The sequence below is a fragment of the Hippoglossus hippoglossus genome, chromosome 11 (genome assembly GCF_009819705.1).
Source record: "Hippoglossus hippoglossus isolate fHipHip1 chromosome 11, fHipHip1.pri, whole genome shotgun sequence".
NCBI lineage: Eukaryota > Metazoa > Chordata > Actinopteri > Pleuronectiformes > Pleuronectidae > Hippoglossus > Hippoglossus hippoglossus.
This window is the reverse complement of record NC_047161.1, coordinates 15,526,043-15,597,486: the sequence shown is the minus strand read 5'-3', so window position 1 is coordinate 15,597,486 and position 71,444 is coordinate 15,526,043. Positions and strand designations below refer to the sequence as shown.

The window sequence follows — 71,444 nt, the reverse complement described above, 5'->3', positions numbered from 1 at the left end:
TTCACAGATTTAACACTATGATATTGGATTTCGCTGCCACAGTAGTAAAGTGATGTGTTTATCATATCTAACTGTTCCAACACCATATAATAAAATACATGCGGCATCTTAACTACACACTGTTACTTGCACTAGTTTTGATGAAAGTGAACATTAGTGTCCTCTTGTACCTGTTAAGAAAATACCAATAATAGTATTCCACATGTATGCCTCTTATTGTGAAATTCAACCATTTATATGCATACTCACAACCATTTTTATATTCATGTCATATTGTATGCTATTGTGAATTTACACATATATCTTTATATAGTTTACTGCTACTTGGTATACTATGATGAAATTATACTCATATTGTTATACTCATATTCATTTTGTCTACCATACCTGCCTTTATGCTTAAAACAATCTATATAGGCATTTGTATACTATTCTATTTCAATATCTCCTGTATTATGCTAATACACAAACACAGTATCCATTAAGTACATTTCTCTACCAATTATATTTGTAGATATATTAGTATAGTGTGATAGATGATGTACATACTCTCTGCAATTTTCATTTGATTTGATTGCATTGCCTTTTTTATTCTCTCGTCGACCTCTTATCTTATTACTATGATATCCAGGTTAGGGACTGAGTTTACAGTGACTTTAACATAGTCCTACAGTAACACCGTCCTGACAGTATGATGGTATTGCACTCCTTGTGCATATCAAGGACATTCTTTAAAGATGCACAAAATGCGTGCAAAAATTAAAATACAGAATCCTACAGAAAAGTTACTAGATAATATTTAACATATTTACCTATATATCACAGTTTATAGTGTAAGGTACTGTAACTCCTGTGGTATCACTGTAATATTGTAATAACACCGTAATCATTTGTTCAATATTCTATCTAGATGTCTTAGAGCAGTGGTTCAGGATCTGTAAATTGTGAGAGGTTATAAGTTTATTGTAATTCAAGGCGATACAAAAAATTCTGCTGCTCAAAAATCAGGTTGATATTTTTCTTAAGTCTTTAAAACTCTGAGTGATCTGGTTAACAACTGGTGATGTAGGGTTGTTTGAAGTTGTCAGAGGACATAACTTGGGACCCATTTTACAATAGTACAACTAGCTATGCAAGACTTTACAAATATTACCATAGGCTTTGTCTTCCAACATTTCATATATATTGATATCGCAATCAAATGTATCAGTAAACAGATGTTCCAGTTATTCAGGGGTTTTTATTGTCTCATATTCATTATCTTGAATCTCACAGGCTGTGAGTGTAGCAGCTATTATAAAAGGTCCTTGACCTCATATGTGTCTGTGTGCTTTTGTGCGCACACACAGACCCTACCATCTTGTAAATCAATACCTTGAACACTTACACAACCAACCTGAAAGCATGCATACACTGATACACTGCTCTACTGTACGTACACATGGCAGAAAGACGAAACATGTTCCTGCCTGTCTTTGTAATTACAATACTAAACTGAATTTAGCCATTTAGTGTGTTAGTTTAAAGTTTTCTCAATTTTGAATTTCACCCATCGACTGAAGTGAGTTCACGCACACATGCTTAACCCTAACCTAACTCTAACACTAACCCAAGTCTTAACCCTCAAACAGCTCATTGAATTTGTGAGGACCGGCCAAAATGTCCTCACAATGATGGTATTGAACCAAAATTGGCCCTCATTACTATAGATAGACATGCACACACATACACACACACACACACTCTCTCTCTCTCTCTCTCTCTCTCTCTCTCTCTCTCTCTCTCTCTCTCTCTCTCTCTCTCTCTCTTACACACACACACACCATGGCTAAGTAGATGTTTGACTGGTACTACCACACCAGCTCATCACCACACTATAGCCCTCATTGATCTCACCTAACCTGCTCTGTCAGCCAGACTATAGCGTGTCAGAGCTGTGCGTGTGTCTGTGTGAATACATCTGGGAATGTGCGTGCAGCAAATGTTTGTGTGTGTGTGTGTCCCCTTTCATGGCAGGTTTCTGAAACATCAACACCTACATGTTGTCAGTGTTGATGTGATGCGAAGACTTCAGAAAAGTTGAGATGACTGTGTCTGTTAGTGTGTGTGTGTGTGTGTTAGAGAGAGATGGAGCAGAGACAGATAGAGATGTCAGCCTCCTATTATAAGGAAAAATTACTCACTCTTGTCTCACAGGTTCAGTCCTCAAACTGAGGTTCACATAAAAAGCCCAAAGAGCTCCACAGGCTTTTATAGTTTCATTTAAGCGACCACAAACTGTTGGTGGGTCAGACGTTTTTGCCATCTTACTGCATCTAGCTGTGTTTGTAGGTGTGTTGCCTGGCAACACCTATTTGGTTTCCTGTTGTCTCTGTGAATCCAGGTGAGTGGAACACACCCAGGCGATGATCACCTTTAAGGAATGTTCTTTGTCTGTACACTATGTGGGTTTTATTTTGGCGTCTCTGTGCTCTTGGCACGTACGTAGATTCTTGGAAGAGGAATGGCATGCTTCCCCTGGAGGCATTGTTTCATAATCATGGCTGTGAAACAAAAAATTTTATGACGACAGTAGCTCATGGTGAAAAGAGCGGCTGGTCGGACATGTGAGCGAGGTGGCATATGAGATAAATTTGTTCAGATTAGTAGAGTTTTGTCTTCCCCCAGGAGTGACAAATTCTAAACTAGAATTAATTAAATAAAAATATGAACTAGAATAAATTGAATAATGTCAAAACATATAAATAAATAGAATATAATCTACAATATGAGTTGATATTATGAATAAAGATTTCAAAACATAGCAGATAACATTTGACAATAGAATGTGGTAATGACGAACTAGAGCTGAAAAGGTCAGTCAATTATTGGTTAATGATGGTGATTAATGGATTGTTAGAAGATTAATGCAATCATTTGAAGTAATTTAAACAAAATAATTGCAGATTAGTTGTGTTAGTCCCTGTTCTTGTATTTTAAAATAAAGCATAACAAATTAAATTAAAGTAATCGATTAATAGAAAATATAGATAGTGGTTAGTAGAAGCCCAAATGGTAACCATACTTATATATTTCTTATTTATCCTTTAAAGCTGCATTCCTGAGCCAATATATCTAATCCAACATTAACCCTATAGGGTTATGGGTAGTTTCTATAATAAAGTAAGATATGTGTCCTCAACTCTTACCGTCTATGTACGAGTCAAACTTCCATAAAAGAGTCTTTTATCCAAAGTCAGTGAATATCCCCAAACATTCATATAGAACATAGAATCATCAGTATATTTCATGAAAGCTCATGTGTTGTGTTGTACACTTCAGTGAATGCTAGTTCTAATTTTAAATAAACTTTGAAATTGTAGTAGTAAATGAACATTTTCATGTCCAAGATTTTACAATAATTGAGTATAGATTTTTATCATTATTAATTGCCATCACTCGTTTGAAATTTACACATGTCCACCTTGGTTGTGGACCAAATACCTAAACATTAATGTAATTGTTAAGTGATTTAAAATGCACCCAGATATTATTTTTGCACAGTGTCTGGTGTTGGAACTCTGTCTGCATTTACAAAGTGGGAGGAACACTTCCTCAACTATAGTGCCAGAAAAGAACAGTAATGGTGGGAGTATGCTGTCTTAAGGTGACTCAGATTCAGCTGAATCTCCTGTGTTATATTGTCAATACAAATGGGTGAATCTAGATTTCCTCTTTATCTCTTCCACCCTCAGTCAGATCAACAGTGGACTGGACGAAGCTCTGTGAGCAGTTGCCGTTACCAACCAACAAGTAAACCTCCCTCAAATCCCTGAGGCTACCTCTTAGAAGACGCACATCTTGTCTAGAATCAACCGAACCACCACCACAGCCCTCACCTAACTTCAACCCACTCAGGAGGAGATGGAGAACTGACCGAGGACCAGCAGGCGACAGAAGGCAGCTCCTCCCTCCCCCGTCCGCCAGCCGGCATGGCGGGGCTCAAGCGCCACCACGATGGGAAGATTGCTGGGCTGTATGACCTTGACAAGACTCTAGGCCGTGGGCACTTTGCTGTGGTCAAACTGGCTCGACATGTATTCACTGGGGAAAAGGTATGCCTGTCCATGTCTGTACATGCAAGTGCAACGCTTTAATGGTAGTGATGGAATGTCCTCATTTAACCAGCCAGTGTCAACACACTGTTGAAAATTCCAGCCACTCCCTCAGAGACACAAGGGTGACTAATAACAATTTAAGTTATGTATTGTAAGGTTTGAGTAGAATGATTGACAACATGGTATTGATCTAGCTTTTTTCAATGTTTTACCATCACATTTTAAAGGTCTTTCTAACATGACAAGTCCAATCACTCAATACTTCTAAGGTTCTGCTTGAGTATGATTATAGATATTCATCATAATTAGCAGCTACAGCAAAAAAATATCTTCGCCATTGTTGCTGGCGTGGGAAAGATGGCTATCATTAGCTTTCATATTTTGTCACTCGTCCAGGTTGCAGTAAAGGTGATAGACAAGACAAAGCTGGACCCGGTGGCACGGGGTCACCTTTTCCAGGAGGTGCGATGCATGAAGATGGTGCAACACCCCAACGTGGTGCGCCTGTACGAGGTCATCGACACGGCCACAAAGCTCTACCTCATCCTGGAGCTGGGAGACGGAGGAGACATGTACGACTGCATCATGAAGCACGATGGAGGCCTCAGTGAAGAGGTGAGGGAGACCGTGGGCGTCGCAGCGGCCATTCAGATTCATTGGCCTTGACTCTGTCTTTTTAACTGGCAGGTGGAAGGGTCATCCTCCCAGCAGAAGTGTCTTTAACTCTTGAAGTCTCTTCCATCTCTAGGAGTGCTCTTTTATATCTGCACCTGCACTTTGAATTCATTGAATTCTCCTGGAAATGGACGAGAATAACTCAAAAGTACAATCTCCAGGGAAAGGAATTGAGCTGTAGGTCTCGTTTGTGTTCATTTCTAGTGGCAACCGTTTGGTGAAAATGCTGTGAAGGACAGGTAGTGAGAAGCTCACCAATGCATTGTGCATACCAATTCTTTAAAGTCAATATATTCCAGATACCAGGAAGCAAATGCTGGACACTGAAAGCTATAATAGGATGTAAACATTAGACATTCTGAAACTGAAATGGTAAGTGGCGTGTTATTGACTCTGGATGTACACTCACCATGCACTGAGGGAAACCATCAGCACGTTGAAGTTTGCTAGAAAAACGAAGATTGATGCCACTCTACATGTGTTCGGTATTAGAAGCGGTTAGCCTAGCTTTGCACAATGACTGACAACAAGGGCCAGCAGCTAGCCTAGTCTTTACATAGGTATCAAAAAAGACAAAAAGCTTTAAATAGAGTTAGCTAGCTGTTTCTCGCTGCTCCCAGTCTTTATGCTAAATTGAGCTAATCAGCACCTGGCTGTAGCTTCAAATTTAAACCTGTAATACTGAGTATTTTGAGTACTTGTGGACAGCAGCTTCCATATCACCACCATTTACGTTAAAATGGCTAACTTTACAAGCTAACAGTTGCTTAGATATCCAACACCTATCAGCAACATAAGCATTGATATCAAGTTGTGTTGTCGACAATCTGTTCACAGTTTTTAGCTTTTTTATTGGTCTCTATCAACTCTTGAAAGAAAAGAAATCTGTCCGTTAAGCCATAAATTCTCCAACTTTTTCTCTAGCTAACTGCTAATTGTGTCTGTCAGTAGTTTGGTGATGGGAAGGTTGTGTACAATGGGGTTTTCTTTGAGAGTTTTTTTTTTTATTGGAAACACCAGCCTGCTAAATGGTCGGTATTTCTTTGGAATACAGACAGTTTTGCCATCCACCCATGCACACACGTTCATACAGTGCATCTATGTTCAGCGCTTGTCTGTCATACATCATTCATACATTGCCAGCACAGTGGTCCGAGGCAATTTGGACTCCAGTGTTTTCCCCAGGGACCCTTCGCCCTGACCTAAATTACCCTATTAGCGTGTAAGAGTACATTCAAACTACAGACTGTACAACACATCTCCAATTCCTCCCACTATCCAGAAATGAAGCCCAAATATCCAGAATAAAAAAGCTGCCATCTTGCCAATTTCTGTGCAGTAGGGTAGCGAGGTCCTGCCAATACATGCTTGACCAAATCTGCGTCAGTCTCAGCTGTCAATCATGATGTTTTACCCTGTTTAAAAAAAACAAAAAACTAATTGAAACAAAACTTATGCCTGAAAATGAACTTGGACATTATTGTGATAAGAACTACCTAAACTGACAGAAAGCATCTTGGAGAAAAACTTTTTTGTCGGGCATGTCGATTTTTTTGTTTGTTCCCATTCCCTAGCATGGAGGAGGGAGGATTTATGACCTATACTGCAGCCAGACACATTTTGTTTGTATAGTCTTTTATATAGTTATAGTAGTGAAATTCAAACTGACATTAGTGCTGAAATGCATTGCTAACACTTGCTTCCCTTTCGGTCTCTCGCTCTCAAGGTGGCCAAGTGTTTCTTTGCCCAAATTGTCCACGCCATCTCCTACTGTCACCGGCTACACGTTGTGCACAGGGACCTGAAGCCGGAAAACGTGGTGTTCTTTGAGAAGCAGGGCGTCGTGAAGCTCACCGACTTTGGCTTCAGCAACCGCTTTCACCCTGGGAAAAAACTCACCACCTCCTGTGGTTCGCTGGCCTACTCTGCTCCTGAAATACTGCTGGGGGATGAGTACGACGCTCCCGCTGTGGGTAAGTCTGCAGAAATGACAGAGTGATTTCTTGGTTACACAGCGGGGAGATATCTTTGTTGTTTTATCAAAGTGCGTGAGATATTACAGCTTTTACCCTCAGAGGAATGGGACACCGTCTCAGTCCTTAGTCTGGAGTGTGCCCCCAGCAGCAGAACATGGTACACACTGTCCTCCACTCGATATCAGGCTGATTAACTGATGCTTTCACATTCACACACACACTCTGCCAATATAACCTACTGATAGCTCTGCATACACTTTGACCACACTATAACCTACAGCACTTCAGATGGACCTTGCAGGGAACTTGGCACATTAACAGCTTTTATCAGCCTGCTGATAAAAGCTGGAGGACTGCTCAAAGATCATGTTAGTCTATCAGTCAGTTTGATAATGAGACTATGATCCAACAGAATTGCACTCACACACCTGCAGTTATTTCTTGTCTGCAGTTTACTTTCATTACCACTCCTATCCTTTCTGTGTAAAATCAAATCTGATAACTGATCTGGCTAAAATTGATTTCCTCAGCACTCTCTTCTTCTGTGTGTTTTCAGCGCACACACATCTTTGCCGTGATTGTCGCCGTCACCCCCACGTCTCTCAGATCGATAGCGGTCCCAATCCTTCCTGAGCCGCAGCTTATATATTAAATTAAAATGTAATGGAAAAGAAATGAAATGGAAGCGTGCAGATTGGGGATAAAAGAGGGAAAAATAAATGTGAGGTGATAGTCGAGAGAAAAACAGACATAGCTAAAAAAAAAAGAAAGCATCAGCTGTCCCGCTGTCTACCCAGAACCCACTGCGTCAGAGAAAAGCACTTTCTATTTTTCTGACTGAGTGGATTTGCAGTGGCTATTTTCTTCTGTCTGCCTTCGCTCACTCTCTTTTGTGCCAAGCAGATGAGGGGAGTAATAACAGCCCCGTTTGTGTGACTGAATGTGTGTGTCTGTATGATGGTGTGAGTAGATGGATACGTCAGGTCACCCTTGACACACATGATAAATCAGATGTTTGTGGATATTTTCAGTGTATGTGCGTGTGTGTGTGTGTGTGTGTTCTGCCCTCTGGAGTGTTCATACTGCCCGTGCGCTGTTGTTCATTCAGCTGAGATGATGATGTTTTGATTGCGGGGATTATCCACCCAGCCGGGATGTAATATTGTGCGATTCTATCACCAGTGCAGTTGGATGTGGTACAGGCTGAACGGAGGCCAACAGTCCTGGCGTCCGGGGCTTTGAGGTAACCTGGCCTAGGATTACTCTGCTACCCAGGCACCTGCTGGCAGTGTGGAGGGAGCTGGGTTTTACTGGTGACGCTGCAGTTTTGCACAGAGATAAAGAGGCTGTCCTCGCTCGGCTCTTTCCGCTCAGGCCTGTTTGGAATTTATTGCTCTTTAGAGGAAGTGCTGGAAATAATTTGAGATGAAAAGTGATCTAAAATAGAGAGGACAACGTTGCCCCAACAGTCGGTGCTGCACAGGCAGACAGAAGGAGCCAATTAGCAGGAGCTGAACACTCAAAACTGCAAAACAGCAAAAAGAAAAGTCCATTTATTTATTAGTCCAAGTGTTAAGGGCTTTTCCTACATGCTTAGATATCAGGACTATATCAGATGATTCTCCTTATCAATAAATCTGTTTAATAATTAAATAATACATGAATTTTCTTTCTGTTTAATCTTGTCTATAAAATGTTAAAAACAGTGAAACATGTCCACACACACATTTACTCACAAGGACACACAGAAAGCAAAGGCTTAATAGACCACTAAGAAATTAAAAAAGCATTCAGTAAGAACAGGAACTGAGGAAACACCATCTCACCAATTTCAGACTAAGACTAAAATTGAACACAGCAAAATAAAGAAGAAAAGTGAACAGAAGAAAATTTGAAATATAAAAATTAGGATAAAATATTAAAATGCTAATAAATAGATGCATTAAAGTGAGTAAAATCCCCCCCAAAATTCTAAAGGATATGCCAAATACTAAAACAGGCTAAAATATAAATAAATGGAATAATAAAGTAAAAAATAAAATATGAGTATAAAAGTATGGCCCTGTCATAAAATGTATCTCTACAATCAAATATAGCTCTGTAATAAAATATAGGACTATGGAAATGTGCATTTGAGAGGTCAGAAGCAGCACATCTCTTGAGCCAAACAATGAACAAGATTACAAATAGTTGCTCAAAATATTAGTTTAATGTTAGTTTAGTCTAAATAATAATTGAATCAAGTAAACATTTTAGCTCTAATCAGTCTCACTTGTGTACCATTGTGGTGTTTAGGGTCCTATTATGCACGATAATTATCAGTGGAGACTAGAATTAAATAAATGCTTAAAAGACAAAAAGTTAAAGACAGAATAACCACACAAAGGACATTTTATTTTTAATGCAAAAGAGATAAATAAAATAAATCCCAGATTTAACTCACTGCAAACATTTTTGGGAGCAGAGGATGGACTAATTCAAGCTCTGAAAAGATGCCGGACTCCTTTTTGTGCTTTTGATGCTATGCAGCGTGGGCTCCCCTTTTCTGTTCCCAGTAAATAGAAAGTTAAATATAGATTCATGCTTCCTCTTCAAACACAGGATGCAACCAAATAAGCAACTTACCCAAAAGCAATCACTAATAACACATCCTGAGCTCATTAATGCATAATTCAGAGCATATTTGTGCATAGTGAACACGCACAAGTGGAGGATTTTTGTTGTTGCATAATGCTGCTGAACTCGCCCCACTGAACCTGGAGGTTAACAGTGGCGAGACACGAGGGAGTGGCTGTTGGTTATCTCAGGGAGGCAATCGGGGTCACAATGCAATGCAGGGCAGCAAAAAGGGATGTTTACACTCGCAGCTGTCAACACTAAGTAGCCAGCGTCATTAGCCCAAGTGATGCTAATGTGCAGTGATGTGAATGGTGTTATCCATGTGTCAGCCATCTGGTTTATAAATAAAGTTATCGAGGAAGGAAGTTTGGCGGATTGCTGACGCAAGTAATGAGGGAGCAGGGTCGAGGTTGCTAGGATACGTTGGCTAGGGGTAAGATGGTGGTGGGGACTGCAGCAGTGTTTGCTGCCTCCATCAGCATTATGAAACGCTGCTTCACAGCCTCACAGCAATAAATACTCACCACCCACAGTAAACGGGCACTTTTACTTTACCAGATTGAAATCTCCAGCGTTTCCTGGCAAACTCAAGCGATATGAAGTAAATCATCAAGGGGTGATGGGGCCGACAAACCCACAACGGCCAACATTTTGGGGCTTTAGGTGTAGACAGCAAATATCTGGGCCAAGACTCTGTCCTCCGTTTGCTGTGTACACTGTTTACACTGCGACCTGTCTTTTATCACACAAGTCGGACCTTATGTCCACACAAAACAAAATCAGAAATACTCGGGTTAATAATCTCTATCTTTAAGTTCAATAAAAGCTGACAGCCGATGCCTTTCGGTCAGTGTGTTCCACCCTCTTATGTCTTCACACAATCTTTATTTGTGGGCAAACAAAGCCTGTTCAAAAAGGATTGGTCAAACTAGAAACAGAAACAAGAGGTTATTCAGCCCCAAAATGTTGTCCCACGCTGACAGATTCTGTATATTAACAGGTAGAATGTGTTTATAGATATTAAACATTGCCCAACTCTGCAGTTTACAACCATCTCTTTTGAGCCATTTAGCGTTTCTAGCTAACTGGTGTGATTTAACGGCCTGCAGCTTTAAGTTTTTAGTGCATTCTCACTACTCTCATTAGCCTCTAGCTACTGGCAGCTATTTTGTGAGCAAAAAAGGTTTGATGAACTGCCTGTTCCGCTTTAAACATTCAAAGTAGTTAGAGCGTCATTCGACATTTCTCTGATTGAGATCAAATAAAAGGAAATGGTGGTGTATTGTTACGAGAGGCCTCCCTCACACTATCAGATCAGGGAGACATTCTTTAAATATCAGTTTTTGCTAATACACTTCCTGCTGTAATGCTCTGCTAGAGAATTGGTCCATTACAGTTTTATGATGCATAGGGTTAGGTAGTACCCCCAAATCACATTTGATTAGATAATTTAATGTGAACACTCCCAGGATTAAAATAATTAAATCTTTAACAGCGAGAGAAAAAGGGGAGATTTTGATATAAACCCACACTCGTGATTTTTGGACATATTTGGCATATACATAGAGATATCTTGAACCATAGGAACATAGGATTAGAACGTTGTAATGTGTTTTATATTTAGTTTTGTTATATTTTGTACAGAAGTGTCACTCTGTAAATCAGCTGACTTTTGCTGAAACACAAGGGGAAGAATACATTTTCTCAAGGGAACAGTGAACTGCAGCGCTGTGCGTTTCCAGCCCTGTCTCTCTGCTTGTCCTCAGCACATGAGTGCAGAATGTGTGTCAGTGGAGCATCCTGATGTCCAGTGCTCGGGGTGAAAGCCCAGGGCAAAAAGTCTTTGATATGGTTAATCGGACCAAGAGAACAAATTAGCATTTGTAGGCTGTGAGGGATGAACACGTAAACCCACTTTCGTGAGGCCTGTGTGTCTGTGTGGGAGTGCACACGTGTTTATGTGACGCTGGCGGCAGGCAGCTAGACAGATGCGTCCTAAGCTAGTACATATTTATGGAAATGTCTCTGATCGAATTTGATTCATGCTTCATTTGAACTCTGGGGGAGATGGCTCTTGTTTTCTCTATCTAGGTCACTAAGCAGAAAGGACATACGTGCTTTACTCTGTTGGTCTGTCATCCTCGCTTTTATCATCTCTGTGGCTGCCTTCCTTTACAAAAACCTCACAATTTCTTCTCAAATTCTTTGAACGTGGGGAATTTAATTGTATAAACAAAAACTCGCTGTGTCTTGCAGATATATGGAGTCTGGGGGTGATCCTGTTCATGCTGGTCTGTGGTCAGCCCCCCTTCCAGGAGGCCAACGACAGCGAGACACTCACTATGATCATGGACTGTAAATACACAGTGCCGCCGCACATCTCCCATGCATGCAGAGAGTGAGTAGCACGCACGCACGCATCCCCACGCAGATGGACAGAGAACTTTGCAGGTGCTGCATATTTCATGTTTGTAGATGTGTGAAGGAAAAGGAAGCCAGGCCCCTTCTCCTCTGCCGCTCCTTGTCCTGCTTTCACTCAGTGCTGCAGTCAGCCGCACCACCGTAGATGCAGCGCTGCGTTAAGTGTATCTAATGCACCCTTTAAAATCGGCCCTCTATTTTTAACATTGTGAGGGTTTAACGATGCATCAAAGCAGAGCCGGGGAAAAATAGGTGCTGAATACATTTTGAATGGCTGTAGCTTTGGATTATCATTTGGTTATAATGTACTTCAAATATGAACCTTATTCCTATGTTGTTTGTTTGCATCTTTGAACAAAGCGACACTTGTGGCCTTGAGGAAAAGGCATTATTCAGTTAAGTTAGTACTGTAGCTCTACCCAACCAGACTGTAACTACAAATGTGGTGTTTCTATCTGAATTCAACTTGATTATCCCAAGGGAGGGTTCCCTGTTCTGTATTTTTGCATCAAAGCAAAGACTAATAATAACAGTATTTTAGTATTTAAGCTGCTGAGAGCTTATATTTTGTATAGTATGACTTGATGTGTCTTCAGTTTGTCTATAATATTAATCTCCGCTGTCACTCCCTCCAGTCTTATAGGCCATATGCTGCAGAGGGACCCCAAGAAACGAGCGACCCTAGAGCAGATCGAGGCCCACGAATGGCTCCAAGGGGTCGACCCCTCTCCTGCCACCAAGCTGTCCACTCCTCTGGTGTCCCATCGCAGCCTGTCGGAAGAGGAGCACGGCTCCATCATTCAACGCATGGTGCTTGGCGGTATCACAGACCGTGACACCATAACTGAGTATGTGTCCCTTTATCGCACATATACATTCATAAATTAACATCCAACTATTCTCTCCTATATAGTCAATCCTAATCCAAAATATATCATGGTTCAGTAGCTCAAAAGAAGTTGAGTTGAATGTCATGAACAGTTTCATTGCCGTACAAGCTGGCAATCTATCCGGAGTGGTTGCCATGTAAAATTAATTCTACACCCTGTCACTTCCTTTTAACTCAAGGTCAGCATTTGGTGCTGATCTGTTTGATGTGTGTGTGTGTGTGTGTCTGTGTGCATGTGTGCGCGTGCGCGTGCGCGTGTGTCCGTGTTTTAAAATTAAAAATGATTTCTCTCGCTCTCCAATCATTTCAGGGCTCTGGAGTCGAATCAGTACAACCACATCACAGCTACTTACTTCCTGCTGGCTGAGAGGATGTTGAGGGAGAGGCAAGAGAAGGAGCAACACAGTCAGACACGATCACCCAGCCCCAGCAAAGCCCAGTTCAGGTACATACACACACTGATACTTCTGTATTCTCTAACCTCCTACCCTAACCTCAGCCATAACTTAATGCCTTACCCCAACTTTTGCCCTAGCTATTTTTATATTCTAACCTGAACCTTAAAACCCTCAAACTCTCAAACGCAGATTGGATGCGTGAGGGGTGCGTGTGTTGCGGAAAGTCTTACCTTTCATTTCGGTGGCCATGTTCTCAGGTTAGAGCGTTCACACTGCCTGCGTGAGCGGCGCTGCTGGGAATCGGGGTCTCACCTATTTTCCCCATGTGGTGCGCGTGGTTCACAGCAAAATAGACAGCGAAAATGATCATTCACCACAGTTTTAATGTCGAATATGTCACAAGTTTCAACAAATTGTTATTGCAGGATAGGAAGATGCACGGCTTCATGTTGTAGTGTCCTGGCATTTAGTTGAGGACAGATCATGCATCCTTGATGCAGCAGATCAACGACACAGCCGCTGTGAGCTGCACACGCACTCACTGTGGTTCAGGCGCTAACCCTCAATGTCTTCTTTCTAAATCTGGTCCATACAAAGATAGAAGTACTAGCACACACACAAACATGTCTTGACAGAGTGCTGTCGCTGCACTGCTGTGTGCCGTCAATCTCCTAAAACGCAGGTTGGACAGCAGATGGACAGATGGAGCTTTCTGCCATTCTCGGCACAGAGTGAAGGACAGACTCAGAATAGAAGAGAGGAGGTTGTAAATCGACTGAGTAAAAATGTAAAAAACAATATCTTGAGACAAGACAGCAAATGTCCATATTATATTATGTCCATATTATATTGAATGACAGCGTTCTAAGCCATAAACTTGTTTGAATAAGCAGCAGCACAGCTTTATTTTTAGAGTTTCTTCACAGAAATGAAGTAGCGACAGGCTAAGGGCGAACCAGATAGCTGTGAAAACACAGATGGTAAACTATAGCACATCTCAAAATATAATTATATGACTTTCACTATCTGCTCTGTATTCTGCAACACAGACCTTACTTCCTCTCTTTTGCCAAATGTTTTACAAAACAAGCAGGACTGGCCCACATTAACTAGCCCAGCGCTTACAAAAAGAAATTCATGTAAATTCATGAAAATTCACTGGTCAAATTTGCAGCTTTGAAACAACTGTTGCAGATCATTTTCTCTTCCTCTGCATCTACAGTCGTCGACTGAAAGTGTGTGAATATAAGAGTGTTACGTGACCATCTCATTTGTCAAGTTTCCCGTGATGAAGGATTGATAGTGGATAGATGGATAGGAAACAGTGTTTTCATTAAATATTCCTGTTCTAAAGTAGCATATATTAAAAACTAAATATATATTTTGCCGTCAGTGAAAGAAATAGCTTAACATTTTGGTCAAAAAATATTCATTCTGTTTTTTAGATGAAAAATTTGAAATATGTCGGCCAATTAGCTTAGTTTGGAATAAAGACTAGAATCACTATTTACCCTTTTACATCCTGGAACCCCTCCTGAAATCTGAACATATATACACAGCCACATATATTAGTGTGGCTAATTTAGCTTAATTGTGTTTTCTGTGTTTAATACCCCATAGGCAGTCCTGGCCCACAAGAGTGGATGTTCACCAGGATGTCACTGATGGCTTAGGGGGTCCGTCTATCTCCCACCCTGGGGGGCCACAGTCCCCAGCTCGTAGTGCTGAGAGCCTCCACAAAGGCCCCAGGCCCAAAACTGCTCTGCTGGACCTCAACCAGCGGCAGGATATCCGCACTCCTGCATTCAGCCAGCAGCTGCCTGCACGACAGAACCCAGAGAGGGGGCTCAGGCCTCTGTCAAAGCCCCACTCCAACCCCATCAGGCTGGGCTCTCTGACCTCAGGGGGCCCTTGTAAACCCCGCAGCCCCAGTCTTTTTAGCGTGGAAGAGGATGAGGAGGAAGACAGGGAGGAGGACAAATATTCATCCCCCTCTGCACTGCCTACTCAGGTGGTGCTTCGCAGCAAAGCCTCCTCCTCATCTGCATCCTCTGGTAACCGTCTGGCATCGCGTATGAGCGCTCCGGTCCTGAACCAGATCCACGAGGAGGTTAAAGAGGATGAGGAAGAGGAGGAGGAGGGGAGAAAACTGCATGGACTCGGACTGCCCAAACCTAGCCTCAGCCTCAGTTTGAACTCTCAAATAGCATCGCCATCAACACTCATGTCCTCTCCCATAACTGTAATGGCACCAGTTGCCACTTTCACCCCCAGCTCAGAGACAAGTGATGAAGATACAGACACTCACCACATAGTGGACACGGAAACTGTAGGCGGACATGGGGATGAGAGAGAAGGGAGGAAAGAGGGTAGAGAGAAAATGGTTACAGGGCAGGGCAGTCCCTCCAACTGTGCCAGTCCTGGATCAGGCCAAGGCAAAGGCACGGCCAAAGCCCCCAGCGGCTTGGTGGAAAGCCTAAAGCTGATGAGCCTGTGTCTGAGCTCTCAGTTCCATAATCTGACGGGGGGCGGAGGGGTCGTCGGGGGTGGCAGTGCAGTAGGTGTTGGGGGAGACAACCAGGACCGTCCCATGTGGAGGATGTGCATGGGTGGCTCCACAGGTAGCCTGGATAAGGTCTCGCTCCTGGGTGGCCCCTCACCCAGAGGGAACCTCTACCAACAGCCGCCGCTGGGAGATGTGTTGGCAGACCCGCTGCTGGAGGGCCCCTGCTCGGGCACCCTGAGGCTGGGAGAGCTGGACCTGGCCAGGGAGAACCACAGGAACATGAAGAACCGCGTGCTGCAGATGCCTCTGAGCGACAAGACTCTGTCCGTCAACATCCACCGGAGTCCCAAGGAGGGTCTGCTCTGCACCCCCACCCCACACAGCTGCTGCCAGGTCATCTAGAGCAGGGACAGGCGCTCCGTCAGCTGCTGCACCTCCACACTCCACATACATCCTGCTTTTGTTTCAGTCATGTCAGCACTGGCTCACGACTTAACGTTATTTATACATTTAGCATTGTTTCCCTTTGTTTAACACTTGCGGTGGACGACTGGGAGAAAGTCCAAAAGTCGAACCTTGCACATTTAGAGACACCAAAAAGTCTCCATGGAGGAGACTGGGTGCCATGCCAAGTATGTGAAGCACTTTAGGCAGATTTAACGAGACACTGAGGGGACATTTTATGCTGCTGGTGTTTAAATAGGAGACATTCAAACTGGATAGGGAAGCTGCTCACATCTCTGCTCTCACACACTTGTATATACTGTACGTACACGACATTCACACTTACATCACTCCAATAAGCTGATGAAAAGGGAAAGCTGGTGACTTTTTAGTGTCATGTTACATATCGTATTCTGTTGTACTTTGACGCTGTTTTTTTAACGTAATTTTTTTAATTATATTTTGAGACAATCATTTTACCAGATTTGTTTTGTAATTTCCGACTGAAAGAATTAAGTTATGACTGTGTTTTCATTCCGATGAGGACAGACAACAGGGTGAAAACGGACAGCAGCACTTGAGTAAGAAGGGGGCACACAGTATTTTGTAACGTATCACTGTTTTATTTTTCTATCTCGAACGTGCTCGGCAGAAAGAAAGCGCACACTCACGTGTCAAGTCTCTGCGGTCACACGGCAGAGGTTGTACATATGTTAATAACCTCCTAGCAGTACTCTGTACCTGTAGTATTGACTGTGAAGTTGTATTGCAGTAGAAACCTGAATACTAGATCCTTTAAAACACCATTATCTTTCACCCCTACTGAATATGCAAGGTTTTGGTTTAGCCCACTGCTTAAAACGTATTTGATGGCTGAAAATGAACATCAAAACAGATTTAAAACTGACACCTAAGTAAACTATTACACGTGTAGTGGCAGCTCTTTCAATTCCAGTTGGCCCTCAGATCATGATCAGTGGTAGGATCAGGCTAGTTACTGGGTGTAACCAAAACCTTGTACATCCCGTAGCTTTACAGGATCACGGTAGCCACTGTTGTAGCGTACGCCGAGACTAAAAGAACACAGGGGCGTCAACAGAACACAACCGCACCATCCCTCCAAGTATCGCTCTGTGTAACTGGATGTGTGACCCCACCCTAGTGGCATATATAACTCGACAGTGCATGTGTTTTTGCTGTAGCAACCTTATTCTTAAACCCACCGAGGTCAAGCCACCTGCTGTATCTACCTAAGCAACCGATTCAAATGGTCACTTTACTGTAGCCTCACAGCAATACCAGCGACTGCAAAATGTACAACAACAAAAAATGGATGTGCCATAAAATCTGTCTTGAGCATATTGTACTGTATGTACTGTATATGATAGAGATCTATTAAAATAAAATGATGTGAATGCAGTGCACCTCCATTTTTATTTTACCGACCCACCTTTGTATAGGTCTGTTCACACGTTCAGAGGCATGAAGGTGAGGCACTTTTAGAAAAGTATTATTGCTATTATCTCTTGTGCAGCCATATTTCATGTCTCTTGTGCAGAGTGATTTAAAAAAAGGGTTTTAGAAAATGAATTATCTTTCATTGCAGTCTCTGACCATGGCAGTAAGGACAATTGATTCCTGGAAAAGCTAACAAGAGCATGCTACACCAAAGCTCCAGTCAACCGAGCCACAGCAGGGAGCCATTTTCGATAACGGTAAACCCACTGTGCGCAAAAGGTTCAGCACCAATAATCAGCCAGACACAGTGAGAGACTAGCTTCTAGACAAGGAGGCATTAAGAGCCACACACTTAGGAGTTGGAGGAGGCCAACTTCTCCATGTGTCACTCACTAACTTCTGACTAATGTCTCTGCTGCAGTGGTGTGTGTCTCTCCAGCTGAAGGCTCATGAGCACAGTGTGCGCGCAGGTAGACAGGTTGATTTGTGACAGACAGGTACGCCAGCCAATCATTTAACCTGATCCTCTCTTTTTTTTTTATGGCTATCAGGACGTGAAGAGGATTTCAACAAATGAGATAAAAGGTGTTTCAGAGTCAAATTACCAACCTTTCCTTTAACTCTCATTGAATTGTTTGAGCGTGCCAGTAAGAACCATTGAGCAGAAGGGGACTTCAATGATAATCATGAGAACTGACAGTGTTAGAATAAAATTATCTTTAAATACCCCAAAATAATGTACAGATTTGGGTTGGTGGCCAGTGCATAATGTCTTAAGTGACTGGGAGTCTACTGGGGACAATTTAAACTATGAACCCCCCCAGTAGTCACACATCGAAAATCTGTCTGACGATGTAATCAGAGATTTTTGTTTGTCTTCTATGATATCTGGGGTATTGCAAAGTGAGGATTATTTCTGAAGACGAGACTTCTGTGTGCAGTACAAGCTCTTCCATTGTGTTTGTTTTCCTGAATGGTCTCATAGCTCCTCCCCTGAAACACTGCAGGGAGTTGTAATCTCTGCAACATCTGGGCTACTGTTCCACATCAGCCAGCTGGTAGGAAATCAGATCAGACGAGATCTGCTCGAGGGTCGACGCATGAATCCATGTGACCCACCAGCTTACGCACTCACATGGACTCACACACACAAGGGATGCAAGTGCACGGACAGGGGCACACATGCCATGTAGGATGACCAACACACAAAGCGAGCAGGTGACAAGGTTGTGGTGGTTTCCAAAAAGTGAATATACCACTGAAGACAGGGAGTCAGAGAGGCTGTCACATGTGCAACGTCACAAGTTTAATACATTTTGCAATATTTACAATATACGTGACAAGGATGTGATGAGGTGTAGGCAGCCCTGTGAGCTCAGATTAGTTTCTGTAGTTGTTCCAGTAGATGCAGTGTGGTACAGAGGAGGGAACCATCACATACACCACTACACACAGCACGCTCACAGCAGCAGACGCATCATCTGCTTCTGGCAGGTCAGTGTGTTACAGGAGCGGCTGTCCATCAGGAGGTAGAGCGGGTCATCCACTAGCCGGTCTTCTGGTTGGTTGGTGGTTTGATCCCCGGGTCCTTCCTTCCATTCCAGGTGCCGAAGTGTCCTTGGGCAGGACCATAGATCATAGAGTGTCCCCTTAGGGCTTTGCTCGCAGTTTGTGATTGATGTGTGATAGAGACAGTGCTGCTCATAGATAGGAAAAAACTGTACTGTAAAGTGCTTTGCTCTCATAAAGCTCCATATAAATACAGATAATTTACCATTTACTCAAACCTTTTACTCACATTTGTACTGACTAGTGTAGTATGATGTGATGAAATTTAAAATTTAAAATTCTCTAAATTATGTGGCGGTAATCTTGACCCACGGTTTGACCCAGTTGTCGAGCCCCTGCTTGAGTTTATATTTGTCCAAATCACACCAAATTCAACATTGCACTTCCACTTCATATTTAGCTAAAAAACTCTAAAAAACCCACTGTACTCACACAGAGTGTGAACATGGTGGAGCATCTTCCTCAGGAAACACTTTTCTACATGACTCCTACATGTGTGAATGAGCAACTGTTTCCTTACATGTTTGCCGTGTCAGCTTTTGTCCCTCTGCCCCTGAGTGGCCAAAAAAAGGAATTACTGCATCGAATAAACCACAGTATTATCCTCTGAAATATAGTGTAGTCGTTGGATTAAAGTGACTCCCAACTGTGCTTTAAGCTGCTTCAATCACTTTTTCCTCAATGAAGGGACAGAAAAACAAGCTGACACAGCCGCCAGCGTACAGTATGTCCAGTTTAAAAGCTTTTTAGCAGACACAGCTGACAGCGAGCAGCATCGGTATTTATGTTAACTCAGAGGAATGCGTGTAGCTGCATGCTTCGTGAGCTAGTTGCTAACTTTGCCTATTTGCTGCTGGACAGGAAATTTCCATTGAAATGTTGGTCTATCTCTTCCTCTGGTTTTGAATATACATAATAATAATAAACTGTCATAAATAAACCCATCAGTCTTATTCCACTTGGTTCCTGATATTTTTATTGGATGGTCCTGTAGGATATGGTAGGCCTGTGTTCTTCATCTGTTTTCAGAGACAGACTGAAGGAAGTATCTGTCAGCAGAGCATCTAGTCAGGGAAGCTGAATGTTAAAGCAGATCTCCTGCCACCAGGCTGTCAGCAGAGCACGAACACACGCACGAACACACGCACACGCACACACACACACACACACACCCACACACCCACACGCACGCACACACGCACGCACACGCACGCACACGCACACGCACACGCACACGCACACGCACACACACACCTCACACACACACACACACCTCACACACACACACACGTTTGTACAGCTTCTTAGTGAGGACACTCGTTGGTATAATACATTCCCTAATCCCTAGCCGCTTACCCTAACCCGAACCATCCAAACTAAATGCCTAACCCTAACCCTAACCCTAAAACCAAGTCTTAACCCCCAAACATTCCATTAAAGGGAGGTCACAAAGTGAGGACCCGCCAAAAGGTCCTCACTTTCCCCAAATGTCCTCACTCTGTTGGTTGTAGGCTCAAACTGATCCTCACAAAGATAGCTGTACAAGAACACACACACACCACACACACCTCTTCGACTAAACCCGGCCTGCCAAGATACTACACTCCTGTTACTTTAAAACACACACCTGTTAACCTGACATTGAGGAGCGTGATGCTCTATTTGTGTGCATGTGTACATTTGATTTCGCTGAAGGCCAATCGTTCAGAGCACTACTGAAACAGTGCGTTTGCCCATCGCACACAAAGTGAAACCGAGGACTGCCAGAGATAGCAGGCAGGAGAGAGAGAGACACGGAAAGAGACTGAGAGAGAGAGAGAAGTCAGATGTTCATCAGCTGTGACAGTCTGGGAAAAGGCAAACAGGGGAGGGCAGACGTCAAAAAAAGAACAGCTATTACCGATATTATATATCAGATAAAAGAAGCCATGGCAGTTTAACAGCAAATAAACCTGTGAGTCTCAAAATACATGGCCAGGAGAAGAAAGAACAAACAACAGCAAGGCTAAAGCAAAGAGAGGAAAGTGAGGAAAGAAAAAAACCCTCTTCTACTGTGAATAAAGCAGGACACAGCTGGAGATCTGTGGGCATCACAGCTATAACAGGCACTGCTGCTGAACAGGAAATCATAAAGCAGCACAGGGGCACAGGCCACCCCAGGTTATTGGCTTTAAAGTTGCAGCTTTAAAAGGGAGAGAATTCCTCAGATACTGATCAGACGGTTCCAAAACGTGGAGCTCATTGTCACAGTGAGATTGACTGTAGTCTGCATGGGGAAGCTTAAAATAAGTGAGGCAGTTTCACGGGACAGAGGTGTCACCGGTTGTTATAGGACATGAGTGGCGATGGCAGACTTCCTCCCCGCAGCCGCATCCTGTTGATTCTGAAGGACACCTGCTTGTAATGATCTCTAAAAATGAGACTGTGCTGTTGGATGTTTCCCAAACTTGTTTTACAAAAAGGATCCACAGAGGCCCAACCTTGAGGCAGAAACGATGATGAGAACAGCCGTTTGTTCCCGAAATAATTAACAATCCCAGCCTGCAGTCGTTTTACAAATCAGGTCTGGAGGGGGAGAATAAACGGGTGTTTCTTGGTTTCAAAGGAGCACTCAATTTAGAGTCAATATACCCATCACAGAGAGTTCTTCTCAGCATGCAAGAAATGTACCATCTCTTCTCTGGAGCGAGATTCGACGCCGGGGTATCTCAGCTTGGGTTTGAAGAGGAGGTATTCACAAAAAGTCCACAAAAAGATGTGATGTGTAGGAACCAGTGTTTTTGTAGCGAGAAAACCTGGAGTAACAGATTTTTGGGGGCCATTGAAAACAAGCTGTATCAAGATCAATCAATCAGCCAATCACTCAATCAATCAATGATATATTGTCACAGCGAAACATTCTGATTAATTTCTTAATCTTAATCCTCTTTATCCCTTAAGGGGTAAGGAATGTACGATCTACCTGCCCTGGGTTTCGTGTCGGGCCGCTCCCTGCGTCAGACCGATCCCTTTAAGCTGTCACAGTTTTCCACTGGCACGTTGTTTTTGGCCAAATTGGGGTCAATTAAAATAAGCTGTTAACACATCCATGATAGGTTGATATATCATGGAGCAACACTATGAATCATTCCGAAAAGTTTTTTCATGTCCACCGGATGAATGTTGAGTCCAATATTCACTCTCGTATTTATCTCTGTTCTGCTGCCACCAGCTCCTTCCTGAGGGAAATGTCTGGCTCTTGAGCTGCTAAGCTACTCACTAATAACTCTTTTTTAGTTTGTGCAAAGCAGGTGGTGCACGGTGGGTCTTCACTGAAAACAGCTGACACACAAACAAGCAAGTGAAAACCTAACCTCCTTGCCAGGGGTGATAATAATGATAATAATGATAATGATGTACTAATACAGGATGCAGTGGATGAGGACGGCTGAGCTGAATATTAAAATTGATGTAAGCAAAGCGCTGGAACAAGGATGGGAATGACTTGATGAGAGGCATTAGCTCAGAAACCAGATTTGTTTCTGAGGGAGCAATAGTTTCAGTGAAGAGAGAATTATCAGCTTTACAGGATTATATGAACCAGTATGAGAATCAGTCCCTGAGCAACGAGTCTCACTGTTGAAGTCTCAATGCCTCGTTGGATCCCTTTCATTCCCTATCTGAAGTGAAGAGGAGCTATCGTCTCAACAGCTTTCCCTGTGCAGTGTCTGTAGGAAACAAGCCGGCAGCTGGCAGACTGCAGCTCTGGTTCTGTTTGGCTTTCCTGACGCACTCGCCCACAACTGAAATGCTGTGATCATTAGACTCACCTTGGGTGTAATGTGAGAGGGGCTGTGAGGTGCTCCACTGCATAAGACATTTTGTCTTTTGGAGTAAATAACAACACCTCTCAGGTCTTTTCTATGACGTGTGCAGTGCTTGTTCTAAACCTGCCTGTTTGGAATGGGCTGTTCTCCTCTGTTCGTGCTCCGGAGCCACTTCAGAATTATTCCTCGTGAGTCCTCTTCAAACAGTTCTACAATATACTGTCACTTTTATTTTGTTTGTGTGCTGGACGATGTGTTCAGAGCTTTTTATCAACAGTCTATGGTGCAGAGTGAAGTAAGAAAACTTTGTGCTTATCCTGCTTGGTTTATCTGCAGTGAAGATTTCATAGTAAAAAAATGAAATTCAATTTGCTTTATTACTGTTCCCGTGTGTGCTTGTACGTTTGAATGATTTACTGGTCTGCTGTTATTTTTGCATAAACTGCATGTCGGTTATTTTACTGGTCTGTTAAGCGATCGACACACAATCTTAAGACTCAATTTCACAACTTTTCAAAATATAAGCTCGGTAATTCAGCTTCATATTAAACATTGCTGCAACAAAACAAATGTTGTGGTTTAAATTTGTTATTAATATTGAATGTATCATGTGTCCAAATTACACCAAATTCAACACTGCACTTCCCTGGGCCATTCACAATACACATACTACGTGTGAAGACGATAAGATGAGCGGTTCGCGAGATGTGCGTTTCAAATACAGACAGACATTTGTGGAATTAGTAGGTAGATAGTCAATTAATTTTAAAGATGAGGAGATAGATAATTCTTTCATTTATCATCGCTCTGCTACACAGACGTCATGGAATTATTATCAGTATGCAAAGGTCAGTGTGGCTGCCACCTTTGTGAGTAAAAGTAAAATCTCTGAATCTGTAAATATCATCAGTCACTCATACACTGACTGTAATTGTTTGGTTCAGACAGGAGCTGCCTGTGCATGATGCATGAATCTCATTATACTGGTTGATTGTCACAGGAAAAATGAGCTTAATTGTGTGGGGCTTCTGTGCCGGGATGATGGATACCTATGATGCAGGAAATTGTCGGTGTTTGAAAAAAGAAAGAAAGAGTGGTGGTGGTCTACCAGGACGCCCCTCTGCAGCTACACTTCTACTTTGATTCCAAAACGATGGGTTTAGAAGAATAGTCCGAAAAACAAGGGGAAAAGAATCAGCTCAGTGTTGCAAATCAAAAAAGAGATGTCACTGTCAACTCTTTAAATTGCTCCTGAAGCTTTGGCTGGTGCTGATTTAAGATAAAGCGAGAGCTGATAGGCTGCCAGCAGCAGTGCAACAATGTGTGTTTCTGAGTGAGTGCACACCTTTTATGTGCAGTTATTTCAGGCCTTCAAGCTTTCAATTATATCCAAAGCCAGTATGAAAGCTCCTGTCACTTCTCTCGCCTGTTTCACTTTTCCTAATGAAATGATTCTGTGCCCATGTGACTGAGTGGGTGACACAGAGAGAGAGAGAGAGAGAGGCGATGAATAAGCCTGCAGGCTTCTTCAGTGAGTATTATGGACAGAGGCCCGGGCACATTGTGTGTGCAGGTTTCCAACCCCAAGAGAGGATGCGGCACATGGAGCTCCTGCTGACTGTTCCTCGCCGCCTTGACAAGCTGCCAGCGAAGCGTCTTCAAGAAAACAAACAACCCATAATTACCCCATCCAACCATGGCATCACTTCCTGCATGTTGGTGATCCAAAAGAGTCAGTCTCCGTGGCTACCGTGTTGCCAGGAGACGGTTCGGGTGGGCCGGGTTGATGTCTCAGAAATGACAGAGTTGGACAGAGGGACTGTGCTGGTGAAGTCCGGGGAGCTCAGTGGTCAAAAATATCCCATCTCCATGGTGTCATCTCACTCCGCGGTGGGTGAACCACACTGCAGCCTTTAATACCAGCATCCACCCTCATCATCTGTTAGTGACATTCACTGGAAATAAAAATCCACACTACTAAAAATGTGCCCTGTTGTCGAGTGTTCAGATATTCTCACAAAAATAACCCACATCATCCTTGAGCTCTATAAATGTACTCAATGCATTTCCCTTACATATTCAACTTTTGCAATAGTATATAAATGATGCAACGTTTATATCCAACTTTCAATCTTCCTTATCTTTGCCTTTGTTGTCACGTTAAGACACATGCGTCTTTACAGCAGGAAATCAGCAGTATGTGTGTCCTCACTCATGTGCATGATACAAACACAACAGGGACTGACTCGGAAAACCACTGGTCCACAGCACTAAGTCAAAAGGCCAACAGGGTACCTTCACAAACCCCTTTAAGCATTTCAATAAAAGTTATACTGTGTTTTCTGTTTCCCTTTATAGTCAAATGGGAACGTATCTGGTTAACGTCATGTTCAAGTTTAGGAAAAACGATGAAGCTTTAACTGTACCAAATTAGTGTGGCACACCATAAACACCAGGGGCATTGCAGCAGGGAAGGCAAAGCAGGCAATTGCTGAGCTGGGAGGGGGTCCCCAATTCCCAATGACGGCTTATTACGTAAGTCCACAGCGACGACAATTTTGAGAAAAAACACCTAAAATTGTATGATTGCCCACGTGCAATAGACCGAAACGACACCACGATTAAAAAGGCTCTAACAAGACCAGGTTGGAGACTAGAACATCTAAATGAGTGTGTATGATGTGTCTGGGATGGGGGTGATGGGAGTTACTGAACTATTATATGTATGCGCAAAATGCACTTTATTAATCATTTGATATCATTTGATATTGGGATGAAGTGGTTCGGTATCGTGTGCTCCTTTTTGTGTGTGTGAGGGTGGGGTGTTGTGTTTGAAGTAGTCACCCCCAGGTCCCTTGAAACGCTCCTGGCAAACAGGCAGAATGTGAGAATGAATACAGTGATTGTGCAGCACAGCAAAAAGAACCAAATGTCGACGAAAACTCTGATTTTCTTTGCTTGAGCTATTTTCTGCAAAACTCACACATGCACAAAATGAACGCCTCCCTGAGAAGGGCCAAGTTGTTTAACTCATGTCGGTGCCTCCTGAAACAGGAGCTCTATTTTTAGCCCAACACACGTCTCTGACCCTATTCTGTCACTGCAGTTGTGACTTAGCAGCGAGCCGGTCGTCGTAGCGCTCTGAAAGCATCCCTGTCCAGGTCTCCTGAGTGGGTCACTCAGCTCAATATGCACATGAGGCCGCTTGGTGCGGGCTTCACTGTGACCGTTCTGCAGAGCAGAGGTGAGATGATGTGTGCATGCTGTCACCCTGCTGCCCTCTGCTGGCTGCTCTCGGTCAGGGTGCCTCTGGAGGGGTGAGGATGTTCCATGAAAAACACAGCGGCCCTTTGCTCCACTTATTTCTCCCTCATTCCTCTCAGAGTGTGCAACGGGTCAGGAAAAGAACAATCTGTGTACTGAGCTTGGACCTCCACACAAAACGATACAAACAAGATATTCTCTTGAGAAAAATGCTCCGTTTCCCAATCGCTTCTCAGAAGTCACATTTCGAAATGGATGCCAATTCGAACTGGCTCTTACTACATGAGGACAGGAAAAACACTAAGTGAGCAACACAGACTCATCTCACATTTATTTATAAAACGTATTTACATGAGGCTGGATAAAGAAGCCAGTCGCATCATCTGATCTCAAGCCTTGGAGAGGGCCTGAGTGTGGAGTGATGAGTGAAGTGCCTTCAATCATCTATGGGTGTCTCAAGACTAAAGTGCATGACAAAGAGGCAGAACAGTTGAACTGTTGTGGCTGTGTAGTGTCACTTAATCCCTCTGCTCTCCTGTGTATTTTCTGAATGAAGGAACTCTCACGGCTCCTCATCCTCACTTCTCCTGGCTGTTCTGGCGAGGATCCGAAGGACCGCCTGGTTGAAGTCATCTGGTTGGTCGGCGAAAACATAATGGCCTGCTCCTCGGATCACCTGACAAACAGTGTTTACAGAGATGTTGTGTTTCATATTCCAATAATGCCTCCGGCCACTGGCTGTCGCCGGCACCGAGGCATAAAAAGCCAGGCAATCTGTGATATTGATTGTGAGCTCTACCTTCTGAAAATGACTCTTTTCATCCCCACATTGACAACAAACTACTGAACCTACTGTGATTTCCACGTCTGGTCTAGTTGTCTTCAAAGCACATCCAGAGTTGCTGTCGATGCTGGAGCGTGATCCGTAGATGAAGGAAATGGGAATGCCGGCTTGAATCTGGCCGATCCTCTCCAGCATCGGTCTCCTAGCCCAGCCGTAGGGAATGGTCATGTTCTTAAAGGCCGTTTCTCCGCTGAAACAGATGATGTACATTCATACAGTACATTGTGCTGAGAAATAACATACCCGTGCATATCGACATAAAGGTTCCTCACCTTGGCGTCTGGGCGTTCAGATGGTAGATGTAGTCAGACACAGTGTTGTCATCGAACACAGACAAGTATTTCTGTTTGAAATCAGACCTGATGGTCTGAACCAACATTGGACCTGAGTGAGGAGAAATCAAAAACAAGGACATCTACCTTTAGATATTAGTTTGGCTACTGCAGGTTACTTTACAGTACAAATAATCATTGAGTTATGGCACGTAAGAGGAAAAGGATAAAGGATAATAAAGATATAACTAGAATGGTACTCAGTAGAGGGCATACCTCCACCAAGACACAACAATCTCCTAATGAAACCAAATTTAAATCCACTAGATCCAGATTTTTATTTGGATCTGAACCAAATTGTTCACATTTATATCCGTCTCCTAAACATGTGTGATTTTTAATATCATCATCCATTATTCGCTGGGAAATGCGAAAATGTCAAAAAAATGCCCTCTCTCATACTGTGAAGTGAAAAAAAAAAAAATCTTGATACGTCTAGATTCGTGCCTAAATATATTGAGTTCTTTCTTGGCCCAAGTCCCATCCTTCCAGCAAGTTTCATGGAAATCCATTCAGCAGTTTTTGCATAATCCTGCTGAAAAACAAACCAACCAACAAACCATGGACGGGGGCCAAAAGAACATAGCCTTCTTTGAAAAGGTAACGGAAAGACGGCGCGGCCAATAAAAGAAAAAACCTCTAACTGACAACAGAAGCATCTTTTCTCAGTCGAGTGACAGAGTAAAAAACAAACAATGGACATGTCCCCAGACAGTGTCGGGGGATAAGGAGGAAAATCAGTTTCGTCTTTTCACAAAGATCTGTTTCTTCTATGAGGAGAACAATAAAAGAATAATCTTCCATTAACACCAACATGAGGTGGTTTATTCATCTTCATCACTGCCTCATTTCCCCACTGAAATCACAGTATTGGTGTTAAATATATGGTATTTTACTTTGAAGTTAAACATTTTTCACACAGCTTTAGGGGGCCGACAACATTTTTGCACAGAATGTGAATCATAAGAATATGTCTGAGTGTGTTTATGCGCAAGTATGTGTTTATATGTGTGAGTGTGTGTGTGCACGCGCAGACCCAATGGTCCAGCAAGCCTGAGTCCAGCCAGAGGGTTGAAGGGGCTCATGACAGCTCCTATGGCTCTGATCCACACTGGGATGGAGGTATGGTTGGGGTTGTCGGGGCGTGCAGGGAAACCCCAAGGCTCAACCAGCAGCAGACTTTTTACCCTGCACACGCACACGCACACGCACACGCACGACCAAACACACAAACATGGGTTACTCAATAAATATACACACTTCATGTTAAGACTTTCAGACAGCACCATACAACAGAACAATGTACCTAAAATGACAGTGAACACACCACAGATAATTAAATATAACAATTTGTACACAATGTGCTTAAAAAGTTATAAAATAGTTTCAATGGAATGGAATGACTTAAATGTGCAACTTACTGAATCAGGAATTGTGCATGAATATATATTTGGCCCATCTGTGTAAATTGTGGCCCCTTTATGGCCCCTAATTTAGAAAAATCTTAGTTCCACCACTGGCTGCAAAATAATATATTAGGCTCATCATAAAGTAAATTATTAGAATGTAAAGTATAAAGGTGTATTCAAAAAATGAATTCAGTAAATATTTGCTTGAAAAAGACTAAAATGATGAATCAGTTATCAAAATAGTTACATAGTAGTTAATAGTGGACAAATCCTAAAGTTTAAACACAGCACTCTTTGACCTTAACCTGCTCTCCTCTCTGTCTGTGGGGCAACACATTCTATTGTCACATACATTTTATTTCCATCTACTTGGCCACTGTTCTCTATGCAAGTAATTTGTTGTATATTCATCAACAAGTCAGCACAGACACAAACAAAACGGCACCTGTGAGGATGTTTGAGAGTGTAGGCAGCAGACAGGTATCCTCCGAGGTTGTGTCCCAGCAGCACCATTTCCTCCAGTCCCACCTTTTCCCGCCACTCCTCCAGCGCCGCCAAGAACTGCTCCTCAGCTCCCTCCGGGTCGGCGCTGAACTGGGGGTGGCTGCTCCTGCCGAAGCCCAGCAGGTCCAGAGCGTAGACTGGGCCATCGCTAGAGAGAGAGTCCAAGTTTTGGGCCCAGAGGGCAACTCCGCCCCCGATGCCGTGCAGCAGAACCAGAGGAGGCCTGGGCGGGACAGGGGGTTGGGGGCAAGATGGGGAGGATGGCTGCAGATGAGTAGAGAACGCTACTGTCCACAAAGAGTTGTTGTTGGATATGTGGACGTGTTGCCTGGAGAAAGGCCGCCTCACACCTGCAGAAGAGGAGGAGAGATGATGGGACAGGCCTGGAGGAGGGAGGGAGGTGAAGTAGCTGAAATGGAAGTGCTCTATGAGATGAAGACCCCGATGAGAGTCCAGTCAAATGCACTGTCCTACCCACCTGCAGATACAGTCGGACAACATGCAGGACTTGCAGATTCAAGAACAATATTGTCCCCACTGCCATTGTATTTTTTAAATGATTATTAAATGATTTCCTTCGCCAAAGAGGTTATGTTTTCACCCCAGTCGATTTGTTTGTTTGTTTAGGGAAGATTACACAAAATCAAGAGAATGGATTTCTACAAAACTTGTTTGAAGGATGTGGAATAGGTCAAGGAAGAATCCATATAATCCAGAAATGTTTTCCCTTTCATTAACATTGCGAGATAGGGCGTTTTCCCCAGGGAATAATTAATGGATTTTGATGAAAAAAGTCAGGATCTAGTGAATTTAAATGTGGTTTTATAAAGTGACTTTTATTATCTTATCTTCATTGGCCTTTTACTCAACTTTAGTTTTTCAATTCTTAATGACTTTGCAATGCTATTTAATTATTTTCCGCTGGTTATGAGATGGTTATGTAGCATGTTTATAATTTAAATGTTCTTGTGACTATTGTTGACTGCCCAACAAACTGACCCTCAGGGATAATTAAGTTATTATTGATCCTTTATATCCATTTTTTACATTTTCCTTGACAACGCACCAAGTTCTCACAAGTGTTTCCACAACTCATCCAGACCAAACTTACTCTTGAGCATTTTTTCCTCGGCATCTTTGAGCTGAGTGGGAGAAGTGGGGCACCAGGAGGGAATCCAACTGGACATCCAGGAGCTGTGATTCAGAGAGCAAACATGCAGCCAGCCGGTCAGACAGAAAAAAACACAGAACATGCTAAAACACACACAAACGGTATATTGAACTTTGGTCATGTGGCTCTGCTGTGTTATCAGTGCTGCTGCTATACAATCCATACAGTACTTCCCTGAAACCTGCTTCTAGGAAAACACATATAGTCCCTTTTTTATTTGTGTTTTGAGACGTCAAAAACTTTTTAAAAATATGTCAATTTAATAGCAACTTGCGCCTCAACGTGCGACCTTTACATTGTAAAATATTTTTTATGAACATAAGTTGTCGCTCCTTCATTTCGGCAAATTCATCACATGCATCGAAATACGCTTATACCAACACAAATGAAACATTCAGAGGGAGTTCGGTGTAATGTCATCACAACACGGAGATTAGAAAAGAAACACAACTTCCAGGATGAAGAAAGTTCGAATAGAAGAGTAGTGTCAGTGCTAGAGCTCACCTCTGCTCGGGGGCGGACTGGAGCTCCTCCGCCATCCTCCGCATGGTGAAGTGTCTGGAGACAGTGAGAGGAGCCGTCTGCTAACATTTATTTAGATGCGTTAAAGTACACCCCGTAAAGAATTGAATAGACCTGTTAGGCATTCGAATTACAACCGATAACCAAACACAGAGTTTGCGTTTGCAGCACACGATTGACTTACATTTTTAGCAGGAGAATTGATATATTTGCTTTATTGTGATGGGCGGTTCTCCAGATGGGTTTGATACCCGTCTGCACGTGAAGGCAGCAGCAGGGGGGGCTCTCTGCAGATGAACCTGTGGAGCTCCGGTGGTTCTCTGCTCAGGTGGGCGGTGGTCGTCGTCGTTTTTTAGGCTTTTCATCTTTCATCAGCTAACTTACTGGGGGGGATTTCCCCTCCCAGTCAGTGTGTGTTGACTTTGTGTTCACAGTGTAGAAGTTGTGTTTCACAGGGGTTTAACCACTGCTAGCTAATGGCTAAACCACAACCTGTGCTCCGGAGCTGCACAGCTGACCTCCAGTGGCCTCACACAACACAGGTAATGCACTACTGCACAAGTAGCACCCATTGACCCCCTGGGACCATAAAACAACAATTGATATCTTAATGATTAAATGTTAAATACTATATACAAGTAAAATACAAGTGGAGTTTTATTGGGCTAGCGAACCCTTTTAGCTTAGCATAGCATTAAAAAAATAAAAGCGTTATTCAACATTGAATAGTTTACAGAGGCATTGGAGAAAAATATACTATTTGAGAAAGGAAACTTTAAAGGGATAGTTCACCCAAAAATGAAAATTCACTCATTATCTTCGTGAAGTGTTTGAATCTTTACCAAAGACTGTATAAAGATGGACGACACGTCTTCTCTTCCTCTCACTATCCAGAAATGAAGCCAAAATATCTCGTACACGTTCACTGCCATCTTGTGTAATTGGGCCAGAGTCTGTGCGGTGGAGATCCGGGAATGGAATAGCCGAAGCGAGCATGATGTTCCACGCCATTTTAACAGCATCAAATAAATGCATACTTACTGGAAAATTGAACTCTTGAACATAGATCAGTGTTATAACAGTTAGGCTAACTAAAATGACAAAAAAAACATCTTTGAGAAAATGTATTTGACATGTACTTTGACTCTTTGTTTGGTCCGTGTTCCATCCGCTAACAGGCGCGGTTTATGACCTATACTGCAGCCTGCCAACAGGGGGTGATCAAAACCCTTTGGCTTCTTCACTCTGAGCTGTCATGTCATCCATTTTTAAATTAAGTCTATAGTGAAGGTGAGCTGTGTAGTTGTTTATAATCTCATGCTTTCAAAATATCTTTGGCTTCTACTGGATTATTATAATTTTTTTTACAAATGAGCTAAATGTAATTTCTACATCTAATGACAACTTGACCAGTTATAGGTTGTGTTATATTATCGTCCTATTCTACTTTTTCCAATATTGTTTTTAAGAATAAGTTGTCCTTTATTAGTCCTGCATTGGGGAAATTTGCAATATTACAGCAGCAAAAAGACATCAGCAGTAATAAGTACAAATATAAAAGAAATATATAGAAATATAGAAAAATATGAATTGAATTTAACTAATATATTTTACTAAACAAACAAATCAATAACTATTTGACACAATTGAAAATTGGGACATAAATGTATATATGCATTATCAAAACTAGGAATTTAAATAGAATTACACACACAGACAGAAACTAAGCGAAAGGGCTTTTTCCAGCTTTTCAAAATGAATCTGTGTCTTGTGGCTGAGTGACAAACCAAGGTAGATGACTTTGGTTTCCCTCACACTAATATTCAAGCTAATAATAAGTAGAAACACAATTGCTGGCGGAAGATTAAACCTTTTCTTATCTGCATAAATGTCTTCCTATAATTTCAGATAAGGGCAGAGATTAAAGGGAAAGTTAATCTTCGTTATCCTGAAGGACTTGGGTGTACAGTTTGATCCTGCTGCTTAAGGAATAGCACTTTCACTATCTTACCTTTTCCCTTTTTTTCAACTCTTGCTCTTACTGTGAATCTCATTAAATCTTAAAAGCAGGTCTATCTTATAGATTTAAAGAGGTGTCGTCCTTGAAAAGCTCAGGAGGATCCTTCGAGAAATGACTGTGTTTTCCTTGTACGCTGACCACACTTATTTGTGTCTTTCTGGAGACCTTAGGAACTGGGAGCCACAGTATTCAGCAGGATAACACTGGGTTTAAATTAACCTACAAAAAACGCATTATGTATAGTATATACAGACATTATATAAGAGAGAAAAACGTGAAAAGCTTTACTTATTTTTTTTTTCCTCCAGCATGGTGGCAAGTCCCTAAAACACTGTGATGAGCTGCAGAATTACATTTCAATATTTTATCATTTTCTCTCCCATATGCAAATGAAAATATGAGGAGAGTCCTGACAATCCTGGTCCACAAGGTGGCATCATTGTGTTCTGTTGGTACACACACACACACACACACACACACACACACACACACACACACACACACACACACACACACACACACACACACTGGCGACTTTGCGCTCCATTCCTCAAACACATTTTCCTCTCATACCACCCACTTCTGGTGGCTCTCAGACCATGGGTTGACTGAGTGGTTCCTGAGTGCTTCATTTCCTTCGCTCCTCACAGATGCACACACTCATCCTTCATGTGTGTTTCTGTCCGCTCACTCTGCTGAGTGCTCAAAATTTCATAAGCCAGACAATGAGGCTGTAGCCGAGCCCAAAAGAGGAGCAGGGGTAGTATAAGACTGTGGCTGTCTGGAGACCAGTAACTAACCAAAGCTTTTAGAGAGGAGATGGCATAAAGCTGCAGCGTTGAGCCGGCCTGCTTGCTGCGTCTAACAACTAAATGCTAGTCAGGCTAGCTAGAGGTTTAACAGTGTAATGAAATTTATATCTCAAAGTCAGTGAACCCTGTTAGACAAAAGGCCTGTGAGAGGGATCGTGATTGAGTGTGTCTGTTATATTTTCTCTCATTGGTTGTGTGTGTGTGTGTGTGTGTGTGTGTGTGTGTGTGTGTGTGTGTGTGTGTGTGTGTGTGTGTGTGTGTGTGTGTGTGTGTGTGTGTGTGTGTGTGTGACAGCGGTCTGCAGTATGTCCATTATCAGGGGTCAGCTCTCATGATGTTTGATCATCGGAAGTTTCATACAAACCCTGAGTGGATCACTCAGCTCGGTGTGAGCGCAAACCACACACTGTCATGGGTTTCTGGGGCAGTGCCCAGTGCAGTATGGGTAATAAGAGTGACCAGGTTGTTAGCGGAAGATAGAAATGGGATGAAGGAGGAGGGGCGGAGGGTATGTCTGGTTGCTAGGATACATGGCCGGCGCCAACAGCGGATATGATTTATAATGGCCAGCCTCACTGTCTCGCTTTCTCTGCTAGTTTCCTCCTTCCTCTCCTCCCTCTCACTTTTCCACTGACTCTCTCCATCCTCTGCCCTCATGTTCTATCCTCAGCAGTTATACGGGTCTATTAACTGGCCCTGTCTGACTGATCTGAGTGCTTACTGCCGGCATTAGTAGAGGCTATTATTTATATGGGTGTTCCTGATAGTCTTGCCCGCATTCAATGTGTGCACGACGAGATAAAGTCTGAGCAACTTTGTTTTATTTGGCAATAACGAAGAATCTCATTTTGAGTCCATCTTTTTTTGGTCTTGTGGGTCTTGCTTGGGTCTTTTTATGAACTTTGGATGTGCAAGTTCACCTGGTTACTCATGAGCTGTAACCTACATGAATGGATGTTATTGATTTGTAGGGACTTGATCCACCTCGGGTTGTGAAAATCCTCAGGGACTAATACAGTGTGAGGTGGAGGGGGCACAAGGCCATGTGAGAGCAGGAGACAAAGAGGAAACGGAGGACAACATGTAAGATGAACGGATGTCACATACACAGAAGAAGAGACTGTAGTGTCTGATTCAAATATATTGTTTTTGAACAGTTGCTGTTTTCAGAAAAACAAGGAACGTAGCAGGAGAATATGCGGGGAACACGTGTTTACAACAACAGGAAAATGTCCATAACATTCAGGCGAGGTGTGGCGCCTGGGTAGAGCAGAAGGGTTCTGCTGCAAAAAGCACAGCGTTTTTGTTTAGAGCACATTGACACCGGCATTGGCCCTCATCAGCAACAGCTCTCATATCTCATCGTTCCAATTTGATATCTTTTCCGCATCTTCTGCGTGTATGGCACCTCGGTTTTATCCGGAGATATTTGTTTTCTTACAGTTTTGCGTTTGCCACGTGCTATATTGTCACATGGGCTCAAATGTCATTTGGCCACTTTACCGGGGGGCTGGCAAATGTCTGGAGTTCAGTGCATGACTAGAAGCAGCTTCAGTAAATGTAGTAAAGTTTTCTCTGAGAATTTTCAGTTATGTTTTTTTTGTTAAGGTGGAGGTTTGTCTCTGCACAGGATTGAGACATCATAATTTTCCTCGAAAAGACACACTAATATTTATTTAGTCTGTCCTTTAACCCCTTTCAATGAGGCAGGTTGCACTACACATAGACTTTGCTGTTGATTTTTAAGGCAGATGAAAAAGAAAATTCAGCTGCAACATTTTGTCCCTGTCACTCTGGATAATCCAATAATTTCACTGTGAACAGTTTTAAATTAAACTACTTTCCTCTTAAGAAAAAAATGGAAAATGATTTGCATTGAGGTCTGTGGATTATCCTGAGTAACTAATTCTGATTAATTCTGCAAAGAGCCATTGCTGTCGAATTCTCCCACGGCCATTTTTTCAAAGCTTGGAGCCCCAGAAATGAAGTTCAAATCATTTGCATTACTTGACCCTTAATTCAAGGCCATTGGGAGTCCTTTGTTTTTATGAGCCAACGTGGTTTATGTTGTATGACGAGTCAAGCAACCTTAACTGGATTTACAGTCAACACAAGGGTTATTGTCAGTCCTGTGGCGCAGGTTTTGATTTATAGCTCAACGTTGGATTTCACTCGTCCATAGCACCACTACAACACACTGTCAGGACACGTGTATTGTACATGATCAGGCCTTGTTGTGTGTGCGTGTAATTGTGTTTATAGTCATTATTTTGCTTTGGTATATAGAGTGAGAGTTTGCTATGCATGTAATTACATAAGTGGGTTTACATCCATCACAACCTATTTTGAAATGTCACGTGACTTAGTAAAAAACTGCTTTGGAATTTATTTACTTGTATAAATTAATTTGAAATTCAGTGGGGGGGTCGTAGTGGGAAGATGGCATAAGGATGGCTTTTTTAGGAAAGACTTCTTAAAAAAAAAAAAAAAAATATATAAAAATATAAATATAAAAAATCAGTCAGTTTCATGTGGTTCTCCATGTTGTATCTCTTGGGCCGCATTTTAGTGTAGACAGGAAGAAACTGAGATGTTTGGAAACAATGATACAACTGCTTACATGTGTAGGAGACAAGCTTTTATTTCATTGTGCAACTAACAACCAAATGCTTTTCTGATTACACTGGCACATGATGCCAGTGAACGTGAGTGGGCACATGATGAACTTTTCCGGGGTGTTAGTATGGACAGGGATTAAAACTGATATGGAGCCAAAACGCTCATATGGATGTAGCTTATGTAGCATAGGTGCTAGCTAGGTGCTTCACAGCTGTAGCTTAACTCTAATGTAGACTTCCTAGCTTATCCTCACTCACTACATTATGTTATTTGGCGAAGCAAAAAGTCTGTTTGTCTCTTAGTTCTGCTCCCATAAGTGATCCAGGAAGACATTCAAACTAGAGTGTCCATATTTCTCTTTTCCTCTGTCTGTCTGTCCAGTGTCTTCCAGTAAATGGAGGATAATTTTAGAGCGATAAAGAGCCCAGAGGATATCGAGGGGAGGGACGGACACACCCACACACACACACACACACACACACACACACACGCACACACGCACACACTCACACACAAACACACACACAATAAGATGGTCCCTCATTCCCTGTTGCACCTGCTGACCCCACAGGATCCACTGAGATCGGCTACTGCTGAGTGTGCGGCTTCTACACACACTCAGACACACACAAACACACACATAAACACACAGACACATACAGGAATGCGTACGCACTTTGACTAATAGGCCTAATGCTTCCTGAAGAGGGCCCAGCACTACATTAGCTACGGATGTGGGATTGATTTAGAAACTGAAAGCCTTCTTGTGTGCGCGTGTGTGTTTGTGTGTGAATATGTTGTGCACTGGTGTGTTTTTCCCCATTCCACTTCTCTAGCATTATCTGTTTACTCACTAATGACACAGAAAATATGCTCTCATCATATGGGTTCAACAATAAAAGAAATGTATATTCAATATATCTTTACATAGAACCTTTTCATACACAATTTCTGAGTGTTATTCTTGTCATAGCAGCGGAGCCTTTCACTGAACATTCAGAGCATCATGAGACACTGAAACTCTCTTACTTATTTTAGAGTTAGCAGTGGGGCTAATTAGGGCAGTTTGACCCATCACACCAATTAAACAGTAGTCAAACTGGAAAACATTGGTCCTTCTTAATCCCTGACGTTAGTATGAAAAAAATAAAAACTAATAATGGAATGGACTAATGAAATAAAACCTGTGGTCCATCATTGCTGTGTGGACAACCCTGACAGACTGTGTGAAATATTTAACACATGCAGCGGCCAAGCTACTGACTGTGGTTATAAACTGCCAAGGGGTGACAGATCACAATTTTGCTATAATGACTCTTGGGCTGCCGTGGTGGGGCACTATGTTGCAACACTGCAGCCCCGACTGGAGGCGTTATGAAGCAAATCTCAAGCCCTTGGCTGTAGCTACACTTACTTCATGGCACCTATCATAGCTAAATATAATGATAAATATGAAGAAATGAGGATAATGGGGCACATTTCAAGATTCAGGATGTAGTATAATCTAACTAGCTAACATAGTAGCAAAAATAAAGTAGTTAAATAAACAATAAAAGACAATAATAGTAAAAATACATCATAGAATAAAATGTGCATTTACAAAAGAATTCTTGAAGGGCACTTGGGAGCATGCATATACATGTAATGTATTGAGATCAGAAACATTATGTGCACAGAGATTTTCTGTAACCTGTTCACAATATCGCTTGGTGATAGATATTACCACTCAAAATATGTATATGCAAATTTGTTATTAATATAACAATATTATATAAATTCTTCATAAAGATCTCTACATTATTTGTTGAGAAAATTACAGAAATGTAAAAAAATGTTCCCTCTTGTAATGTAAAAAAAAAGGGGAATAAAAATCCCGGATCTGCCCCCTTTATCGAATCCATTCCTTTAATCAATGGCTACTTCCTTGGCCCATACTCCACCCTTTTACCAAGTTTCAAGAAAATCACTTTTGTAGTTTTTGTGTTGTCCTGCAAAAGACAGACAATCCTCCTGTCACTTCATTAGAAAGGACAGAAAGGTTTTGGGGGAGGGGACGGCTTATACCAACACTAAAATACTGTGGAACATACAGAGCTTTAATATGTAGACATCATACAGACTCGTTTATTGTCGCAACTGTGTGGGTATTTGGAAACTCGAAAATCGTCCCCATTGACAAGGTTTTTTCAAGTCAATTTTGGTATCTTCCGATGTCTGTATCAATGTTACAAAAGATTTCGCTCACTAATCAACTGCTCTGTCCTTGTTGGTTGTGAAGCGATTCCTTTGCAGCTTTATCTATAAAATCCATAGTCATCCTTCTCTGCAAAATAACATTTTAAAGTGTAGCTGGAGCTAATGAGAGGCCACAGCCGTTTGGGTTTGTCAAATCAAGTGGGTATTTCCCAAAGTTTCTGTTTTGTTAGAGCAAAATATCCTCTTGGTTTTTCCAAGAAAAGCGTTTTCTTGCTGCCTGTGTCTTTGCTGAGTTTGTCAGTTGCCAGGACGTACACATGACCAATGAATAAACACGATTCAACTAACAGCTGAAGCATCACATAAGCTTCTGCTTAACTATTGCTGTTGATGTTGTCCCCGATCTCCGACATGATATAATCACTAATGTAGGTATCACATCTCAGAGATAATGAAGAGGAGGAATAATTACTGTGACCATGCTGCCAGTCTTTCACCGTTCTGATATAGATATAAAAAAAATACATATCTGTGCCTTAAGATGTCTTTTAAACAAAACATGATATGATATGATTCAAAATCCTGTGTAACGATGAACTGAGTCACCTCCAGCATGTTGCTGTCTGACACTTGCCAGGAAATATTGGCAAACTAAGATATAATGTTAGCATGAGGCCGCGCGGAGCTTAACAGAGAAACAAAGAGGCCGTGGTTCTGCGGGGGGAGAAGATTATTGGTGGAGAACCGGGTGATTGGCAGAGGATGTTGGTGGAAAGAGCGAGAACGAGGGCAGAGGAACGGGTTAACGCGTGTTGGGAGCAGAGGAGAGGGCGAGGTGGCCTGGGGGGGAGGAGAAGAGAAAGAGCAGAGAAACAGAAAAGCAGACGTGGAGGAGGTGGGGAATTGATGAGGCAGAAAGCTGGGTTATTCCTGCTGTGAATCTATGTGTCTTTGCTGTGTGCGTGTGTGTGCGAATGTGCACAGAGTGTGTGTAAGTGTGAGCATGAATGGCGGGCTTTGGCAGTAAATGAAACTGTTTATCAGATCAATATGGCCATCATCTCCTAGATGACTGTGGCCTCTACTGTAGAGCAATCATAAATCACAACCAAATATGGAAGACACCAATCTATACCGACTGTGTGTGTCACTTTGTGTGTGGGTGTGGGAGCGGGTGTGTGTGCATGTGCATGCCGTGCACAAGCATACACGCACCTCTGCATTTGTGTGTTTGTGGTAACCTGCTTGTCTGTGTGTTTGTGTGTGATACGGTCTTGATGCTCTGGAGCTGAGATTTGAGATGAAGCACAGAAAATGGAGACACGGAGAAAGGCGGACCACACCTCAGACCGCCGCTGCTGTTTACACAGTTTGAACCGGATCACGGCTCCGCAGAATAAAGATGTCACACAACACAAGAGATGCGATCTGCTTTATTGTACTGTAGGTGTGTTCCTTCGTCCTCCTCCGTAGGGTTAACAACAGCACTCTTGTTCTGTGTCTGACGGCCCCCGGTGTTCTCGCTCTGAATAATGTAGCCTCCCGATATCAGTGACAAGAGTCTCGAAACCAAAATAGCATCTTGAGCTCTGATAAATATAGAAGGTAATTAAATCGGCAGCAGGAGAGAGAAAGAGAGAGAAAAGCCAGGAAAAAAGGGAAGGTCTCTTTTTTTTTTTAACTATGTGAGCATAAAACTCGCCACTGCAGCGAACTACAAGGGGATCAAGTGGACGGGAACCAAACGCGGTGTTTTTTCTCTCACCACGACACTGACATTTATTAGTAATTTAAATAGCTTTGGGTGAATGATCTGGGTTTTTAGCGTTGATCAGTGTGTTTTCGGGCCTGCCTCGAGCGCAGTGAGTCAGCAGTATTTCACCGGTTAGTACTCAGGAGAGAACTGAGCGCTCGCTGCCATCTGCCTCTTGCCACTCTCTTGCCCTTTTCACTGCCTTCCTGGGTGCCATGCTCCCTAATGCACGTTGTCTTATGCTACCTGCCCTTTTTTTTTGCCAAATGTTTCAGTTCATGGAAAGGCCGACAAATCGGGGGGGGATTGATCCTGTGTGTGACTCCGTTGGTGAGGAGTCGGAGGAGCAGGGTGAAAGGTTGTCAGGGGTTGGATCAGCTTGTCAGAGCAACCAGGCCCCCATCTTGACACAATCTCCTCTGGGAAAGTGTGTGTGTGTTTGTGTACGTGTGTGTTTGTGTGGGTGCGTGTCCGTTCAATGTGACATGTTGTGACAGTAACTGATGGACAAGCCCCTTTGCAGCCCAACACCATCCGCTGCGGAGAGACTAATGATGACAGCTCTCAGGCCGTACACACTGCTCTCTTTTTCTCTCCCTCCATCACACGAAGACACACACACACACAGACACACACACACCCCATGTCTTCCTGTCTCTTGCTCTCTTTGTCCTGTGTCTCTCCCTCGACTACCTCTTCCTCTATCACACGCCCACACAGACAATGGCATCCTGTATATCGTCTCCCCGACACAAAGGCACAAACACACACATTTACATGAACGCTCAAACAAACAAACACATGCACCCACACTTATATTCATGCATACAGTCATATTAGTCTGCATGCATTTTTTTCTTGCATTGTCTGTCTTTCTCTTAGACACACACTATCTTCATGCACGCACACACACACACACACACACACACATACACACACACACACACACACACACACACAAATGCTGCACTACTCTCTCTGTCTTGGAATTTTACATTTTGATGAAGGAGGAAGAACGTCGTCCAATCAGAGCAGTGGGAGCAGGGACAGACCAACTCAGTGCAGACAGCGGGGTGGTTCAGAGGCCGTTTGATGGAGCGTTATCAGCATCGACCCTGCCAGCTCTGCCCCTGGCATCCCCCAGTCTCACCAGGGCTGGTGGTACGATCCACCAGGCTCGATAAGAACCCCTCCTCTCCATCTCCCCCTCTTCTGTCAGTGCTAGGGTGTAGCTACTGATCCTATAACTACAGCAGTGACAGTGAGAGTGAGAGGGAGGAGGGACATCAGGTGTCACAGCTCTGCAACCCCAGTTGAGGCTGCATTACCACGACAACCAGCGCCAGGGGTGCTGCCAGGTGAGTCTGAGGACATGCACACACTCTCACTAACAGGCACTCTGACCCACATGTTGTAGATACGCACAATGAAGTGAGTCCACATTGCTTTCCCACAGGGATGTATATTAAGTAGATTTACATATACAGGTGTGAAGCCACAGATGTGCGTCAGGATGTGAGTACTGTCACTTTTACATCCTGTGTTTCACCTCTACACTGGTAATGTGGCAGTGTAGTGTGTGAGCGTGTGTGTAGTTGCTGTCAGAGAGAGAGTGTGTGTGTGTGCGTGTGTGTGTGTGTGTGTGAGTGTATAGGTTCATAACCATGCCAGTATGTACAGTATATGCGTGTGTGTGTGTGTGTACATATGCCGTCCCTCCCAGTGCGGTGCTGGTGGGAGACAAAGGGTCCCCTCTGTCTGGCGCTGTAGCACCACTCATACCTCGGGCTGATGGGTGGGAAAGTTCTCTCTCCCAGTGATAATATGATCGGGGAAAAATAAAATGAAGTCAAACAGGGTGCCCCCCCTTCACCCCCACCTCGATCCCCCCCAACACCACCACCACCTTACCACCCAGCGCTGTCGAACACTCCTGACTCACGGTGATAGGAGGACACGGTCACACCAGATGATCACCCGGTGGGTGGGGGTTGGGGTGGTGGCGGGGGTGGGGGTGCCTTCTGAGGACACGGAGGCTGAGAGGAAGGGGGGGGGAGGGGGGGTTGGTTGGCGGTCATGACACTACTGTAATGTGTGATAGACATACCATAGAGAATGAAGTTAAAACACGTGTGTGAGGAAGGGTCATCTGCCATGCACATGACTGCCGGTGTGCATGTTGCATGTGTGTGTGAGTGTGTGTGAGTGTCTGTGTGCGTGTGTGAGTGTCTGTGTGCGTGTGTGTGTGCGTGTGAGAGATGGAGAGAAAAAAAAGGAGAGCAGGAGCTTTATGTGTCGAGCTGCTGGCCACTGCTGACCGATAAACCCAGACAAAGGGCGGCAGATCATATATGCAGTCTCGTGTCATATTCTTAGTGAGTGTGTATGTGGGTGGGGGGGTTGGGGGAGGGTTTGTATGTTGAGTAGTATATGAAGGGGTCCTCCGTAAGCATGTGCTTACCGTGTGTGTGATCGTCATGTTTGAGGTTGTCCTGTAAGGTGGCATTCGTGTCTAGGAGATCACATGTGCGCATTGCGCCGCTATGTTCTCCGTCTTCGCCCCCCCCTCTGACGCCCTTATTCAACTTGTCCCATTTGACAGCTGGTCGTCAACCCAGCCCGACCCTCCGCCGTCATGCAGCACCAGCTAAGCCTCATTCAGCCTCCGTCTCACAAGGCTGTCGATGGGTTCATCCTCGTCCATATGACGCTACATTATCAATTCCTTCTTTGTGTCAATGGCTCTAATAGACGTGCTCTCATCTTTATGTGGCCTTTGTTAAATCCTGCTCATGTGATTGCAGATCTGTGTAGAGAGGGTGCAGTCTAGAGTAATTTGTAGCATTTAAGGACTAGTGAAAGATTCTTTTGGGGTTGAACAGATGCTGTGTGAGAAGGTATAATCTTCTGTTACGTTATTCTGGATTCACAGAAGACAATATTCCGCTTTTAGAAAGACAAGTTTCCTTTGGCCAAAAATATCTCTTATGTAAGAACTGACTGATTTCATCCTTTTTCTGATCGTTTGTCGAACATTTATTGGTCAGAACCATGTGGGCGAGGTTTGCAAAGTTACGGGGTGGAGAGCCGGACTCGAACTCTGGACATGAAAGTGCACAGATCATGCAGTCGCCAGCAGTGACACAGGGCCGTTCATCGTGCAATAACCTGGAAATAAACCTAAATATGTGAACAAGGCAGTCACCCCTTGTTTTAAGGCAGAAATATATAGTATTATAAAAAAGCATATGATGCGTGACAGGTGGTGGGCTGTTCATTTATGAATCTATTCTGTAATTGTTCAATTTCGTGAGGACAAAGCAATCTATATTCTCAGCCCCCAGCTTCACTGAAACTGCATTAACAGTGACCAAACTGCATAGTCTCTGAGCAAAAATGGTGTCGACGAGAACAAGCTGTACATTTCTCTTTTCGTGCCCCTCTCTCCCTCCTCTTCCATTTTATTCCATTTCTCTCCCTTCCCATTTCCTCTCCTCTCTTCCACATGCACACACTCATCCCCTCCTCCATATGTGAGCACTGATGAGCTGTAGGGCTTGTCGCCCCCCTGGCCACATACGTTGCAACAAGCCATGCAGCGTACATGCATTCATGTCATGTGGCGCTCACACATGGCTGCACAATAACTGACATCGCTGGCCGTCATATATGTCCTGGTTGACACCGTGCGGCCTCGAAAGACATCGAAGACCCACACAATTTAAGGACACCCATAATTGGGACAAACTGAGGTGTAATGCCACACAGTACTTTAGATGGTACCTTTTTGCATATATGATGTCTGTAACGCTGAGAAATGACAGCGTAAGCAACAATTACCCTAATTGAACATTCCAGAGCAGCCCTGCAAAATGGCTGCCGAGCCGGCACGCTGTCTGTGATGGCCGACAAGAGTGTGTAGGTCTGAGGTGTGTGCATGTATATATCTGCGCATGTCTGTGTGTGTGCGCCTGTTCGTATACGCGTGTGTTCTGCCTGTGTGTTTGTACTAAGTCTATGTGAGAGTAATCCTGCTTTTTGCTTTTTTTACTGACTGCCTTGTGTCAGGGGAAGTCTGCGCTCACTGGAGATCTCTGCTAATCCATGATTACCAGCCTCAATATACCTAGACTGTAGGAGACATTATGTCAAACCACCTCAGTATCAGTTGATGATTATGGTTCCTGATGCCTATATTTATAAAAGAAGAGTTTTCATTAAGCTTAAGGTAGCGGCGGTGCTGGGAATTGCCGTAGTCCTTTCAGCTTCACATCCACTATCTTCAGAACATTTTCACTGACCAGCATTACAGCGCTGAATGTGTTCTGACAAAGAGCTGACCTTGTTGTTTCTTTACAGCTCTCTGCCTCGCCAGCCCAGCACCCAGTCAGCCACCCAGCCAGCTATCCAGCTCCGTCTACTCATCCATCCATCCAGCCAACAGGCCAGGCCGTCCCCTGCCTTGCCTTGCCCTGCCCAGAACTGGCAACCTCCAGGAGTCATCAGGGTTAGTGCTCCTTTGGCATGCCTCTGTGCCAGAATCATCCGCAAGCATCAGGCAGGGACTTGTAAATTTATAGGTATGCACTTAAACCAAAGGCCAGACATTCAAATAATATACTTACATGAGGTGGTGATGGTGGGGGCATCCAAGCGCCTATAAAACACTGTTACTCTGCCTGATTTATAACAGGCGATAGAACGAGTCAAGAGATATGCAGCGGTTTTACTGTGGCACAAAAACCAGTGTTTCAATGTAATGTTGGATTAGATGTTGAGTGATGGGAATTTTTTCTGTTTGTATGATTTATGCTCATATCTCTTTACGCTCTGACAGAAAGAGCAATGACTCCTCTGTGGTCATAAGTTTCAAATCAATTCCCTTTTGACACAATTCGGATGTAGGACATCAGAGCTTTCAGAGGTGGGTACACACACACACACACACACACACACACACACGTTTGTACTGAGATAAGCAGCATTCTCATGTGTGTGTACCCACTTTTTCTTCTATTCTTATTAGGCACCACACACACACACACCGCACAGCTCAGATTATAAACATCACTGGATTAAGTTAAAGCTTTGCCGTTTTGCTAATAATTCAAATACTGCGAGTGCAAGCGTTTTCTGCAGTTCACTGGGGAGACGCTGTAAAAAGACAAAGCTGAACTAAATGACTACCAGCGCTCGGGCCTTATCACAACTGTGTGGGTGTGCGGCTTGTGTGCTCATGTGCGAGGGACAGAGACGGAGTGTCTGTTCAAATGTGCGGGGAACCAAGTCTAGAACGTGACAGCTGAGGGTCGGGCTTTTACGCAAAAAAAAAAAAAATCTCTGCCATTAATGCGTATCAGGCAAGTGCGGCCACACCATTCACGTCAAGTGGTGAGGAGACGAATGGTGATGAGGGAAGACACTATACATGCAATAGACCCCGCGCTCCTATAGGGTGCGCCTGTGGATGTGCATTCATAGATGTGCGTGTGCGAGAGAGAGACGTTGTGTAAGTGAATGTGACATACCTCTGATATTTACTATTGATTTAGTTTATAATGCATCTCTCTCTCTTTATCTCACATTCAACTGTCAACTGTTCCAATATGGATATAATGGAGCCATTAGTTCAACGCCTATAAACACAGTGGAACAGGGATCGATGTAGAACTAAAGGTTTTTCCCTTTAAAAATAAACAATACTGTAACAGTCAGCAAAATACAATAGGTTTATTTTAGGAAAGTACAGAATATGATCTTGTTAAATGGCTTTCTATTTGTGTTATTTTATACTGCAGAGGATAATCATCATCAGATACCCGAGGCCCATACTGGATGGTATTTAAAAGAGCTTCTGTGCTAATGACAATTTAAAAATAAGATAATGAAAGAGATTAAGATAGAAAGGCCTGTTTTTATTTGATTAGAAAGATGGTTACGTTCATCTTCGAGTAAAGGGAACATGAGGAGTGTGTGTGTGTGTGTGTGTGTGTGTGTGTGTGTGTGTGTGTGTGTGTGTGTGTGTGTGTGTGTGTGTGTGTGTGTGTGTGTGTGTGTGTGTGTGTGTGTGTGTGTGTGTGTGTGTGTGTGTGTGTGTGTGTGTGTGTGTGTGTGTGTGTGTACGTACCTGTGTTTGGCACAGGGCCTTTTAGACTAGAGTAAAGAGGAAATGGATGCTTGGCAAATGCTCAACGATCATCCTTATCACTGCTGCTCTCAGAGCTGACCACCACAGCTCCTTAATAATGGACACAAAACACAGAGTCACGTCTATTTATACTCGCACTAACACCTCACAGCCTCCCACTGTGCTGCTTAAGACCATATTAAATCCCAACAAATAATGTGTAATTCAGTAGACTGTTCATTTTTATTAACGCAGATATTTGTCATCGGATTCAAAGATTGAGAAATAGAAAAAACCGGCGGCACAGCATTTAGAAAAGTAGAAACATTAGTATTCAAAGTTTCCGTCTCTCTCAGCATGAGATGGAACGGAATTAAAGACAATAGTGTTTGACACAAGTGGAGGTCTGCTGCTTAATGGTGTGGGTACAGCATAGACATGGGGAGGATGGTTCTCCACAGCAAAGCTTTTTGCCTCCCTGGCTTTCATCCCAAGTGCAGACAACAGACGTTGTCATTTTCCAACTCAATTTACAGATGCATTAGGAGATGCTGAGGCGCGGCCAACTCTCTCAAATGCAATCAGCCTGCCTGTGTGTTTTAAGTGGAAATTGAGGGCGCAATCTTTATCGACTTCTCTTTGACTTCTCATCGTCTGCGAGATCCTTTTTTTCCACTCCATGGAAATAATTAAAAAAATAAACAGCTGCACATGGGTTATTTTCATGACCGCCCTTTATTGATTTGTTTCCCTTTTAGGCTGGAAAAAAGGCAAAGCGGATGTTTGTGAGGACTGTTGAAACTCATCTCATAAAGATTTAGATTCAGATAAAAAAAAGGTAAGTAAAGAAACGCATCTGGCTGCACACTGTTGAGTTTGTATGTGACATCTATATAAAAATATTTGAATATTTAACAATGTATTTTTTTTTAACAGTTTTTGGATGCATTAAAACAATGAATATATCTTCTATAAATCATTTGACTAACTCAATTTAAGGCCTCTTATCCCAGTAATAAAGAGCCATGCATTACTTTCAATCCACAATTTAGTTTTTTTAATTTTGTTTATCTTTTTGTTTTTCAAGCACGTTTCTACCATATTGACTTGATTAAATATCAACATTTTAAGTGAATTAATGTTATAATTTGAAATCTATAAAATAAAAATGATATAAAGGTCACATTTGTAAATTTTTACTCAAATGTAGTTCTGCCTGTGTAATATTCTTTAGTTAAATATGTTTTCACATGTGGAGATCAATGCTTTATACCTGTCAACATAGATTAATAAGGTACTTTGTTATAACTTCTTCTTTTTACATTTGATCTTTTCCAAGTCAGAAAAACCCAGTTTTGACAGATTTGTGTTGAATATTTGAGTTGTTAAATTGATCTTGAATTCTGTTCTATGTTGCATTAAAAAGCTCTTTACGTTCTGCTTTGTAAAACCTGCTGATACCCTAAAAGTCCACCTCTCTCCCTGTAATTGATTTCACACCTTTGAGCTTCACATTAGTTATCTGAGTGCACTTAGGGGACAGATTCAGGACAAAGTCAGCTCGAGAGGTTCGTCTGCGTAGATCCGCCCGCGCACTCACCAGCTGCCGACGGTCCTGTGCTGTTAACGTCTCGTTTGACCCTCAGCTAAACATATGACTAATTGAGAGCTCGGGTAAAAATTGGAGAGAGGCAAGCGGGACGCCAGACAAAGGATGGGGGCTGGGAAGCGCAGGAATGAGAGGAGGGGATGGGGGAGAGGTGGTGAGAAAGAAGAAGAGCACGGGGAGAAGAAGGAGATATTAAGAAAAGAAAGGAGTCTTTGAAAAGATGACATCTACTATTATACTCTCCTATCAATAGCTATTTTTCAAGTCCTTCATTCTCTCAAATATGTTCCAGATCATTCATTTCACTATTCATATCTGTCTGTATCACCCAATTTCTGGCACCAGCTGTTCACTCATCTGTTTCACTTTTCATCTCCTCTTCCACCAACATTGGATTTTTTTTCTCATCTGCCTTCTTAACATTTTTTTCTTCTTCCCTCCTTCATATCCTTTCGCACACTTGTCATTTTTTTTTTTTCAATAAGCGTTTTCCTTGAATAACCCACGAAGAGAGGCTTCCGATTGATTCTCACAAACAAATGCATAGCTCAGAATATTGATTTCTCACGCTGTGGATATGTAGACACGCAAAACGTTATTCATATGTGCCGTTAAGTGGCTGCATCGCCTGCAACGGTGTGGATCTATAGCGTTCAGGTGGAGGAGGTCTCTCTGAGCATGTGGACGTTATCTCGAAACAAGGGGCTGGCTGCCATAGCAACCATATGATGAGGCAGGCAGGGCTATTTAAAGGAATTCAGCTGCTGCTCGCGTTCCCGTCAGCTTCACACCGGTCCGGTGAAAGACAAAGGAACAGATGTGAATGCAGAAGGAATATAGATTCTTGTAGCTCCAGTGAGTAAAATGCGACAAATACCATAGCAACCATCTAAATGTAGGGTTACTTACATGACACACATGCTCACATTTAATCTCACATGGAGTCTGAACAATTCATTAAATTGCCTTTAACTCCTACTATAGAATATCCTATAAAATCCATGTTAGGTTTTTAGCATTTATTCTTGTCTCCACTAGGACCAATTAGATAGATCAGATTTAATTGCAGCTTTTCCACTTAACAACACAGCTAAACATGTGAACGCGCGCCCTCTTTTCATTTTGATGGAAACACACTGCACACATTATAGACCCATTAACATGAAAGGTAGACATTAAATGCAAATACTTATCATCACAGAAGGTGTGGATGCGTTCCTGTTTCGATATATGCAAATGTGAATTACACAATCTTGCTGCACAAGATGAATTTTTTTTCATTACGGTGATGTGCATATGCCTGAATTATCTGCAGAAGGGGCCACTGTACTGTAATATCTGGAATTATTCATGATTTTTTTTAAACGAACATACTTTATCTCTAGAGAGCTGATTCTCAGTGGACAGCAACACATGTGGAGACAAGTGTGAGAGAAAGAACGCCTGCCCTGGACGCCAAACACAGAGAGAGGCAACATACAAAGGATTCCATAAACACACAATTCCCTGACGTTCTAGTCGATTGTAAGGCGATTGGCTCCTGAAATAAACGCTTTAAGAGAGCAGTAGTGTATTTCAGCTCAGCTTCACGTGTCTCTGTCAATAACGGTCAATAACATTAAGTCTGGTAATGACAGGCACTGCTTCCTTTACATCCTGCAGCTTTTACTGCTCATCTCTTCACTTATTACTTCTCCGTCTGAGCTTTTCACCAAGTAACCTTTTACAGAGAAGCTTACATATCACATTATCCAGGTCATATGGTTAAGTTTGCTCCTGTCAAGGAATGAAGGCAAAGATGAAACATTTAACGGGTGTTGGTTCTGGATTTTTACTTTTTATAGATATTTAGTTTCTGCTCCTTCAGCCATTAACACAGCCATTAACTACTCTACCTATTGGTCCGTCCCAGAGCAGGACACTGAAACCCCCACATGCAGATAAGCTAAATTCCTAAACTGAAATCTATTAATCATCTGAATCAACCTGACTGCTCTAGGATCACAGGGCTGAGAGGTGATTCTTCCTTTCCTACAAATAAATGCTCTGGATTTTTGCATCTTTTTTCATCTTGCTGATATCCTACCACATTTTAATTTCAGGTAGTCAGTAATTGGTGAAACTGCTGGTGTGGTTTAATCACTCAGTTGAGCCCAGCGTGCTATTCCAATGCCTGTGAGAGCGGTCGGGAAGATTTAAAGTGCTTCATTGAAGCAAAATTACGAGTGACCTCTCTCATAACACTCCCTCTGCTCTTCACTCTGCTCTTTATCTCATTCTAATCCCAACTCATTTCATATGCTAAGTAAAAGCTTATATCCACGTTCACTGTATGTACACACACGTTCCTGGTAGCTGCGGTGTGATTATAAAATTTGCATAGAGGATGTTGTTGGAGCTTTGGAGAGCAGAAGCACCAGAGCTGAAGCAGGGGGTTGTGGGTGGTCTAATGCCTGTCAGGTGTAGAGGGGTGGAGCAGAGTCTCCCAGAATCCCCTATGTCTGGGTTTATGATGAAGAAGAACCCAGACTGAAGTTGCATCATGTCTCAGTTTCTCTCTTCGCACCTCCAATGTTTCCTCTGATTCCAATTTGCATGTTCTCCCTCCACATCTGTCACAGATGGAGCAAAGATTAGGAGAGAGAAGAAGAGGACGAGTTGACTTTGTACCCCGGGGAGGACGCAGTGAGATGGAACCACTTCTCTCCCTCCCAATGGAGAACCACCATTACCATCACAGCGCCATCTGCTGGCTTGGTGGGGTGGGACAGCTGGTGTTGTGAATCAGGCCGCCACAGTCCACGGACCGGCTACTTCCCAACACCAGGGTCTCACCATCACCCCAAACATCTCGCCATTCTTCTACCTTTATTTTGATGTAAAAAGCTAAATTATAAAAAATGGTTCTATATGTTTGCCATTATCTATTACTTATTTGTAAAGCATTTTTCTTCTGGCAAAATGTCCAATATGAATAATAAAGAAAATTGTACATATTATTATAAACTATCACTCCTCTTGTGAAACATACTATGATAATGTTTTCTTCCCAAAATTGACCAAATAAATTCTATACATTGTGAAAAATACATTGATGGTTTTATTCCTACAGTGATTCATTTTATTGAGCAATTATGGAACTACAAAGAGGAAAACATAAAGCTCTGAAGAGGTTGTTTGAAAATGCTTGTCCTTTCTTGTATTTTGCCCACAATTAGTGCATTGTTCACCATTAAAGATGATGTTGGAACCACTCTTTTTCAAACTGAATTATGAAAAAAGAACAAAATCATCTAATACAAATAGTTCACATCCACTTATTATTACATCAAAAAAATGTTGATCAAAGGCAGAGTATTGGGTTGAATCACAGGTATTTGATTCAAGGAATCTACAAGATTAGGTATGAAGGAGATCATCCCCCCTTCTATGAGGAGCACTGTCAGCAGTCTCAAATTTCAGCACACTGATGTGTTGTGTCTTATATGAGACACCAAATAATTGTTATTCTTCATTGACTGTTTCACTTACAAAATACACTGGTTCCTGTTGACCTAGAGCATACATTTAATAATAAATGTGATTAAAAATCCTATATTTGCCCCATATTAACATGTCCTCCTTTCTTTAGTTGTGTTTCACCGCTTGACCCCCTGGTGTGAAATGAGTAAAAGTGAGATGAATGTGCTGTGATACTCGAAGCAAGAGAGAGGATGTTCACTGTAGCTGTTGAGGGTTGATGCAAAAAGTAAAGTTAGTAATGTTTCTAATGTAATGAGTTACCTTGGCTTATGTTGAACAACTTATCCTGTCCTCCCTCTGTTAGTCATGCACAGCCAGCTACCTCCACACTGCTGTGTCAGCGAGAGAATCTCCCTCTGTAGACCTTTTAATTAAAGGCTAATGTTGCAAAGCATATCCACACCGGAAGATTTGAGCAAGAATTATACTATAAATTATGATGTTTATACGAAAAGTATTTTGTTGATTCTGATTTTAGACATTTATAAAAATTGAGTATATTTTCGTATTATATGAACATGATATGAACATATGAACATGTGTGCACCAACTTCACTTTCTGTTCATCTGTATGTTTCTGCAGAAAATACTGCACCGTCCCTTTTATATCTTGACTGTTGGTAGGTCTTTTTTGTACATCTCATAATATTATAATAAGGCCTGTAATCACTGTAACCACACAAACATGCTTATTCAATTAAATATCTATAGTTTATTTTACCTCTTCTTTTGTTCATGTTTAGTCATTTCATTTGCTTTGTGAAGAGATTAGTGGCTGGAAGCTTAACACAAAGGGAAAGTATTGTCACGTTGTGTCTGTAATGTGCATGTGTTTGGTTGAGTATCAAATAAATATTTACCCAAAATATTATAATATAAATTTAAACTACAATACTCTCAACTGAAGGGAATATTCCCAAGCAATTCGAGACTTACCTTGAACCAAATTCACCGCCCCACTTTTACTTAACTTAAATTTAAGATTTAGAGGAGCCAGATTATGGATTATTATTTTGCTGATATGATTTGAACCTTGGTTAATATTACTCACAACTCAATGCATATGTGTGTGTGTGTGTGTGTGTGTGATTTGATGGCACGTTCACAACACATGCAAATACAGAAACACGCTGCAAATTGCAAAAATATGATGTACTTGGTCCAATGCTCAGTGAAGTTCCATCACCACTGATGTGTAGCAGACTTTAATAACTATAGCCAGGTTCATCACTTCTTTGGATCTGTTGTCAAATTGATGAAGCTGTTTTCTTAATTTGCAGTGTGTTAAGCTCTCGGCAATTTTTGTTATCTGTGCCAAATAGAGTTTTAAATCTAGATATAAAAAAAATTAAGTGTTGTGCCTGGATCCTCTGCACGGGTCCCTTCAGTTAGCTTAGAGTATTGGGGATTTCTACTTAGTTTGCCTTTGGGAAGTCACTGTGCTTCACACATGGTCTGTCGTCGAGTGGGTGGTGGAAACTTGCATATTTCCATTGTGGTGGTGTAATCTTCTCCATTTAACCACTTCTCATTTAAACCTATCATATTGTGAAATGGTGGCTTGAAAACACAATGTGATGGCTTTGGGTCACATCGGTGTGGCTCCTTTTAGGACTATTTGATCCCCGCCCTGGAGGACAGTCTCAAATGCTTCCTTTTGAGAAGCTTAAGTTGCTTTCAGACATGCACTAAACTCCAGAGAATCTCCAAGTGAGAGTTTCCGGAGTTTCTCCAGCCAGCCTCCTAGTAAGAACTCTGGAGAATGACCGAATGAGGCGATGTGATATTGATGAAGTTGTCTTCTTAATTTGCACGTGTTTTATTTATTTATAGGGATCCCTCACATGTGGCTCTCTCTGAGGTTTCTATGTTATTTTTACCCTGTTAAAAGGTTTTTTTAGTAGTTTTTCCTTACTCTTGTTGAGGGTTAAGGGCAGAGGATGTCACACCCTGTTAAAGCCCTATGAGACAAATTGTGATTTGTGAATATGGGCTATACAAATAAAATTTGATTGATTGATTGATTATATATAAATATTTCTCTGTTTTGAGCTCTCTCGGCCACCATAGTTTTCTTATCTGTGCCAAACAGAAATTGGAATCCGTTAATTGAAAACACAACGCGCATGCGCAATGCGGCCTGCTCACCTTGTTCCCATGTCTACCTGTAGTTCCTGTATTTGAGCAGCAGGTGAAGATGAGCGCTGTGTCAGGGAGCTCGGTTAAAGGGGATCGGTTGTAGTGAGCTTCACTTGAAGTTTTATGGCAGCGACGCAGACGGCGCTTTATTTACTAAGTTTCCACAGCCACAGTTTTAATTGTCAGCATGTTCCCGTCCTCCAGCAGAGTGAAACTCAACCGAGTCGCGTTAAAAGACGCTGCCGGCCTCCAGCCGCACTTTCCGCGGCGGAGACGAGTCTCAAGGTCGCCGGGTAAAGTTCCAGCCGAGTCCGAAAAACCAGAAGCTTCTGAGGGAACTTGTGCGAAAGACACCGCCGCCGTCCACGGAGGCGACGAACCCGCGGAGAGCTGCTCAACGCGGCGAGGGGACCCGGGCAACGCGAGTGGAGGAACCGCGAAAGAGACGAGAAGAAGAAAAGTGATGGAGTCACGCAGAGAGAGTGATGGAGAAGAGTTCGAACCAGAGGGACCCGACACTAGAGGCAAGTATCACCACAGCTGGTCACACACTGGGAGACCCGAGGTGCGAACAGGAACATGGTGGATTCCCACACTGTCAACCACGGCGCCACTTAGCTGTGTTGTCGCTAAAGGTTCGTTTTGTAACTGCTGGTGAGTTAGCGGGCGACATTACGTGGACCGCGCTCTAGTTTAACAGAAACCGTTAAAACGCTAAGCTAACTTTCGGCTAACTTTTTTTTGTTGCTACCACTGTTGGAACGTGACAGAATGCTAAGCTAACTGCGCGGCTAAATCTTGTGTTTACTGACCCAACCACCTGAAGTGCTGCACTTTAGTGGCTAACGCGAGGCTAAATGTAGCACAGAGAGCCACGTTGAGCAGGAGCTACCGTCCTCTGATGTCATTTGATTCAGGGTTAAACAAGATGCGAAGTGGCGCAAATACCAGTGAAGGAAACACCCACAAGTCAGCTCACATGAAACTGCCATGTTGCGCCTTGATCCTCTGCACGGGTCACTTTCATTTAGCTTAGAGTATTGGGGATTTTTTTAAATTAATTTGCCTTTGGGGAGTCACTGGGCTTGGTCACTTGGTTTGTCGTGGCTCTGTCAGAGGAAGCTATATCTGCCAATTGGATTAATTTGGTTGCATGATAATAATAACGAGCATTTATTGGGGGTGGATACTTGTATATTTCCATTGGGGTGGTGTAATGTTCTCCAACGCAAATGTCCAAGTGAGAGGTTGCGGAGTTTCTCCAGCCAGCCTCCCAGAAAGAACTCTGGAGAATGTCAGAATGAGGCCATGTGAGAACATAGCAGGAGATTCTCTGCAGGATTCCCAGCAAGTGAGTGGGTGTGATGATGATGTTTCTAATACGCGACAGAAACAGAACAAATATAAAGAAACCCTAACAAACAAATATTTGCTTTTTATCAGGATGAAAAGTAAAAAAAATAAGCATAGAAGATTCAGACTAAGATGTCAAGAGATGGGTGATAGGCAACCTCTGGAGAAAGTCCGGACCCAATTGTGTTGGCATCCCCGGTTGTTCATGTCTGAAAACTGCTTTAGTAAAACAACTGGTCTCAACTGGAAGTGGGAGAATTGAGCCAGATTTACTTTTGTCAAATCAAATGATCAGTCCCCATCATTGAAACTTTCCCTCTTGTAAAACATTCTTTGGAAACACTGTCAATTATTTATAAATGGCACCTTTATTCGGCTATGTTTGTTTTCAAGTGGAAATGGCTCCATTTGGAAGAAATCATTCACTACCACTGCAGTTCTTTCAAACAATAGTTGAAGTGGGTATTTTCTGCTGTATAACATCCAGTAATGGACAATAATGAGCCATTTTGGCTTTTTGCAACAAAACGAGATCAAGAAGGTTTCACTCTTGAAAACTTGTTTGGATCAAGCAAAATAAAAGTGAAATGAATGCTTTAGTTCAAACTATATTGTTGGATCTATTGTGCTAAATGAAAAAAAACAATTTGGTGAAAATTCTTCAAATTTGTTTAATTGAAAGTGTTTCATTCATTTTGCACTGTTTGACTCTTTGTTTCCACTTACAGACAATAACAGGAATACACGTCCAAGCCCCACTGGTTCACAGGGGTGTTCGAGAAGAACTGTCTCAGCCTCCCACTGTGGTCTCTGTGGGGACTGTAAATACATGTCCCCTCACAAGAAGACACTGGTTAAGAAGGAGCAGACAAGCTGTAGCCCAGGACCAGAGCTGTCTGCAGATGAGTTCCAGATTAATAAAGGAAACCCAGTCACTGATGCCTCTAAGGAGACTGTCATATGGGTGGACCAGTACGCAAAGGTAACACTTTGTGACATAGCCCAAAAATGTGATCCATGCAGTCACAATTGTGGCTATGTGTTACCGGATGTTCTCAAGAACAAGGTTGTGCATTGCTTCAAACATGACGTGACAGATGTTCAGGAGGACCCTGGACCACGTTATGACCTCATTGGAGCAGAGATTTCCAGAAAGAAAAGAAAAAAGCTTGGGTATAGCTTTACAAAAGGAAGCATGCCTTCCACCCCTGACTCAGAAAACATTAGTTGCAATAACACAGCAAGAACTCTCTTTATAGACGAAGAGAAAACATGTTCTGGGGTGTCTGGTAACAGTCAGTCAGGTCAAGAACTCACATTTGGGAGCTGCAGCACTCACACTTCAACTACGAAAGAAAACTGCGTCCATGAAAAACATTGGGTTCAGATAGACAAACCCAGAGAAACTGACGCAGCACAAATGTCATCAGAACTGTTCTGTCCGACTAACAAGGTGGATGCAGATGAACCAGATTCATTCACCTGCCAGAGAGTGAGGGTCTATAACAGAAAAATTAAATTTTCTTGTGCACGGACATACATGTCTTGGCCCTTCTCTAATACAAGCCGTACCCTTACAGCAAATACTGGCACTGCAGCCTGTCAAGCAGAGCCCATTCATCCATCAGCTAGAAACAACAGTGACTCTCCAATCAATCAAAATCAGTCAGGTTTGCTGAGCAGCCAAACTAATGATGTGCTCCCAAATGCACCTACAGAGCCCTCTTCAGACACAACCCACAAGGTTTCCCATCAAAATGAAGAAAGAGAGGATGTAGGGTGCATTACAGCCAAGAGAAATGGGAAAAGACACAGTCATATGTCTTCATACTCTTCAGAGAGCAATAACATGGAGTTTCAACCTCACTTTACGGATGCTGAAGAATCTTTTGCCAGTCTGCTCTTAGATTCGGCCCCACCTCCCACCCCAAGTCAGCGTGAGAGAGCGCCTGGCACTTACACAGCTTTAGGCTTAAGCATGCCAGCTAATGGACCAGAAACCAACAGCTCCACGTCTACCCCATCCCCCTCAGTGTTGGGCCTGAGTGACTGGGAAACAACCACTACTGCGTCTCCCACATCATTTCAGTTCACATGCAGTGGTCTGAGCAGCCCCTTGGTCACACCGTCCTCTGGCCCACCTTCATTGTTCTTACTGGAGAAAGTCAAAGGTGTTGAGTCGGCAGAAGCTCATTCTGCACGCACATCACCGTTGTCCTCAGCCAAACGAGTGAACAGCGCTGTAAAAAAAGCATTGTTCCACTGCGAAGAAACTCAAATGACTTCATGTTGTTCTTCACCTACATCTCCATCTTTTTCTTTGCACAACTGTGCCTCCTGTCCGTCATGTGAATCCTTCCTCCTCCTACCTCAAGATAGGCAAGAGGGTGATAAAGAGATTCTCACAGACAGGAGCCCATCAAAACTGGAGCACTATTATAACCAAAGCCCTGTGAACCAGAACCACCCTGTTGCTTTTGGAAAAGGCAGCTCATCATCACAAAACATTGCCATGGAAGAGTGGGGAGAAATTTACTCAAACGAATTCCTGCTTCCACCACTTCTCTCTCCTGTCACTTCACCTCGAGGGCACTTGTATACAAGCCCCCTGCCCCAGAGGCAATGTTGTTCAGATGAAGAGGAAGAGATGAACCATGACACCAGTAAACACATAAAACTACACGGACATCACATGCCACAGATTGGTGAAGGTGATCATCAAAACGGCAGGGACCAACATGAAGGACACGTAAATGAAGAAATGGAGGGAGTCTCATCAAAATGTAATACTGTGAATGACGATTTCAGAGATGGAAGCCAGGATAACACTGATTACGAAGATGATGTGGAACAGGGTGACAGATCTTTGTCAGAACCCTGCTCTTCTCCCAGCAGCGACGATGAATCCCTTCCGTCTGAAAGAGAAGAAAGATTAAGTCCATCTGAAATGGTGGGCAGTAAGAGGCATAAAACTGAAGCAGAAGCAGCTGGTGGTACTGACGGCAGCCTTCTTGATGAGTTCACCGCTTATGAACGTGATATCTTGCTTATCAATGTGATCCACGACCCAGAGCTGTTTGAAAATCTACCTGAGGAAAGTCTGCAAAAGCTGGGCCCTCCAAGAGTCAGTGACGCCCCTAAAACCAGACCTACTGGAGCAGTGAAAACTCTATCACAGAGGTAAGAATTGTATTGATGTAATAGTCAAAGATAACTTGCGTTGTCTATTATCAGTGAAGTTGCTATAACTATTTCTTCTGTGTTTCAGATGGACACCAGTTATTGTAGATTCTCACAGCGACTGTCCTGAAATCACAGGTACGACCAGTGCACCAGTCACAATCCATTATATACATTTCAGTTTTTTTGTGGCATAATTTGGGGCTAGTTGCTAAAAGGTACTAGCAGCAAAGTGGAAATACTCGTCAACCGATGGCTTGTCAGACACAAATGAAGAGCAGACAGAGATATAATGAGTCATGTGAAGCCATAACAAAACAAGCAGAAGTTCAAAATAAATTGACATATTTTGTGTAAATTTATTAAATTCAGACATGCACTGAACTCTGGATAATCCTGAAATTATCCAGAGGGGCTGTATGTGAGATTGGAAATGTCTGAGTTGGAGGCCCAGGACAATCTCTGGACCTTCTCCCACCAGCCCCCATAGTAATAATGTCTGATTGACCCCATGTAAGAACACAGGAGGATATTATCTGTAGGATTCACTGCAAGCGAGTGGTCACGTTTATGACATTTCTAACACACAACGGACACAAAAAAAAAAGGGATACAAATATCTCAGGATGAAAAAGAGGTGCCATACATGTAGAAGAGACCTACAAAGATGTCAGCTTGGAAACAACAGGATTTGAGAGATTTTGGTGATGCAGTCACTGGTGTTGCTGTAAACAAAAATCTGTGATCTCCACAGTAGAATTTAAACATTATGTCCCTCCTGCTGCTTGCTGTGCCACCCCTTCCCTGAATGCTCCAGAGATTGTTGTTGTGAACGTGTCTTATCTGATAATCTCCTACTGTGTTCAATGGGGTCTGGATATTATGTTCACGTCTGAAAAATGGCTTAATGAAGTGCACCTACCATTGAATGTGCTTGAATGTAATGTATTTAATGTAATGATCGTCCTAAGGTTTTATTTTTGTGTGTAATTTACAGAGGAAAGTAACAGCAGACCCTGGAGACCTCAATGTAACGGCAACCTTTCCACAACCATGGTAACGTAGTGGGTCTCCACATGTTTGTATTTCTTTGACCAATCACAATCATCTTTGCGGTACGAAGCCCAAAATAACATTTTCACATGACGAGATGATCACTGTCATTATAATCCAATTCAATCCTCGCAGAGAGAATGCAGCAAAAAAACCCAGTAAAAGACATATGTTGTGATAACTGATAAAAAACCTAACTTGATCATTCATGCCCTAGAGGTGAAGCCTGCCTATACTTTAGCTCTGGAGGAGCTCACTGAGCTCATCAAAACCACAGATGTTGCTTTAAATGCATTATACCGGTATCGCAGAAGCTCCTGTGAAGTGGAACAGACCAGTACATTGGTCATGTCAGTGTCACTGGCGCTTGCTGCTGCTGCCTTAGTAAAAAGATGAGGCAAACTGTAGGTGTGTAAAATGTGAAACCAGTGCCAGGTTTATACACACAGTCTGCATCTGCTGGGTCAGACTAGGTCTGTTTTTAAAAGAGTGGAATAGATTGCACATCCTGGACACTTGAGCAATGTTACATCTTTGTAATTGTAAAGAATCAAACTATGGACATGTTTGTCTTGCATGCTTTCCCTGCTATTCAAAACAAAAATTCAAAACGACAAACGAGGTGAAGCAAAAGTTTGCTGTTCATAATTTAGTGCAACAACACAGATACTACTACATTGACATTGGTCTGCTAATAAAAAAATGTTTGTGTTTTTGAACAGGGTCAGTTTGATGCCAACAATAATGTAAACTGGAGCCAGGAATGGTACAGGTTTGCACACATCACATGAAACGTTTCTTACACCCTGTATCTTTCATTATTTTGAAAAAAGTTTATGTCCTGTAATAGGAGCCAGCCCTTGCAGACAGTGAACCCCCCACATAACATCCCTGCACATATGTCCCTAAGAAATGGTGAGGGGAAAATACATATGGCGAACAGTTTTTTTTCAAGTCAACGCTTCTTGTCACCATAAATGTTCCATACAGTTTTACAGGGGTAGAGTTAAAAGTTGAACTGTTGTGCACGGCTGTTCTTACACTCTGCTCTCTGCAGGGCCATTGATCACAAACCCGGCAAACATGACAGAATTTAAGCGCAAGAAATCTACTGCTGTAAGTATTAAAATAAAAAAAAGTATTGACATTTATTTATGTATTTTGCAGTTATTCAGAAATTCTTTACATGCTTTCATGTTTAAGAAAGACAAAGCTAAACAAAAAAAATCCCAATTGTTTCTTTGTATTCAGCTGTCTTTTAAATAGTTTTATTTTTTAAAAGATGAGCAGTACATGTAATTTTATATCATAAATAAGAGCACAGTATGATTTATTAGAATGGATATATGTGGTCTGTGTTTGGCGTTTGAATTGTTCTATAATTTTTTGATTCTGAGAGTAGTTACTGATAGTTAGTCTGGAGGATGAATAATGGAAGTATTTAAGTTTAAAAGCATGTTTGACTCATTTACGTATACATATCTTGGAATCTTTAGAGTAAGGTTTCCATTACATACTTCATCTTAAGGTTGTGATTATGCAGAAGATCCATTTTTCTGAAATCCTAATATTGACGTGTGCACAGTTAGAGGTAGGTTAGTGTGTCAATGTGTTCTAAAGATGTGAAGTATACACTGCAATGTCTCCTCTAAACCCTCAGTACTGCAGACAGTACTTCAGTGAGTCTCTGTCCTGTGGATTCAAGATGTGTCGATTCCATCATGTGCCTTTGGACGGGGATGAGAAGGTACACTGAGAGCATTATTCATATTTTCATCACTTGATGGCAGCACACCAAACTGAATACACTGAAACACTGTAGAAAAGTAGACGATGAACCTTTGAATTGTAAGCAGGTTATTGAGCAGTTGCATCAAGTTTACAAACTTGTGCTAAAGCTTTCTGATTTGTGTTGAATCAACATCACTCTCTGCGGAGCCTTAGATGGAGTTCCATATGTAAATCCAGAATTGTGGTCATTTATTTCCTCTCTTTCAGTTCTGTGTTGAAACTGTGATGCGGTTCATCAACAATCCAACGTGTCTCCAGAAAGCAGGCAAGTTTAAATTTTCTCCAGTTATTTTAACTCCAAATGGGCACTGCTAACAGTGTTGATGGGTTGGGTTTGTTCCTCACAAGGCCGGTACTTACTGGACTGAATCACAATGCAGATTTTGGTGGCTCATTTCGGTGTCTAAGCTTTGTACTGAAAAAGTTGCCATGCTTACAGGCAGCATAAACATCACAATACACTTAACTCTGGTGGCAACACACTCTCTACATGGCTCTGACAGCACATAACATCAGTCATAACATCAACTGGTCAAGAGTGTGGCTGTATTTCACACAAAAGATTTCAGACACCGGGTTGGGTATCCACATTTTCATTTGAAGGCAGGATGCACCATGTTTGACTGCTTACGAACACATCAGCCGGCAGTGTGGTCGTCCCTGTCCATGGAGAGACAATTGACAAGTTTGTAGCGGGAGTATTTTGCTGTATCAAGCAAACTGTTACTTAGTATTAAATTATTGTAGTTTGCTTAGGATTATTTCTTTTTATGTGATTTTTTTTTTAAAATTTTTTTTAAAAAACAATTTTATGTAAATCTGGTTAGTGTCATATTTTCATATTAAAGTTAAATACACATTAAAAAAAGAATAGTTAATGTGTTAAATTTCACCTTCTTTAAGTCAGCATTAAAAAAGCTGTTCTTATTGTTGACTGTTTTTTTGGGGAAAAGTATTGGTTCTGGCACCGTTAAGCTACCGGCTTTGATTTATTACCGGTATCAGGAAAAAAAACAAAAACGATACCCAACCCTGTTTATTGGTTGCTGTACAGTTGTGTACACATATAATTATGTGTTCTATGTAAATGTCCTCACCTCTCTTACCTTCAACTCCATTCCTTCATTTACCCCTTTTTTAAAACTGTCTTTACTACCCCCTTTACTCTCATGACCATTCCTGTCTGCAGGAGCTGTATTTACAGGCTACTACCAGAAAAACCCACCAGGAGCGTTCTTCTCCATGCCAGTGTTTCTGTCACTCCTCTGGTGTCTGCTCAAAGCCTGCATGGTGTCTGATATCCTCTCAGTCCTTAGTGTCGGCTTGGCTCATAAGATAGCGGTCAGTCTGGTTTTCATCCATCTCCCCACAATAATGTCACACTGCAGTACACTCTTTTATCCAATAGAGGGCAGAACATCCTAAACATAGATGTCCTCCTCTCTTGCTAGCCTGGCCATGAGTTCCTTCTGGCCCTGTTTGACATGGTGAGAGGGAAGGGTCTCATGGGCTATCTACCTCAACTCATGCAGCTCACATTCAAGGTATCTCAGTTCCAAAACACTCTGCTTACTGCATGGCAGTAGGATCTGTGCTTTTAATTGGTATGTGTGAGAATTATTTTTGTACATGTGTTGATAGATGGCCAGTAGAGGTCTAGTGCTAAGTTTGGATTGCCTTGAAAGTGTAAAAAATACTCCTGAGTTCCAGCAAGCGACCCGTTCGAACTCTCCTGTTTCAGTGACTGCCAACCTCAAGTAAGTGGAACTTCCTCAGCTCCCACATATCAATGTCATGTCTTTCACTCTTATAAAAATAGTTACCAATCATCAGTATGATTCTTAATTCGGAAATGTTGTGATTATGTTTTTGACAAGTCGTATCCGCAGCTCACTGACCTTGATGTTTGTTTGTATTTTAATATATATATATATATAAATGGTTATCCCCCAGTGTTCCCTTTCCAGAGCACCTGAATCTGGCCCCATGCATTGTGGAAATAGAGGTTAGTTCTTAACTCAGTAGTAGTGGTGCAACGGATCACAAAACACATGGCTCGGATCATATTGTGGTTTTTAGTCACGAAGACTGTGGCAGCCTGCCATATTCCAATTTGTCCTGCCACCGTTTCATAATGAACCAAAAATAATTTTTTTACACTTCTCATAATAACTAAAGAGATCTCCAAGTTTGTCTTTTGCTTGTAGAGCTGTGTGCTTGCTCGGTCTCTCTCACTTGCTCGTCCATAAAGTTGTTGCCATCCACACAGACAACCAGACGTACCAGCGAATGGTATTCAGTGCAGTTCGCTCACACACACAAGAAATTCTGTCACATTCTGTGTATCTCTCACTTGGATACGTTGCATGTAAGAGTGGACTGCATGCACGGGTAGGTGCAACCACTGTACCGCCACAGTCCGAATCAATTCGGTGGGAAACACTGGTCTTATGTGCTGGTCCCATCATCAGTATATGTAAACAGGAAGCCATAATGCTCCCGTATACATGACTTGATGATGCGCAAGGTTTCTCCAAATTTTGCTTTTCAAACAACTGTGGTCCGCTACACCACTACTCGTTAGACATTTAGTCCATTTTCCCACAAGGATGAAATGGTCATTGTACCATTGTATTTTGTGTCTGTCAGCTTTGTACGAAGCAGCAGGACTGGAGGCGGATGGGAAAGGTGTTCAGGTCCATCTGCCAATCCAGCCATCATCCCAACCAAGTGGAGCAAATCAGTGGCCGCATCGCCAAAGCTCTCCTGTCAGAGAGCAAAGACAAGATGTCACTGCCCTTCGCTACCTTTGCTGAGACAGGTAAAAGAAAACTCCTTGCTGTCCATCTTATTTATTTATTTGTGATTACTGAAGAATCAATCATTATGATTCTTATTTTTCAGTGTGTTCGGGTGAAGGTGACGCCCTGATCAAGAATTTTTTAGGCAGAATTGGAGTCTCGCTCATGTTAAGATATCACAAAACACATCAATGGGCCAAGGTAAATAACCCATCTGAAAATAATGAATGAAATGACCTGTAAACTTACATTTGAATAAAGTGGTTTCCATATTGTAAAAAACAATGATTGGACTGGATGACTCATGGAACCTTTTTGGTAACGTCGGCACAGAATTACTGCAAATATACAAAGATGTGATTGTACGCTGGTATTGCCTTGTAGTGTGCTTGAGTTTTTGTGTCTGACTGTAGGGTCGGCGGGTGGTGGAGGTGCTGTCCATGTCAAAAGTCAGCTACTCAATGCTGAAGGGTTTGTTTGGGAATGAAGACGGAGCTTCACGCTGCTGCTTGGTCACTGTGGCAACCGAGCTTTTCCTCCTGAGTGGCATTGTGGAGGGAGCTCTGAACACGCTCCGAGGTAATAGGTGACACTCTGGGGTAAATGGGAAGTTATGTAGTGGTTTCTGATTTCATAATGCATCAGATAAGAATATAAAATGGTAAAATTAGAACTAAGGGAGAAATTTATAGAGTCTTATTAAATAAGTTATTTAAGATTGATGTGGGTGTTAGAGACAAACCCCTAATAGGTTCTACATTAGTTAATACAAATAATAATTACTACAAATGAAGCACATTTTGAATTACTTTTTGAATCTGTTAGTGCGTTCTATCATTTGATTATGCTGAATCCAAAATAACATGTAAAGGAACCGGAAAGCATTGGTAATTAATATATATTAATACATATTTTATATTATATCTTGCATATATGTAGCTGCAGACTAGAAATCCAGTGCTAGAAGAGTGTGTCCAAACATAGTGCAAAGTGTGTTTGTTTTTGTTTATGTATCTGTCAATGCAGAAAACAAATGGTTCCTGAGTTCGCCGTCATGGCCATGTGAGCCTGCAGATCTGGACAGTAGGAGGCATGTGTTGACACGGCTGGCTGAGAAAACTTCTCATCGAGACACACTGGAGGTTCTCTGTAATCTCCCTGGAATTAAAATGCCAAATGGTGAGAGAACACAACTGTTAGATGATGAATTTTAAACCTGAGGCAGAGGAGTGACTTGCTATTATTGTCACACCAACTTAGGCAACATCTACACCAATATTTTTTCATTTGAAAAAGATCCCTATTTAGTTTGTATCTATAAGAGATAATCTACCTATTAACCTGAAAACGCATATCATATGACCATTCACGTGCACTGGTCATCTGTTTGCCAGTGTAAAAAGGAAGCAGATTGTCTTCTCTGCAGTTGGATGCCGTTTTGCCCAAAATACTACAAATGAGGAAGAGCAGTGGCGAAAAGTAAGGGCAGGGATTAGTTTTCTTCAGGAAAAAGGTTGCATTATAAAACTCTCTGGTTTCTGTCATCGTTTCCAAAAGTCAGTGTCTGCCTTGACTAAGACCCAGAGTTTTCAAACTAAAACAGGCCTGGCAGCCTTTCCAAAGGTCTCGGGTAGTGTGGAGTTTAAAACCTTAAACGTGTGGATGTTGCCTTAATCCATCATGCCATAATATATTTTGAGATTCAGATAAATGTGTAATACACACACACGGCTTTTGACCCCAACATGTCTTTTCCTCTATTCTCAATTTTGTCCTGTTTTCTCTCCATTGAAGGTGGGTAGATGAAGGTTGGATTGGATTTTTTTTAATGTAAGACTTTTGGGCTACAGACTACAAAATGATTGTAAGTATTTGTGATTATGTTTTTCCCCAGACTTGATTGATATCTCTAGGTATGGTCCTCTGTTTGACTCTCATCTAAAAGTGTGCATGGACAGACAAGTCCTTCCTGTAGCCTCAGATACAGTGGACTTCATGCTCTCTCACAACCTGGCAGTTGACCAAGCGATGCTGCAGATTCTTTTTCACAAACTCGGCAAGCAAAACCTGTGGCTCCGTGCACGGGAAGTCTTCAGACGTGAGTATGGCTGTTCCACTTGGATCGATATTGATCATGAAGAATCAGCTGGTCTTAAGTTACATTTACCTTTTGTTCAGATCGGACAATTAATTGATGTTGACAGTTGTCATGTAACTTATTTCAATTGCACCAACGTGTGTGTTCATCAGACTGTCTGAGTGTGGGGTACTACCCTGGTGTATCTGCTCCCCCTGGTTTCACGGCATTGATCGTCTCCTGTGGTCTGGGGGAGGTGGAGCTGGCTCTCACCTTTGAGATGTTCATCGCTGTCAATGCAACGGCTGTCCTCCAACTTTCAGAAACCACCACATCCTGCCTCAGCATCACTCTCAAACGGTAACGTGGGTTCGAGTAATTCATCTTTAATTTATGTGAGCTGTGTCCCAATTCAGGAGGCACATCCTTAAGATGCTGCATTTGAAAACAGATTGCCTCAGTGGCGTGACTAGGTTGTAGGTTGTCGTAATTGGAATGCTCCTTCAAATGTGGCTGACTAACGCATGGTTCCATTTCCAAACAAACAAAGGATCCAACGGGTGGATTCTTCTTGAGTCAACCTATCCCAGGATTCATTGCCGCAGATGACAAAGCAAATAAGCTAGCAATGCAAGAGGCAGAGCTGCAAAAGTACAGTATTTTGTCTTTGCGAATAAAACTGACATAATGTTAATAACTGTTACTTTGCATACAAAGCGGGGAAATGAGATCCGATCTGGATCACCGAAGTGGTGACAGGAGACACATTCAGAAGGCATTATATTGCCAGGTGTGAACACACAAACTTGAAGCTTATCACTGGTGATCCGATCTCTCAGGTGTGGACAGGGCCACGGATGCAGCCCCCGAATTGGGACACGTCTGTGTGAATGGTATCATTCTGATTCTTCTTCCTCTTCCAGGACTCAAAGCTGCGAGAGCAAGTACCTCTTAGCTGGTAGCCGCCTCCTCTCTGCAGCTTGTATCCCTCAGCCCAAGCTGATTGTTCACTACACAGGAGTGAACCCTTCACAGGAGCAAGTTTTCAAACTTGACATCTCCTCTGCTCGACGCTGGCTCCGCAACAATCATTTGTGGGCCAATGATGTGTGGACACATTGACCCGAACACGGTTGTTTTCCTGCACTCCCTGGAAGCACTTGATTGATATTCTTTGTATGAAGTTTTAATAAGAAGTTGTTCTAGTCCAAAAAGTTTGCTTCTGCGGTTTTTCTTCGTATGGAGGATATGCTTGTGATGTCACTCTATTTTGCAGTTGCCATAGTTACACTCACCAGGAGTCATCAGCGTTGATGTCCCTGGTGTCAAGGTCCATGCATCTATGTGTCAGCAAATTTCTGGCCACATTGGAGTCGACCCATATCATCCGTCACCCCCAGCGGCCTTTTCCTGTTTTTTTAAAGACATGTGGTTTCCCTCTTCATGCTACTGCACCTGCTTGTTGGTGTGTGTGTGTGTGTGGGGGGTGGGGGGTTGGAGAAGCTTGATTACTGGCATATTGATCCGAGTTGAAGGGGTTAGGCTTTTCTTTAGAGCATCCTGCGTTGTCACTGATTGGCCTAATGGCCTGATAATGCATGACTTTGAAACCCAAGTCCGACTTGACACAGCACATTGACTTGCACATATCTGATGATCTTTGTATTTAGTTGCTTGAATTAATAATGGTAGAAAAATAAATGATGATAGCTGCATTGTCAGGGAGCCATTCTTTTCTACTCCACAGAAGAATAAAAAAATGCAGCAAGTATTTTACTAATATTCACAGCTATTAGATATTTTCGGTTACTGACACACAAACATTGTTCAGTGTGCAGCTGATAGCTGAGCTACATGGCTGCCATTGACCTACATTGTCATTAATCACATGTAATTTCCTGGTATTTAACCAGCAAATAATCGGGTTTAAGTTCTGTAGTATTCGGGCTAATGACCCTTCAGTGTCTTAGGTTCAATGGGAAAATGTTCTATGCAGCAACATGCAAATCCATTTTAATAAACACGTTTTCACACTGAAAATAAATCGGTCTTTTATTGTCTTACATGCATAATTTCATTTAGTCACAAACTGAAATGAATTTAAATGAATTCCTCTTTTACAGCTTTGAGTTTCAATCAATGAATATTTTATTTATACAGTGATTTCTAGCCTGAAGGTGCACAGAGCTTCTCAACCACCAGGGGGGAGTGCTGGACTGATGACAGTCCAGTGAAGCATTCTTGGATGCTGTTATACAGATGTTAGGCAAATTAATTAAATGTTTAAATAAAAGGTTTTCTGTAATTGTGCTGGAGAAGACCTGTCTTACTCTTTATTCCTTTGTCAAATGTCAAAGAAGAACTGCCAAGAGAAGCATAATACTGCCCTACTGTGGTGTCAAACCCATGTCTACCTGCAACCTGCTCTCTCACCTGATGGTGAAGTTACTTTCCAAGATGAAATCAGTTTATATTCATCTGAGAGAGATGTTTATAGTTTGATTTCTGAAATGGAAAGAAATAAGAGTCCTGAAACACTTGAGGTTTACTTATAAAGCACATTTCATGTGAGAGAAATATTTAAAGTAATGAAATGACCATAGATTAAAATACAATGATTGTATGACCTTGTAAAATAGTTAATTTAAAGGCATTGGTGAATTAAACGTTGTAGAAACTGCAATGGATGGAATGTTCCTATTACCATTTTAGGAAGTCTACTACACCATTACTAATTCACATTGCCTGTCAGTACATGCATTTAATGGTATGAATATTATGACTGAGTGATTTCGAAGGCACTAAAAACACAGACGAATGAAAATTTAATAGAGAGAAAAAAAAGAAGGGAGATTTGTATCGATATATTTAAAATGTCTTAATCGTAATTTTTTTCTATCTGATCCTGCACCGGTTTCCAAATGGTGTAATAGTTATTGTAGCATATTGAATTTTCACAAGGGTCAGATGATACGTAAGATCAAAGAATTAAAAGTTGGAGGAAGTCTTTGATTAAATTGTCTAATCTACACCATTTTGCTGCTTATCTTTGTTCTGGTCACTTTAATTGGCTACATTAGGAATTATTGTTCTAAACAACTGGGACGTACAGACAATAATGTGACACAGATGTAAATGAACTAATGCTTAATACTTGTGAGCCTTTTCTTTCAGAGACCGTTCTGAGAGGAAAGCTCAGGGGCAAGTCAATTGAGACGTTATTTCATGTTAACGTTGTCAAGAGGCCCACATCAGATGATATATGCTGTAAATAATGGGAAATGACCAAAACCACTATGTTCTATGATTTGTTTATGATGTTTATTTGAGAGGACCAGTAAACCAGGTGGATCTATACATGTCTTTACTATCCTTTAATACACCATAGCCACTCATTCACTCAGAGATTTTCTTTTTCTGTGTGTGTGTGTGTGTGTGTGTGTGTGTGTGTGTGTGTCGTCCAGAGAAGTACACAGAAGTGATTGTGCGTCTTCTGTGTGTGTCCCTCACGTGGCCCTCAGACCTCAGCTTGTCATCCCGGAGAGATGTTGCATTTGTGACATGAAAGAATAAATTCTCTCTTATTCGATTGACCAAAATCTCCATTTTTTTAGGTATCTCCAATTTAGACATTTTGTCCAGAAAAGCATTATTTCCTTTCCAGACCTTCCAGCCAACAACACAGTGGATCATATCCTCACATTATCCCCACATCGCAAGGGTCTAATTTCAGTTCTCTTGAACAATATATGCAATATCATCCCTCACTCCCTGCAAGACGTTGGAAGACTATGGAAGAACGACCTTGGTGAGGTAATGCCAGATGATCAATGGAAAGCAGTACTCGACTTAATACACACCTCCTCCCCTTGTGCTAGGCACAGCTTGATACATCTCTAAATTGTTATGAGAATACATTGGACCAAGGCGAGATTGGTAAAAATGTTCCCTAACGTAGACCCTTCATGCCCTCGCTGCCAAGGTCAGCCAGTACATCATATACATTGGTCCTGTCCCAAACTTTGAACATTTTGGGCCCACATTTCCAGCGCCTATACTAAGTTCGTTCAAAAAAACATCACCCCCATTCCCATTAGTGCCCTTTTCGGTTTATCCCCTGAAACTCGCTCCCTCAAAGACGAGGCTTCTGCAATTGTAGCATTTACCTCCTTGATTGACAGACGTCTCATTCTCCTCTCCTGGAGGGACCATGCGCCTCCTCACTCTGCGAGATGGGTTAGAGACTCCTTGCATTTTCTAAAACTTGAGAAGATCAGATATCCTACTTGACTGATGCAGCTGACCCATGCTTGTATACATTTGTCTATACTTTCATCTCTAGTATATAGATATAGTATAGTATATTCTGCAAAAACATGGTGGGTTTAGTGAAAAATCAATAAAACGTGTGAAAAAAAAGAAGGAATATGATGAAAAGATCCACAACAGTAGTTGAGCCGTAATGATTCTGTGGACAGCATCATGGGGATTCATCAAATGTATGTGAGACCTGTGTGAACTCTATCATGCTTAATGGATGATTCTGTCTGGGGGAGAAAGGTTTTCTTTCTTTGATGTGTCATCATAACCTCTGGCATGCTTTCCAGCCATCCATCCCTTTTTTTTAATGTTTTTGCTGCCCGTGCTTTCTCTAATCACCTCGTGAGGTTGCTGTAAATCAACTCACCATCTATTTAGTCTGAGCTGCTGTTGTTCTTTCATTTCACTCCAGGATAAACGGCATAACATTTATGACCTGTGTCAAGTGATGTGTCCTCATATGATGTAGCCCTACGGTTTGTTCTGACCTTTTTGTAGGAAAAGAAAATCTGCTCCACTAATTGCTTGCATATATGCCTATGCTTGTGTAGGATGGGTTTCTGTTACTGACCTACTGACATGTAGCATCATTAATATAACATTTATTTCTGTTATAATCTACCTAAACAGAGGAGACTTGATTTGTTCAATGTTTTTTCTTTTCTTTTTATCCATTAAAGGTGGTTATTAGATGTGTCTCTTAGATGATCAACTATTTTGATAAATGACTAACCTTTGCTGCCTTGCTTCAAATGACACATCTGATTTCTATTACTCAAATGTGAGTGTTTGTCAAATTATGACATTATATAGGCCAGTGGTTCGCAAGTGAGGGTCTCTGGGGACTCTGACCCACTGCCGGGGGGGGGGCCCTAAAAGGTTTCCAGATTCATCCATAAAAATGATCATGATATAATAGGTATTCTGTGTTGATTTCTTTTATTCTACATATTGCATCTTTCTGACATATTTCTCTTGTTCCCTCACATAACTAAATAGAAGCGTAAAAAAGGGCAAATTAATTACTTCTCATGTACTGGCAATACCTCTATCAGTGCAATCTTCAGGGCTGCTCCCTTCATCTCCTTTTAGACTTTTTCTTTTGTTTAAACACTTTGTAACATTGAGACAACTCTTCATTTACATTAGATTTCTCCCTAGCCCTCTA

At 42.3% G+C, this 71,444-nt stretch overlaps 3 protein-coding genes across 12 annotated transcripts in view; 2 read left to right on the top strand and 1 right to left on the bottom strand.

Moving 5' to 3' along the window:
- Positions 1–17,449, top strand: part of LOC117770531 (SNF-related serine/threonine-protein kinase-like) — an 18,007-nt gene extending 558 nt beyond the window's left edge. Inside the window, exons 2-8 of the mRNA XM_034600066.1 lie at positions 3,735–4,094; positions 4,494–4,712; positions 6,499–6,745; positions 11,624–11,765; positions 12,424–12,636; positions 12,988–13,122; positions 14,696–17,449. Of these exons, the coding sequence (XP_034455957.1) occupies positions 3,972–4,094; positions 4,494–4,712; positions 6,499–6,745; positions 11,624–11,765; positions 12,424–12,636; positions 12,988–13,122; positions 14,696–15,983 (2,367 nt within the window). The 5' untranslated portion in view covers positions 3,735–3,971 and the 3' untranslated portion in view covers positions 15,984–17,449. The remainder of the gene's footprint in view (positions 1–3,734; positions 4,095–4,493; positions 4,713–6,498; positions 6,746–11,623; positions 11,766–12,423; positions 12,637–12,987; positions 13,123–14,695) is intronic.
- A 9,143-nt stretch (positions 17,450–26,592) lies between these two features.
- On the bottom strand, positions 26,593–31,214 carry LOC117770859 (1-acylglycerol-3-phosphate O-acyltransferase ABHD5-like). 3 transcript variants are annotated; one of them, XM_034600639.1, is made up of 8 exons: positions 31,089–31,214; positions 30,838–30,963; positions 30,323–30,405; positions 29,153–29,561; positions 28,335–28,486; positions 27,239–27,350; positions 26,976–27,156; positions 26,593–26,798 (listed from the first exon to the last, which is right to left on the bottom strand). In XM_034600639.1, the coding sequence occupies exons 3-8, from the start codon at positions 30,396–30,398 to the stop codon at positions 26,685–26,687; spliced, it is 1,044 nt and encodes a 347-aa protein (XP_034456530.1). In that variant the 5' UTR covers positions 30,399–30,405; positions 30,838–30,963; positions 31,089–31,214; the 3' UTR covers positions 26,593–26,684. The 3 variants fall into 3 exon arrangements, with proteins under 3 accessions (XP_034456530.1, XP_034456528.1, XP_034456529.1); XM_034600637.1 differs by having other exon boundaries at positions 30,887–30,963; XM_034600638.1 differs by lacking the exon at positions 31,089–31,214 and having other exon boundaries at positions 30,887–30,992.
- Positions 31,215–53,769: 22,555 nt separating this feature from the next.
- Positions 53,770–67,192, top strand: topaz1 (testis and ovary specific PAZ domain containing 1). 8 transcript variants are annotated; one of them, XM_034599964.1, is made up of 20 exons: positions 53,770–54,225; positions 55,783–58,234; positions 58,323–58,372; positions 59,232–59,290; positions 60,010–60,053; positions 60,138–60,202; positions 60,345–60,403; positions 60,948–61,034; positions 61,286–61,343; positions 62,268–62,419; positions 62,530–62,622; positions 62,720–62,835; positions 63,032–63,083; positions 63,728–63,899; positions 63,983–64,080; positions 64,293–64,458; positions 64,906–65,058; positions 65,774–65,977; positions 66,130–66,316; positions 66,880–67,192. In XM_034599964.1, the coding sequence occupies exons 1-20, from the start codon at positions 53,889–53,891 to the stop codon at positions 67,076–67,078; spliced, it is 4,803 nt and encodes a 1,600-aa protein (XP_034455855.1). In that variant the 5' UTR covers positions 53,770–53,888; the 3' UTR covers positions 67,079–67,192. The 8 variants fall into 8 exon arrangements, 6 of the variants coding, with proteins under 6 accessions (XP_034455855.1, XP_034455853.1, XP_034455852.1 ...); XM_034599962.1 differs by having other exon boundaries at positions 60,138–60,247; XM_034599961.1 differs by having other exon boundaries at positions 53,770–54,336.
- Positions 67,193–71,444: the final 4,252 nt, after the last annotated feature.

Excerpts from the sequence above, each read along its gene's own strand:
- LOC117770859 (XM_034600637.1), bottom strand. The coding sequence starts at position 30,930 with ATGCGGAGGATGGCGGAGGAGCTCCAGTCCGCCCCCGAGCAGAG. Across the intron at positions 27,351-28,334 it reads CAGGCTTGCTGGACCATTGG|GTCCAATGTTGGTTCAGACC; the intron begins GTCTGCGCGTGC and ends CTCCTCACTCAG. Across the intron at positions 27,157-27,238 it reads CTGAACGCCCAGACGCCAAG|CGGAGAAACGGCCTTTAAGA; the intron begins GTGAGGAACCTT and ends CATCTGTTTCAG.
- topaz1 (XM_034599960.1), top strand. The coding sequence starts at position 53,889 with ATGTTCCCGTCCTCCAGCAGAGTGAAACTCAACCGAGTCGCGTTAAAA. Across the intron at positions 61,344-62,267 it reads AACGTGTCTCCAGAAAGCAG|GAGCTGTATTTACAGGCTAC; the intron begins GCAAGTTTAAAT and ends TCCTGTCTGCAG. Across the intron at positions 62,623-62,719 it reads TCATGCAGCTCACATTCAAG|ATGGCCAGTAGAGGTCTAGT; the intron begins GTATCTCAGTTC and ends ATGTGTTGATAG.